General features: G+C 39.3%; 2 protein-coding genes and 2 pseudogenes across 18 annotated transcripts; 2 read left to right on the top strand and 2 right to left on the bottom strand.

Moving 5' to 3' along the window:
- Positions 1 to 5,902: 5,902 nt before the first annotated feature.
- LOC147495105 (tryptophan synthase beta chain 2, chloroplastic pseudogene) lies at positions 5,903 to 6,845 on the top strand (annotated as a pseudogene).
- A 10,719-nt stretch (positions 6,846 to 17,564) lies between these two features.
- LOC147495104 (uncharacterized) lies at positions 17,565 to 20,527 on the bottom strand. 16 transcript variants are annotated; one of them, XR_015200441.1, is made up of 8 exons: positions 20,370 to 20,527; positions 20,097 to 20,260; positions 19,847 to 20,018; positions 19,421 to 19,656; positions 19,237 to 19,330; positions 18,298 to 18,357; positions 18,000 to 18,224; positions 17,565 to 17,891 (listed from the first exon to the last, which is right to left on the bottom strand). XR_015200441.1 is itself a non-coding variant. In XM_086569612.1 (6 exons), exons 1-5 carry the CDS (start codon positions 20,416 to 20,418, stop codon positions 19,268 to 19,270), a joined length of 684 nt encoding a protein of 227 aa, XP_086425738.1. In that variant the 5' UTR covers positions 20,419 to 20,527; the 3' UTR covers positions 17,565 to 17,891; positions 19,237 to 19,267. The 16 variants fall into 16 exon arrangements, 1 of the variants encoding a protein (XP_086425738.1); XR_015200443.1 differs by having other exon boundaries at positions 18,000 to 18,184; XR_015200447.1 differs by having other exon boundaries at positions 18,000 to 18,143.
- A 605-nt stretch (positions 20,528 to 21,132) lies between these two features.
- Positions 21,133 to 23,151, bottom strand: LOC147495103 (reticulon-like protein B4). Of its 2 annotated transcripts, XM_086569614.1 has the most exons (5): positions 22,997 to 23,151; positions 22,906 to 22,915; positions 22,224 to 22,283; positions 21,939 to 22,131; positions 21,133 to 21,441 (listed from the first exon to the last, which is right to left on the bottom strand). In XM_086569614.1, the coding sequence occupies exons 1-4, from the start codon at positions 23,030 to 23,032 to the stop codon at positions 21,986 to 21,988; spliced, it is 252 nt and encodes an 83-aa protein (XP_086425740.1). In that variant the 5' UTR covers positions 23,033 to 23,151; the 3' UTR covers positions 21,133 to 21,441; positions 21,939 to 21,985. The 2 variants fall into 2 exon arrangements, with proteins under 2 accessions (XP_086425740.1, XP_086425739.1); XM_086569613.1 differs by lacking the exon at positions 21,133 to 21,441 and having other exon boundaries at positions 21,757 to 22,131.
- Positions 23,152 to 34,533: 11,382 nt separating this feature from the next.
- LOC147495102 (uncharacterized) lies at positions 34,534 to 43,921 on the top strand (annotated as a pseudogene).
- The last annotated feature ends 28,168 nt before the right edge of the window (positions 43,922 to 72,089 follow it).

The raw sequence follows: 72,089 nt of genomic DNA, 5'->3' as shown, positions 1-72,089 counted from the left end.
TTCAAAAGGTCGCATCTTTTCGGCATAATGCATTGTTTCGAACCAGTGCATCCTTTCGAAAAGGTTTTTCTCAGTTTACGTACTGTTTCAAGATAAATCCATTTCATCTCAATGTGGGATAACTTGGGAGACAAATTACTCATTCATATCTCAATGGATTTGTGCAAATCCATTTTTCTGACATTCCCCCACATGAATGAAAATTTGGCTTCTTCTATCATAAACATCGGATTTCTATTCTTTTACAAATGAAAAGATATGACATCAGGTCAAGTAGCATGGGAAGCCTTGAACTTGCCTTAGTGAAAGACGATTGGATTTTATTGGACGATCAGTAGACTTCAATTAATGTCCTTGAACTATCAACCATTTGTATAAACCTAGACAATCATCTTCACACAGTACCTTCTCGAATACTGTTGGTTCTCACATTTGTGTTCATTTTGGCCTTGAACACTTCTTGGTTTAAGAGAGTGCTTTTGAGACATTTGCCTTAAAATTCTCATAGAAACAGCCCCACTTCACACTCACATAGGTGATTTCTATAAAGAGTATCTTGCAATACTCCACTTAGGTAACATAACTTTCCAAGATATAATAAATCATTAAAAGCTTGACTTATCCTGGTTCTCGCGGCAGATATGATATGCACTGTCTTATATAGGAATGGGTTAGAGTATATTATTACTCTTCAGTGCTAACATAGTCACAAACATAATTCAATTGGCCCATTGAACCTAGATCTTGAGATCTCCAGTCAACTAGGTTGGTTTTTCCATTATGATGACTCTTGGTTGATTATTTCAAAGGCTTTAATCATATCCCCCTTGATAATCTTTCCACTTGCTCTCTTGTTAAACCTTTTGTAAGCGGATCCACAATGTTATCTTTTGACCTTACATAGTTGATTGAGATAACTCCATTTGAGAGTAATTGTCTAACGGTGTTATGTTTACGATGTATGTGTCGAGACTTTCCGTTATACATACTACTTTCTGCTATACCAATAGTAGATTGGCTGTCACAGTGTATACACACTGCTGGCACAGGTTTAGCCTATTTTGGAATGTTCTCTAAGAAATTTTGAAATCACTCAACTTCTTCTTCTCCAACCTCTTCCAACAATATGAATTATGATTCCATAGTAGACCTTGCTATGCACGTTTGCTATGAGGATTTTCTTAAAATTTATGCATCTCTCCTAAAGCAAAACACCACATTTGATGTCTTTTGAGTAATGTTTTAACAAATTTCCAATTTTGAATTGATTAATTCAAGAAGATACATAATCCCCCATATTTTTCCAATTTCTCATGACAAAGTTAATAAATTGGAAACCATTTAGATATATGTTTTTCAAGTGAGACGTCTTGTTAAAAAATGTCACATATCATTCATATAGTGTCTAAACACTTCTAAGACCTCAATTTGCTTACAAGTATGTTAACATTCACAAGACTGAATAGTCAACCATTTAGTACTTCTGTTGGTTATTGGTTATGTTCACAAAAGTCACAAAAACTCCAAGTTTTGAACCTTATCTTACCAACAGGCCGGTGTCTTGTTCGAAATATCTTGGTTCCGCTTTCCAAGTGTTTGCCTTTTCAAACAGTCACACCTTTTTGTCAAGTTCACTTTAATTCCACCCATGTTCATGGCGCCAAGACTATTACAAAGACCATGGTGGTTATTTAAGTTATTGGACGGACGTCCATTAAATTGGATACAAACTAGTGTGCTTCAAGCACATCATCAACGCAAATCGACTTTCCATTCAATTAGTACGTGAACCATTCCCTTCTTTCACATCTCTTCAACAGGATTAAAGAAATTTCAAAGGTCACCTTAGCGTTCACTACTAAAGAACTGCTAAAATATATCATTTCTAAGTGTGTAATTAACTAGAAATACATACCTACCCCAGTGCATGGAAGCATCATAGTGAGGAACTATGGCAAGAAAATGTTTCTACCACATATCAATCTTTTGACCACCGCTTCTCAACTACACCTTAACAAAACCCAATTCAAGATTGTTAGTGCATTTACAATAAGTATAACCAAAATTAATTCAACAATATTAATTCAATGCAAGAAATCTGTCTTAAGTTTGTAGGAAACTTATTCCAAAAAATATACTTATTGTTAAGTAAACAAGAAATCAAATTGATATAACAAATATATCATGAACAAACATTTAATTTCAACAAACAAACAAACCTTTTAGTTCAATGAATGAACTTAATTTACTAATGATTAAATTTGAGCCTAGTGATGATCACTATGTCCTTAAGACAAATTTTCCCTCTCACGGTGCTTGAAGATTGATGGGGAAACTGTCTCCCAAGATAGAACATATTTTCTTCTATAGAAAGCTAGCACTTCAATTCTATAGACTCAGCGAACACAACATAGTATTTGACTAAAAACAGGGGGAGAAGAGAAAGATTAGAACTCTGTGTGATCTGGTGTATCTTTCTCTCCAAATTCATCCACTATTTATAGTTGAGTGGTGCCTCTTAGATACAACACAGTGACTCTTGGGAAAAAGTAATCAACTCTTTGAAAAGTCACATGTTTCGAAAAGACACACCATTTCGGCATAAAGCACTGTTTCGAACTATTGCCTATTTCGAAAGGTCACACCTTTTCGGTATGATGCACTGTTTCAAACAAGTGCACATTTCGAAAGATTGCATCTTTTTGGCATAATGCACTGTTTCGAACCAATGCATCCTTTCGAAAAGGTTTTTCTCATTTTACGTACTTTTTCAAGAGAAACCCATTTCATCTCAATGTGGGATAACTTATGAGACAAATTACTCATTCATATCTCAATGGATTTGTGCAAATCCATTTTTCTAATAATGTGAGTTTCAATTTAATAACCTCAGATATATACTCAGAGATTAACGTATGAGTTGAACCAGTATCCACCATTGCTAGTAAAAAAGGATTTGCACAAATCCATTGAGATATGAATGAGTAATTTGTCTCCCAAGTTACCCCACTTGAGATGAAATGGGTTTCTCTTGAAACAGTACGTAAAGTGAGAAAAACCTTTTTGAAAGGGTGCACTGGTTCGAAACAGTGCATTATGCCAAAAAGGTGTGACCTTTTGAAATGTGTACTGGTTCGAAACAGTGCATCATGCCGAAAAGGTGTGACCTTTCGAAATAGGCACTAGTTCGAAACAGTGCTTTATGCCGAAATGGTGTGTCCTTTCGAAACATGTGACTTTTCAAAAAGTTGCTTACTTTTTCTCAATAGTCATTGTGTTGTTTCGAAGAGGCACCACTCACCTATAAATAGTGGATGAATTTGGAGAGAAAGACACACCAGATCACATGAGATTCTCGATCTTTTTCTCTTCTCGCGTTCTTAGTCAAATACTATGTTGTGTTCGCTGATTCTATAGAATTGAAGTGTTAGCTTTCTATAGAAGGAAATCCATTCTATCTTGGGAGACAGTTTCCCATCAACCTTCAAGCACCGTGAGGTGGAAAATCTGTCTTAAGGACATAGTGATCATCACTAGGCTCGGATTAATCATTGATAAATTAGGTTCATTCGTTGAACTAGAAGGTTTGTTTGTTTGTTGATATTAAAGGTTTGTTCATATCAATTTGATTTCTTGTTTACTTAAAAATAAGTATATTTTTGGAATAAGTTTTCTACAAACTTAAGACAGATTTTTGGTTATTATACTTATTGTTAATGCACTAACAATCTTTATTGGTGTGAGACAATATGAAAGTGTCTACAGGTAAATACTAGTACAATTCAGTAACACGCAGAAAGTTAGGTATGTTTTCGAGACCTTCTTCATATATTTAATATGAACAGTATGCATACACTACATGAAACACCATTGATTACACCATGGATGACATGTGTAATAACAGAAAGTACATTAAATGATGATGTATAGGTGTCATTGATTACGACTTCGACAACAGTCACGTTCACTAGCCATGTATTGTTTCAGTAACATGCATTAGTAAATGTTAAGGCAAATGTTTTCTATTTGGAAATATGAAAGCCACATTTTAGTAAAACGGAACCAATAACTAACAGAAACAAAGAAAGTATGTTGCCGCCATATTTTAAAAGAAAAAGTGGTTATATTTTATTAGTGCATGTCGTATATGGTGGTTACATCTTCTACCCTCAGTTCACTAATATGTTTATATTGAAAAGGCGTGACACTTCAAAAAGGTGGTGCATGTTTGAAAGGACACAACACTTGGAAGCGGTACCACACCTGTTGGCAAGAGACAAGTGGCGGGTTTGGATGTGCAACTGAGACTTGGGTTGACATCTACTTAGTGTGGGTTTTATCCACTTGGACTTGAAGTTTGAATGAAACAAGCATTGAAATCAATTTGAAACAGAGTGGGCTACCACCATTCTTCAAGTGTATTAAGTATACAACACGTGAATGGTTTTCAAGTTATGAAGTGTTCAAGGACATTAATTGAAGTCTACTGATCGTCCAATTAAATCCGATCGTCTTTCACTAAGGCAAGTTCAAGGCCTCCCATGCTACTTGACCTGATGCAGTATCTTTTCATTTGTAAAAGAATAGAAATCCGATGTTTATAATAGAAGAAGCCAAATTTTCATTCATGTGGGGGATTGTTAGAAAAATGGATTTTCACAAATCCATTGAGATATGAATGAGTAATTTGTCTCCCAAGTTATCCCACATTTAGATGAAATGGGTTTCTCTTGAAACAGTACGTAAAGTGAGAAAAACCTTTCCGGAAGGGTGCACTGGTTTGAAATAGTGCATTATGCCGAAAAGGTGTGACCTTTTGAAATGTGCACTTGTTCAAAACAGTGCATCATGCCAAAAAGGTGTGACCTTTCAAAATAGGCACTGGTTCTAAATAGTACTTTATGCCGAAATGGTGTGTCCTTTCGTAACATGTGACTTTTCAAAGAGTTGCTGACTTTTTCCCAAGAGTCACTGTGTTGTTTCGAAGAGGCACCATTCACCTATAAATAGTGGATGAATTTGGAGAGAAAGACACACCAGATCACACAGAGTTCTGATCTTTCTCTTCTCCCTCTGTTCTTAGTCAAATACTATGTTGTGTTCCTTGATTCTATAGAATTGAAGTGCTAGCTTTCTATAGAAGAAAATTCGTTTTATCTTGGGAGACAGTTTCCCATCAACCTTCAAGCACCATGAGGGGGGAAATCTGTCTTAAGGACATAGTGATCATCATTAGGCTCGGATTTAATCATTGGTAAATTAGTTTTATTCGTTGAACTAAAAGGTTTGTTTATTTGTTGATATTAAAGGTTTGTTCTTATCAATTTGATTTATTGTTTACTTAACAATAAGTATATTTTTGGAATTAAGTTTCCTGCATTATATGCATATCTGTTCCAGGAAATACATGAGTACACACTACCAAAAAAACGAGTTTACCCGACAGACGACATAAAGAATACCCGACGGATTCTATCTATAGGAAGTTCCCAACACATTTTGTTCGTCGGGTATAATCTGATCAACTGTTGGGTAATCTCCTGGGCACCCGACGGTTCTACTAGAGTTGTTAACGGGATGCATATCTCTTCCTAATCGCTAAACAGTTTGCAGCTTATGAAAAAATCAAAATAAAAAATTGAGATGTCGCGTTCGAAACCTAAAACCAAAAGTCCAAACACATCCCCACTCCCCACTCCCAAAAACAGGCCGTCTCCTTGCTTACCCCCACCTCGTCTCTCTCTCTCTAAGATTTCAATGACTAACAACAATCTACCACGAAGAATCCATAAAGGTTTGTTTTCTTTAATTCTTTTCTCGATCCATCCTTCAATTTCTTTTTTATCTAATCGTTTTTTTGTGATTGATCAAGAAAAGCAGCAGCTCATAAGTGAACCAGGTAAACTTTTTTTTTTGTTAATGGTGATATGGGTATTGAAATAGTGAAAATGTTAGAGTTGGTATTTAATAAAAAAAAGTGATCTTCTTTGAAATTTTGTAAAATATCTTTGTAAGATTGACTATGTTGGTAGAGAGTCTGTTATACTTTGCGGAGAGACTGACTGAGCATTATAAGGGACCCAATGGTGAGGGTCCGGATATTTATCTGAAAAGAGAAGATTTGAACCATACTGGAGCTCATAAGATTAACAATGTTGTTGCTCAAGCATTGTTGGCTAAGAGGTTGGGGAAGAAACGAATCATTGCAGAGACTGGAGCCGTTCAACATGGAGTTGCAACTGCTACTGTTTGTGCTAGGTTCGGATTGGAGTGCATTATCTATTTGGGGGCTCGGGGATATGGAGAGGCATCGCTTAATGTTTTAGAATGCGACTTCTCAAACCGAGGTTTGTTGTTATTGTTTTGATATCTATTGGTGATTATTTGTTTGTGTTGTCGGTTAGTTGTTTTGTTGCCAAATGTGAATATTCGGATATTTTCATGAGCAGGTTAAAGCAGATCCATTCGGGAACGACCACTTTGAAGGATGCAACATCAAAGGCTATAAGGGATTGGGTAACTAATGTAGAGTACTAGAGTCAACTCATTATATTCGGGGTGGATTGCAGGTCCACATCCATATCCCATGATGGTGAGAGAGTTCCATGCAGTGATCGACAAAGAAACTAGGAAATAGGCTACTGAGAAATGGGGTGGAAAACCTGATGTGCTAGTTGCCTGTGTTGGTGGAGGTTCTAATGTTATGGGTCTATTCCATGAGTTTGTTGATGACAGTGATGTGAGGTTGATCGTGGGGGAGGTCTTTGGTCATCATGGTAGATAGTGGTAGGCATGCTCACGGAATTAGTGTTTCACCTACGGAAGAAACTATGCAGATATTTTAATGTCATGATTTTGGGGCCAACTCGGTCTCCTTATGAAGGTATAACTATTTCGTTGCGTATTCGTTAATTTTTTCTTTGTTTTGTGGTGTAAGCTTAGAACTAGCTTGTTAGTTATTCTAATAAGAAGTAATATTTGGGGTTGGAAAAAAGTAATTGAATTGAAGTATAAATGTATTAGCGCGTCATGGATTATGAATGAATATTCACTTGTACAATAAATGATGAATATTTGGGAAATTACATTGTTATATGAATTGCATTTATGTATGTCAAGTAAGAGGTTCTATGGGTTTGATACTTTATTAATGTTATAATTGATGTAGTGTTATTTTTTCTTGACTTAGTCCAATCATTAGACTTCTTAGATGAAAATAATGTTCGGTAACAGTATGTCTTTTGAGATATTATGATCTGATTTAGATAGAACTGGAACTGTGAGGATAGAGGATGGTCCACTTTATCACCCCTATAGTAATGGTAAGGGGATTTATAGTGTATTAGTTTATACAGGCTATAATATTATGTGCAGATTCTAAATTGCTAACTCTCATTTCTTTATTCCCCATCTGTATGGAGACGTCATACATTGTGCAATTTTTTTAAGATGGGGGTTATACCAGGATCCCTGAGTGCATCTTATACAGATTTTCCGTCTGATTATTTGACACAAAAAAGAATTTGACGTCACTCTGACATGCTAACTTTGAACACCCAAAAAATATTCTAAGGAGGCGTGTGCTAAGATGGACTAGAAGGTGCATATTAACTTATTAAGTATTAACGTGTTGTCTTTTTTTGTGATTTGCATAGTTCTCAGCATACTCGTTCACAATTGTGAGTTAATGCACTAGGCCACTAGCTGCTTTAATGTGTTTGTACTATCAATAGCTAGCCATTTTATGTAGGGTCCCTCCTGATTAAATCGTTGAAGTTTCTTGACTCACATGTATAAAACTTCCAGTGATTGTAGTTGTGCATGCCTAAGCTATCTAATGTATAGTTATAAAACATTATACTGAAGCCCCGATTGCTTTAGTCGTGATCACATGATAGTTATAGATTATTTGCAAAATCTTAATGTTTAGACTTGAAATAGCCACTTAAATTTATTTTTACATGTCGAAGTCCATCTATGGTCATTGTTAGCCAATATCGTAATTGTTTAGGATTAGACTATGTACTTGGGCATAGTATAATTTTCTATGGGAATGTCTAAGTTACTTCCTTGTAGTATGTATTCGTCAATCTGGCTTGCATTTTACTGTAGTTTTTTTCTGCTTAAAGAACTCTTTTATCTAGCTGATGATTTTTGCACACCCTATAAAATTCCTATATATGAGTTTGGTGTCCTTTCAACTCACACAGAGAGTTCCAAAAATGGAGTGGCACGATGAGACCATTATAGTGAATTGAAACAAGACAAAGGGGTGTTTATTTGTGATTGGTTTCAAAGGGAAGAATTCAAGGTAATATAGCTTACTAGTTAAAGAATCCTTTGTCTTTTGTGTGGTATAACTCGATGAATTTATGCATCTTTGAGATTCTTATCATTTTATGACAAGTCTTTATTGCCGTCAAATGTAGTAAGAGTACAAAGCTTTGTAAGCAAATCCCAAGCAAGGTCGGGCACTGCATTACACATCACGTTATGTTTCATTTGCTTGCACTAGTACAAACATATAGTCTTGGAAGAATTTTGGAATGCATACTTAACATATATTATCACGGGGAATTTCTCTTAGTACAAGTAGGTCAACCTGCTTCAAACTTTATTTTGTTCCCCTGCTTTTTAGGGTTATGTTGGGTACATTGGCTTGTTAGTACACGTTGATGCAAGAGAATTTTTTTTGGGTAGTCCTAGGTTTGTAGAAGTGGTGCTTTTGTTTCTAAAGTATTTTAAGGCCTTCTAGAATAGCTCGGTAAATTAATCTTTTCACATTTTCAAGTTATTTCTTAGCTTGATAGATTATTTTGTTGTCGTTGTGTGTGATGTGTAGAGTATCAATTCGATGAAGGAAGGAAAAGCTAGAAGACCAAAAGAAAAAAAAAACTGCATGCTTTCCAATCTAATGATTATCATTGCTATTTGTGTAAGGTATTATCCAGGTCGCCATCTGGGAATGGGAACGAATATGTACCCTTCCCTTCATCTGCTCTACTAGGTCAGAACAAGGATGAATCAATTGCAGCCTTGCCTATTGATGATCTAATAGAGAAAGTTGATGGTTTTGCTGGTGTCTTCCCTGGTATGGTTCACTATCATCGTATAAGGCGTCAAATTGTCTTATGGGGCTTAAAGTTTGTGTCTCATTGTGTTTTATTGTTTTAGAGCACAAATATGAGATTGTGAAACGCTTGCAAGCGAGGAAACATATATGTGGAATGACTGGTGATGGAGTGAATGATGCTCCTGCCCTTAAGAAGGCTGACATTGGAATAGCAATCGCTGATTCAACTGATGCGGCTCGTAGTGCTTCCGACATTGTCCCTGACAGAACCGGCCTAAGTGTCATCATCATCTTTGTATTGACCAAGAGAGCAATCTTCGGAGGATGAAAACTATCACGGTGATTTTTTATTACGTTCATGGTCTAGTATGGATTAGCTATACTTTACATTTATCCTTTTCACCGCAATTTGATTGCCGTTTTTGTTTTTGGATAGTAAATGAAATGAAAACTAGATCATGTTTTGTGTTTTCTTTTCTTGATAACGTTTTTGGTGGTTGCAGATATATGCAGTTTCCATCACAATTCATATTGTGGTAAGCTTCCTAGTAGTCTTAGGTTATTCACTTGCATCATTTGAGTACTGTAATCTGGAAAAAGAGTAGGCATACTAGATAGGAGTCTTTTTAGATTTCTATCATCAAGTTGTACAGTTCTTGCCTTCTCACTATGATTTTCATTTGACAGTTTGGTTTCATGTTGCTCGCTCTTCTGTGGAAGTTTGATTTTCCACCTTTCATGGTGCTCATCATTGCAATCCTGTGTCATGTGTTGAAGATTGAGCATTGCGAGATGGATTGGAGAAATGGCATATTAGGCAAGGCTCAACAGGAAAGGCGATTTCTAGTCGATTTACTTTCATTCATAAGAAATTATGTTTCCCTCCATGATCAGTAGGTAGATTTCTATTAGAGGCATATCAAATACCTCTCCCAGGAGACGTTACTAGTAATCTTGTGATAGTCAAGTGATCTAGTGGCCCATGTCAGAGATCCAAGCTGGTTAGACATTCAATGGTGGCGTTACTATGTGCTTTAGAGCTGACCAGTCCTAATTTTGAATTTCAGCAGGTTGCTAAACAATTGGTGCTTAGTCATTGTTAGGGTACTAGAGATTACTAGGACTGGTTGCTAGACAGATAGTGTGGTGCTGATTTTTGGTTTCTGAAGGAAGTAATATGTATACTTAGTGAACGACATGTCTTATTCTTGTTTTTTTTTATGAACACATTGTTTCTTTATGAATATATTAGCGTTTGTAGCATTTGAGTAGGAACTTGCAAGAATGTAATTGGTGCAGGAAAAAATGTAATGTTGGGATACCTGAAACAATTATTATAAGAAATATATATTTTTAAAATAAAGAACTAATACCCGACGGATAAAAACTGTCTAATAGCAAACTACCCAACGGCTAGTAGCTGGCATATCCGACGGCTGGTGATAGCTGGTCTAACCGACTGTTCATAACAGTCAGAACTATCCGACGGTTTTTAACAGTAGGAATATCCGACGATTTTTAGCAGCAGGAATATCCGACGGTTTTGAAAGCAAAGAACTATCCGGCGGTTATCCGCATATCCGGTTATTAACAGTAGGAATGTCCGTCGGCAAAGATCTTCAACCCCGATGGCCTTTTTTGACCAATAAAAACCGGCGGAAGCCTATGCCGACCGAGCATTTTCCGACGGCCTTGCGGCAGTTTTGGTCTGTCGGGTAATACCTTTCGCGACAGCCATAGTCAGTCGGGTAAAGTCGTTCTTTTTGTAGTGACATGACATGTATATTTTCAAGTACGTAATTATTAATATATTAATAAGTACACACTTTGCATGCTAAATTAGATCCTTTTCTTATATGCATGCATGATAGTTATGAGATAACTATTTGCATATGATGCAAGCTATTCAGTTTTTTCCACGTAGTAAACTAATATATCAATGATAGATCTTTAATTTTGGCATGAGATGCATAGTCTGTTAAAAAGAAAAGTAGAAAGATGTCATTGTCTTAACGTTGAATATTTATTGATTAATACCCTCGGTGTATATAAAGCAAGTGGTAAAGGCATTTAATTTACAAATTGAAACCCTTGCTACACCGTTATCAATTCAATAGGAATTATATTTTTAGATGTGATTAATATGATCCCTACGGATAAATTAATTGTATGCTAAAATTATTTTTGTCTATTGTCTATTCTTGAGAAGAAAAATTCATGTATGGCTAGTGAGAGTGTTTTCCCTTACGGCCGGATTCATTATCTCGCGGTTACATTAATGAATTATGATAATGGTACACTTGGCTGAAATATAGTTGACAGCCCCACGGTTTGTACAAGTATGTTTTAGTAGCAAAATGAATGATAATAAAAATTATATTACTTGTATGTAAAATTGATGGGTCTAAGTAGATCTCGACTGATTAAGTTGAATAATTTTGATGCCCTACGGATAAGAGATTGTTCATAAGTATTAGGTTTTCAATGCTTATATTTGTCTTAATGATACAATATTAAGGGTGTTGTATTTTCATTATATAATCGGGTAATTGGTTTATTAAATTCCTAAAACCAATATTAAATGCATTATAATAATTTTTGTGTATATGTAAATGTTCCAGATATGTCTTAATCAAATTTCAGTCCCTTAGCATCTATCTTGAAAGAAAACAAGTTGACTAGTCCTAATTATGTGGACTGGAAGCGTAATATTAACATTATCTTGACTGCTGAAAGTTACAATTCGTTCTCACTAGCCCTTGCCCCCTTGAACCAGCAGGCAATGCTAGTGCAAGGCTGAAAGATGAGTACAAAAAATGGCAAAAGGCTAATGAGATGTCCAAGTGTTATCTCCTGGCATCAATGTCAAACGTACTCTAGCACTAACACCAAATTTTTGGTACAACTGTTGAGATCATGACTAATTTGCAAGAGATGCTTGGCGAACAAAATCGCACTAAACGTCAGATTGCAATGGCAAACCTGATGAATACAAAAATGGATGATGGGACTCAAGTTAGGGAGCATAACCTTAAAATGATTAGTTATGTCAATGAGTTGGAGATCCTATGCACTAAAATAGACGCCAATTCTCAGGTTGATGCTATTCTTCAGTCTTTGCCAGTTTCATTTAATCAGTTCAAGTTGAACTACAACATGAACAATATGGATCTGACACTGCCAGAGTTAATAAACTCTTTGCAACAGGCTGAAGCCTTAGTTAAGGTTAAGCTAAGTGTAATGGTCTCAGAAAATGTTGGTGTTTCCAAGCCTAAGCTGAAAAGCAAAGGCAAGTGGAAAAAGGGTAAAAGGTTTGCCCTTGGGGCAAAAGGGGGAGTGGAGAAGAATTCAGGGGCTAAAGAAAAATGTAATTGTTACCATTGTGAAAAAGCCTGATCATTGGAAACAAAACTGTAGGGAGTATCTGGCTATGAAACAAAAATAAAAAGAAGGTATGCAATCCTTTATTCTTGAAACCAAAGAGTTGGTTTTTCCTTCTGACACCTATTAAGTGTTATAAGAGACCACTAACTACTTTTGTAAAATGTTACAAGAGTTTTAGGGGAAAAGAATGATGAATGAAGAAAAGGTGTACCAGGCACTAGGGACAGAGGGAAATGTTGCTACAGTATCAATAGGAGTTTATTGTTTAGCATTAGAAAAGAAAATGTTGGTTTTAGAAGACTATTATTATATTCCAGGGATAAGGAGAAATTTGGTTTATGTTTCTGCACTTTATAAGTCAGAATATAATATTCTATTTCATTTGATTCAAAAGTTGTAATCAGATTAAATATAAAGATTATTGCCTTTGGTTTTTTGGAAAATGATCTTTATTTACTTTCTTATATGTTATAAATAAATGATATTGATATTAGTAATTCATCATATGTTATTACCTCAAAAGCGGATATTTTCTTTAGTTAATCCAACAAACTTGTGGCACTTAAGACTTGGTCATATCAATCTGAATAAGATTGATAGCTTGGGTGAAAGATGAGATTTTAAGTTCACTCCCTTTATAATCTTCCTCAACCTGTAATCTTACTTAGAAGGAGAGATGACTAAAAGATCTTTTAAAGTAAAGGGTTAAGAGCCACATAGTTAATGGAGTTAGTACATACATATGTACATGGGCCTATAAATGTAAAAACAAAAGGTAACTTAATGCAAAATGTGATTTTGTTTCAATTAAGTGCACCAAGAACTCCACAACAAAAAGAGATTGCAGAAAGAAGGAACATAACCTTATGGGGTATGGTTTGGACTATGGTAAGTTATTCAAACTCTCCCTATATCTTTTTAGAGATAAGCCTTAGTAATGTCAGCAGATATTCCTATTTATGTTCAATCTAAATTATAAGTCAATCTAGATTAACTTATAATTTAGATAAAACATCCATGTAAAGTTCAGAGTTCACCTAAACCTACTCCAGTACTTCGTCGTAGTGGGAGGACAAATAGTCCCCCTGAAAAGTTAACCCTATTATTAAAGGAAACTTTCTATGTTATATCATATGACAAAGATAAAGATCTTATAAACTACGAATAAGCAATTTCTGATATTGATTCGAGAAAATGGCTTGAAGCAATGAGATCAGAAATGGAGTCTATGTATTCTAACAAAGTCTGGGAACTTGTTGGATCCATTGCCAAACATTAAGCCTATTAACAATAAATAGTTATTCAAAAAAAAAATTAATGGCTGATAGAAAGGTAGAGACTTTTAAAGCAAGACTGGTGGAGAAAATGTTTACTCAAAAAGAGGGTATCGATTATGAGAAAACTTTTTCGCCATTAGCCATGAAAAGTCCATTAGAGTCTTTCTAGTGATTTCTGCTCATTATGACTATATGATTTGACAAATGGATGTAAAGACCGCGTTTTAGAACCTGGAGGCTTTACAGTTCCTACAAGCTTTAAGGAGTTGGAATGTAAACTTTGATCAAACAATCAAATCGTTTGGTTTTGATCAATGTAAAGAAGGACCTTGTGTTTTACAAGAAGGTTGAAGGTAAAATGGCTATGTTATTGGTCTCATATGTATATGATACACTATTCATTATGAATGATATAGTCTATAAGGATCAAATACTATATATTGATATATATGCATGTGTAGACCCATATATAAATATTATGGGTTTTAGAATGGTTGCTAAATGGCTTTGAAGGCCAGTGGGAGACTGTTGGGATATTTGGCCTTTACAAAGCTAATGAACATTTATTGATTATAAATGATGATGTTTAATTAAATACAGGAATCTTCTTATTATGCATATAGGTTAACTAATATCATATGATGAAACCATACGTTCCATAGGTAATAGAATTAGAACAATCAAGCATATGAAGAGTCATGTGCGGGAGATTTGATTGTATCTATTTACCTAGAATGCTCACAGTTAGGGGTGAAGTTGGACGCTTCATTTATAAGACTGTAATATACATAACTGTACTGTTATATAATAGGATGATGATATCTCAATCATTTGAGTAAGATTCTAAGTTTGTATATTGGTGTAGTCACATGACTGACACTGAGGGGATCAAAGTGAGAACACACTATAAATTCATTGTTAAGATTAGTATGCAATTCTCACTCTACCAATTAATCCCTAGACTTGAGGAATTGTGAAAATTCATTGTGTCTCAAATTTATTACTTTGAGACGTTAAAAAGTAATGTCTATTCATAGACTAGACTTGACGTTTTGGGTAATGAATGTAGGACGTCTTGAATCACGAATTCTAATAAAGGATCCACCACTCTATAGAGTTATGTATTAGGAAATTGTGACATAACTAATTGAGCTTAAACCCCGAGCCGGTATAAGAAATAGTTTCTTAATGCTCAATTGATCGATATTGAATGTCACATTGGGTCAATTAGACATGGGTGTGATAGTGAAGAATATATTCCTAATGGTCTAATTGTGAATACAAGTGAGGTGGAAGGACTTAGATATAATTAATGGTAGGAAAGGACTTTGTTGAAAGTTCCAGGGGCCTTATTGTAAATATGGATTTGTTAATGGGCACTTTCCATATTAAATAGATATATATTAAAAGTGTTTTAATATATCAAGTACAAGGACTTGTCCTCTTAAGATAAGACTTGGAATCCTAAGTGGATCTCACTACACACACTTACGTATTCTCAAAGTTCTATATAAAAGAATGACTTTTTGGTGAAAGAGATCATTAGTCTTTTTAGAAAAAGTACAACTAAAAGTAGGAGAAAAGCAAAAGTGTTTTATAGTGTGTTATGTGGTAAATACTACTAGAAGGCTAAAGACTAAGTTTTTTGGATTCAACTTTGGAAAGTTTTTTCTTTATTGTCAATCTTCATTTCCAGGCTTTGAAGGTATTTTTCTTTTAATTCCTTTTTTATCAATAATAGATTAGCATGTTAAATATGTAGAATTAAAGTAATCCCAATAGTGAGTCCATCATGCCTTCTGTTGCCTATATATTATGCTTGACAAAGCCAGTTTGCAGCATTTCAGATGACATTTCTGATTGTTGGTTGATCATGATATTGGGTTGCAACAGTGCATGGCCTGAACCACATACCAGTCTAGATGGCGTGGGGTTCCCCACATCATCACTCCAACTCAAAAGAAGCCTATGTAGCTGTAATGTCAATGCCGGTGTGCCATGGCACTGCTTTCTTCATCTCATTTCAGACCATATGAGACGAAGATCCATTAAACAAGAATAAAAGCATTTTGGCTCATTTAAACAATATACATAGAAATAGAAGGGGCTTAATTAGGGCAGTAAATGGGCCGGGACAAACCCAAAGTCCGATTGAATCCGAACCGATATAATAAGGACTTAGACTTTAAATTTAGCCTGATAAGATTATTAGACCAGGTCTTGACATACCTATGTCCGATCCGATAATGGCCCGACCTGAAATCTATAATAGTTTTATGTGTTTTATATTTAATATTATTAATATATCTATTTTATTTACTGAAAGTTGACATAGAAAATTGGAAGCCATGTTGGTTAGTATTGTGTATGCCACATATGAGATTTAGACAAAAATAACAATTTCCATGTATTGCTAACGGATCTAGGCCTGGCCCGAATTCAAACTTGCCTAATAGGACTTAGGCGGGCTTGAACTCAAAATATTAAATATGATTTGGGCCGAGCCTGGACCGAAGTGTGTCCTGTTCAGGTCTGGCCCGTTGATAGCCCTACCGCTTAATCAATCTAAATTTGCTAAACCCAACTCCCCAATTAACTTGCCCGATTCACATTTCACCAACCTTAACAATTATTACCCCGCACAAAATTCTCAAAGGCAAAGAAAGCTTGACGCCAAACCATCAGATAACAAAGAGGTAGTAAATGTATGTTGCACACAGATTTACAACAAGACTCTCTTCGTTCGGGATAATCAAAGATAAGTACCACGTATGTCATAAATATATTTGAGAGGAGCGTTTGAGCCAAATGAAACAGCATACCATTACTATAATCTCTTCTCTTCTATCAATAAAATTCAAAAAAAAAAAAAAAAACAAAACAAATGAAACTGTCCTAGATTTCCTTACAAAAATATACACCGTTGGGCCTGGTCGGACAAATTGGTGCTTGATCCTTTTGCTGCATCACCTCTTGACAAACAAGAAACCAATAAAAAGTCGAGATAAATCCAACAAATCCCTCAACGCACTAGCAAAATTCCCATATATTCATAGGCCTGCTGTTACGATATCGTTGCTTTATCCTTTGCGATAAAAATAATCCAACAAAAACACTTAGCACTCTAGAGATAATTCCATATGTACAGTAGAAATGAATCATGATTGAGAAAAATATGAGTACCCTAAAAAAATACATGTATATAAAAACAATGTGTTTGGGGGTTTAGGGTGCATTCAAGGTGGTATGATTTTCTCAAGAACTATTATAGCTCTTTATCAATAAATCCCTCAATAACTCTGACAACATAAGTGCCACCTCTCCATGCCATGAGCAAATCCTGTTCATCACAGGTAGGAGATTGAGAAAGAATGCGTAAACCAAATGCATCAGTACTTCCCTAGGGTCTGAAATATCCTAAACGCTGGCCATATATACTGACTTACGACACCATACCATTATTTACAATATATATCCACGTCTACAATTCGAGACCCCAAAGTTAAAGTAAAATTTGTCAACGTCTGAAACATCCAAAACTCTGGCCACATATAGTTAATTTACCCTTCTAATACACTAAACCTTCTTGGCTCATCTAAACAAGCCTTAGAATGGGTCAAACTTGGCCTGTACTACAGCTTTACATAATGAGCATGATCAATCTAAAAGTGAGCCAAAGCCAAGTAACTTGACCCATTTACCATGCCTACCAATTAAAATTTTAAAACCAAGAACGAAACACTCAACAGCTTGACCCATTTACCAACCAATAAAATATTCAAAACCAAGAACAGAACACTCAACAGAAATGACTGCTCGACCCAAAACCATCTGGAATAGCACACAAATTTACTGCAACTAATCAAAGTTAAGTACGGTATACACATAATTGAACGGAGTTTAATCATTGTTGAGCAAAATGAAATTGTGCTAGTACTTCATATATATAACATAGGCCTAACACTTGCAGGAAAATAAAACAGTAGGCACGCGGTGACGATAATGGTACTTGGTCCTTTGCTGCATCACCTCTTTACATGCAAGAAACAGAAATGGAATAAAACTAATCCAACAAAATCACTAAACAATCCAGCAAAAGTCCCATATATGTTAGGCTTTCTGGGACAATATTAGTGCTTTATCCTTTGTTGCATCACCTGTTGACATGCAAGAAACAAAAATCAATAAAAACTAATCCAACCAACAAAATCACTCGGCACTCTAGAAAATATTCCATATAAAAAGTAGTATTGAGACAGGATTACCAGTACACTTTGAAGATACATAGCCAGACATTAGCTTCAGTCGGAAATATGTTACAACTCAAGGAAGGTGTGCACATCATCTGCCCAAGAGACACACACGACACTGTCCAAGACAGTTTTGTATTAAACTCTTGGCAGTTGGAACTGAGATTCAGGAGAGCATCACAATCAAATCATGTCAATGGCTGTTACCACAAGGACATATTAAGGCAAATGTGGATGGAGCTTCAAAAGGAAAACCAAGTCAAGCAGGTTGGAGAGCTATTTCCAGGGATTACAAAAGAATATTTTTACTTACTGATTTCAAGGTATTAGGAGTTGAAACATGTTATATTGCAGTATTTTGCTATTCTAGAACCTGCAACGATTGCAATATTTAGAAAAAGCCATAATTGTGGATCAAATGAGACTCAAAGCATTTACCACAGGTCAAGTACCATGGATGCTGAGGAATAGGTGAAATGAAATCAAACTACATAACTTACTACTATCTCCTACATGGCAGTTGGCCAACTTTGCAGCATATATTGCTGCCAACCATGGTTCCACTTTGGCCACTAGTACTCTGGTTTTGTACAATGGGAGACGACCATTTATTACAAGTGGGAGGATCCTATTTCTGTGTGATTAAGATTTGCAAATTCACACTAGATGTGCGTTGGTTCTATGGTTCTATGGTTCATGGAACTGTTGGAAGCCCTTGCACTTGAATCACATATCATTGTTAACAAAAACATCAATATCTCTGACAATAAAACTGCCAACTCTCCATGTCATGACCAAGTCCAAAGTAGGTAGTGGTTTGATAAAAATAGCATACAGTGACCATGTATACCAGTATTTCCCTAGGGTCTGAAATATCCAAAACTCTAGCCATATGTACTTATCTAAGACACCATACCGTAATTTCCAATAAATATCCATGTCTACAATACAAGACCTCAAAGATATGCAAGACTTTAAACTCGACATTTACACCAATAATTCTTCACGGTCTGAAATAGCCATAACTTTGGCCACAATTTAACATACTAAACTGTTTTTCCAACAAATGTCCACGTTTATAATATAATACCTCAAAGATATGCATCCCGTCTATATATATAACTTTTACAGCTAAACAAAAGTTAAACACTCCATATGTCAGAGGCTGGTATAACTTTATTAACAATAGTGATATCCCCACACTATTTATCTGATGAAGGCGACTTTTGGACAAAACAAATATGATACTCACATTACTATAGGAAGAAGTTGCAGCAGTCAGATCAACTCTGCACTTCGACAGAATTGGCATCAATGCACAGCTTACAGAGGAAGCAGATAGGAAACTGTACACAAGAAAAAAATCAGTTGAGGCAGGTGCTCATGAATCAAAGAAGAAAATGAGAGATGTTAAAAAAATAAAATAACTAAAATACCCTTCCCGGTTTTGGGGCAGGAACGAGTTGGTACTCGATCATCTTATATTCCTTCTTCTGATCACATTCCCAATACTCATAGACATGTTTTTCACCGACTTTCACATCCTGATAAAAGACATCTTCCTCTTTGGCAAATATCCATTCTCCCTGAACATTTGTGCCTGGTTGAATTCTGTTTGGGCGGCTCTTGGTGAAGAAGTACCAACCGGTTTCCGCATTGAGTCCACTCATCTCTGTCAAAGACATTCCACTAAACGTTAAAACTTGATAAAAGGAAAAAATAAACAAAAGCTTTGTTGTTTAAAGATTTAAAAGAAAATGAAAACCATTATGTGCTAAGTTATTCGTGTCTGTTATTACCTTAGGGGACAACGTAGTGGTTGAACATATAAAAGTAAATAAAACGAGAATAAAGCAGCATACCAGTGAGTGTTATGGGATGATTTGCATAGAGGTCGTTAACTTCCTGAATGGGGAAGAATGTTACAGTGAAATATGCATTTTTCTTGTTTAGGTAGTAATTAACTAATTGTGTGTCCGTTGGGTTGAAAGCTAAACCGTTGGAGAACATTTCCCTGAGACTCTCCATTTCAGCCTGCATATAGACTAGAAAATTTTAGACAATATCATTCAAGGGTAATAAGTAAAAGTAATCTAAGAAAACTTAGGATACCTTCTTCCAAATTTCTGCTTCCCTTCGCTCCTCAAGTATTAGTCGGGTCTGCATATCGATTTGATGCTGGAGGTATTCCTTGCGAGCTTCATCCTTGGATAACTTCTTCTTCGTCCCTTTTTTTGCAATGGCCTGCTTCTTAAATTTTGTTTTATCCTCTTTCTCTACATATAATCAATCAATTAATTTCAAATAAAAAACTAGGGTTTGGTTGATAAATCATTGTTTTATATTTTACTATATTTTTTCTAGTAGAATAGGCAATGAAGTTACCGCTGACAGACAATGAGACGCCGCTGCTTTTCCTTGTAGTGACCACCATCGCCTATTGTTTTGTTTTTCCGTTCCTCTTTTCCGTCTCTAAACTCTTATATACAAACGGGTACGGAACATTTTCGGGTCAACCCAGTCCAATTGGGCTATGTGGGATTGTGGGCTGCTGTTAAAGCCCATTCATACCCATCACCGCAGTTCTCAGAAGAAAGTGGAGTTGTTCAAGTTCAGCCACAGCGACTTAAATAATAAAGATAAAAGATCCAATTTCATAGCTACTAGGTGTTCATTTTAGGCAACTTGTAATTAGTTAGTCCCTTATCCAAACACTCTGCCATTTAGCAGCCCAAGCCCACGCGGTGTTGGAAAAACCGTGCGGTTTTGGCAAAACCGCATGAGTGATTTGATACATCACCAAATCTGGAACCAAATATTGGTCGATTTGGTATTTGGTTTGGTGTTTTTTTGGTGTTTTCATCAACATGTAGTTCTCCTAAAGTTGAAAAAACACCAAATTCTTGAGAATTTGGTGTTTTGATGCTAGGTTGATATCACTGCTAAAGATGCTCTAAAGATAAAATATCCAATTTCATAGCTACTAGGTTTTCATTTTAGGCAACTTGTAATTAGTTAGTCCCTTATCCAAACACTCTGCCATTACGTGCAACAAGTTCGTGAGAAAACAAATGCCGAGACTCAGAGAGGCACAGATACGCAGCCTTCGCACTTCAAAAGTTCCAAGTGTTTTTGTTGATTAAGTATATAATCATAATTAATAGATTTTATTACCAATACAAAGATCAATTATGGCTGAGTGTAGTTAAATTGGAGACTACGTTTGCATTCAAGAGTCAATGCCGTCTCCAATTGTTAGTACAAAACAATTCTTAGACCGAGTCATCTGGGCTCCGCTTAGTAGCAATCACCATAACCTTAACCTATCTGTTACAGAAGCTTGTTGCGTTGCAATTTCAACTTGCAATTAGTCCTTACTCAGAAGAAATAGAAGCACCACCAATCACTCTGCGCCGAGACTCCATGATGCACAAACGCATAGCCTTCGCACTCAAATCTGTTTTTGCACGAGTTGTTGATCAAGTATAATAGTTAGTATACTTTTAAGATCAAAATAAAGATCAATTTACCCTCAGTATAGTAGAATTGGAGGCATGCAAGGTTCAATTCCGTCTTCAATTATTGGTACAAAATAATTCTTAGACTCAGTCATTTGGGCTCATCTTAGTAGCAAACAACATAACCCGACTAATTTTTCTGAAAAAGAAGAGCCTCAAAAGCGATATATTAGCATGAGCATATGTTCCCCACTGCTTTGTCTGAATTCTGAACACCGCATAAGCCAGAAAACTTACACATGAAAGCGGAGAGCCACAAAAGGAATATACGAGTATTACCATTTCACTAAATCATTAAAACACAGATTCTACAAACATCCAAAATATCTGAAACTTAGGACTGTTCTATAGAGAAGCACCGTATTAAAGATAACAACCAAGCATATTAAAGAGAGTATGGGTAAAAGTTACAACAGTTCAAAGACACCAAACTTACCCAATATCATATCTACCTATTTAATGTTTATGTAGAGCACTTGGAACCTACAGCTTCTTGTCCTTCAACGGCCCTCTTGGGTCAAACACTGCATACTGCTTCTTGATCTCATGCATTGCCTTCTCAGCAAAGGGGTCAACCTTGTCTTCATATTTTTCATAGAGTACGGGCACAGTGAGAAGCAACACGAATACTGTTCATATATTCAAGACAAATTATCAGTACCACAAGAGAGAGATGGGTACAATAGAGATAAAGAGACAGAGAGAGAAATCCACAAATTACCTATATAGAACAAGGTCACGAAATTGCACCAGCTTCCTACCACTGATAAGACCCACAAGCTATGCTATCAATATCGGATTAATCGGCAGATTAATCGCCGATTAATCGCATATCGCTCGTAAGCCGATTAGTTTTTACTGATTTTTTAACTTTTTCTCACCGAACCGATTTAATCACCGAATTGACCGATTAATCGGCCGAGATGACCGATTTCTCACTAAACCGATAAAAAAAATTATTGAAAATATCGGTTCTCTATCTAAAAAAATACGTAAAATTAAAGATTCTTAAACGTATTAATAATAATATAACCCAATTAATACACAAAGATAAGAGTTTACTTATTTTCCCCTCCTTAACGGAAAGTTAAATATACAAATTATTGTATTATCTCTCTAATAAATATTATCGCTTCTCAATCTCCTTATTCCTATAAATATTTAACGTAATATTTGTGTTTGACATATCTGTAGTACTCCAAAATTGAGCTAGTTAGATGTGATTATGAGAATTTGATATTTTTTGTTGTATTTCGAATAATTATTTAGAAATATTTGGTATGATTATACTATTATATATTTTGAAAACGTCAAATATATACATCCGATATAACCGATTAATCGCATATCGCTCCTCAACCGATTAGTTTCGAAAACCGATTTTAACTACTTAGCCCACAAGCCAGCAATCACCTATAATCGGACCAAAAGAACGTTATATGAAATCCAAAACAAGCAACAAAAACAAAGGGTTAGGGCAACAAGCAGTATTACAAGTGTATCGACATAATGATGTGGAAGAAAGTCCATTACAGTCCAGATTAAGGAAAACCATGCTATAACTTCATTTCACTAATTACAGCATTCCTGTCTGTTGGGAGGACTTGGGAGTTCCATGATATCAATGCATTAAGGTTTTAATCAACATAGAGAAGTCAACTTACAGAAAGAAACTTTTTGAGATCTCGTCCAGAAGCAATATCGCCCCGTAACACAGAAAGTGCACAATTGACTTTATTCCTCAAAGCATTGTTGTGAATAAATAACTGCGGAAACAACATTACCCACAACAAAACGGATCAATCCAATACAAGGATCGTTCTCTCTCAATAGACAAGACTTCAACACCCTCCAAGCAATATCCCAACACTTCTCAATATCAAATAACAAACATATAAAGTAAAACAATTAATGTAAAGAAAGAACAAACCACAAGACGAGATATATCGTGGTTCGGCAATTTGCCTACTTCCACACTGTGAGTTCCAAGCTTTACTGAATGTTCGAAGTAACAGATTACAAGTCTCTCAATTCACTCACAAAGAATGAACACTCAACTTACAAAGAATTGCTCTCTTATAATCTCTCTTTTTCTTGGTTTTGGAAAAATTAGGTTTCTACAGAAAAAAACCTATATTTATAATATTTCCAAAACTTCAGAAAAAGGGCAAAATAAATCTTTGAAAATAACTCATGGATTGGTCGCCTCGACTAGGCAAAGTGGAGCGCAGTCGCGCTTAAAACACTAGAGGTCAAAATCTCATGAGCGCGGGTCGCGCCTTGCCCAAGTGGAAACTGAGCGCAGGTCGCGCCCTTCATACCAGATAGAAAAAAAACCAGAGTTTTCTCTACAATTCTCCACCTCAGTGAGGTTTTAACACATAAAACCAAGCCGAACAGATCCAGCAAGAACACATCCATCCAGAAACTCGCAATCCATCCGCCCTTAAGGGCCATGCCCACAAAGGACTCTATCAAGCATGTAGGATTTGGAGTAAGTCCAAACAGTGTTGGAACTTAACTCCGGTGACAATCTTAGTCAGCATATCAGCAGGATTGTCATGGGTGTCCACTTTCTCAAGTGCTACATTACCATCCTCAACGACATCCCGTATAAAGTGATAACGGACATCAATATGCTTGGTCCGAGCATGATGAACCTGGTTTTTCGCCAAATTAATTGCACTCTGACTATCACAATGGAAAGCAACACTGTTCTGCTCAATACCCATATCATCCAGAAGACCTCAAAGCCATAATGCCTCTTTTCGCCTGCCCGCCATGCCATATACTACGCCTCGGTAGTAGATAGAACAATCAGAGCCTATAGCATAGACCTCCAACTAACCGGTGTACCATGCATCATAAACACATAACCAGTAGTCGATTGTCATCTATTTAGGTCACCTGCATAATCTGAATCCACATATCCACTGACATAACAAGTGCCTCCACCATAAACCAATCCTATATCCAAGGTACCCTTCAAGTACCTTAATACCCATTTCACTGCCTCCCAATGCCGCTTCCGGGATTAGCCATATACGCTTACAACACTAATCGCTGCGGAAAAAATGTGCAGTGTGCACACCATAACATACATCAAACTGTCCACTGCATTAGCATAAGGAACATGTGCCATATGTTTTTGTTCCTCCACCGAACTAGGAGAGAACTTAGTTGAAAGCCTAAAATGCCCAGATAAAGGCGTAGAAACCGACTTTGCATTCTCCATACCAAAACGCGAAAGTACTTTATGAAGGTATTTCTTCTGAGATACAACTATCTGTCGATTCTGCCTATCTCTGTCAATCTCCATGCCCAGTATCTTCTTGGCTCCACCTAAGTCTTTCATCTCAAACTCAGAGCTAAGTTGAGATTTCAACTTGTCTATCTCCACCATGCTTTTGGAAGTAATAAGCATGTCATCCACATAAAGCGGGGAGATAGATGAAGTCATTTACCACGGCCTGAAAGTAAACACAACAATCATACTTGCTTTGGTGTACTCATGTCAGATCATGAACGTGTCAAAGCGCTTGTACCATTGCCTGGGCGATTGCTTTAACCCGTACAGTGACCAATTCAATTTGCATACATGATCTTCTTTCTCATCAACAACAAACCCTTAAGGTTATCTCATATAGATCTCTTCTTCCAAGTCTCCATGCAAGAAAGCAAGTTTTCACATCAAGTTGCTCTAACTCCAAGTTGAAGTGAGCAACTAAACTCAATAACACACGAACGGACGTATGTTTGACCACCGGGGAAAATACCTCATTGTAGTCGACTCCTTCCTTCTGTGAAAAACTATTTGCTACCACTCTTGCCTTGTACCCAGTACTGTCGGACTCAGGAACGACCTCTTTCTTTCTGAACACCCATTTACTGCCGATAGTCTTTTTTCCCTTTGGCAATAAAACTAGGTCCCATGTGTGATTTTTATCAAGAGATTTCATCTCTGCTTGCATAGCTACTAACCAATCTCTGTAATGAGAATCTCTAACAACTTCCTTGAAGCTATCTGGCTCATCATCTTCGATATTCAGTGCATATGTCACTAAATCCACCTGACCATAGTGTTTCACCGGCTTCTCGTGCCCATACTTGTGCACTTCTTTAACAATTGTCTCTGTGGCCTAGGGTCAGCCACTACAAGTTGCGGATGCTCTTGCTCTTCTTCCTGTTGCTGTGTGGTTCCATGATTTGGTACCTCATCATGATCTAACCAGTCATCTGCTGCATCAGACAACTCAAGCTCCGTAGCCTGAACTTCTATAGACTCACCATTCTTCCCAGCTACTTCGGACTTACTGAAAGATAACACGGAAGTCTCATCAAAGGTAACATCTCTGCTGACTAGGAACTTGTGGTGTTCTAGACACCACAATCTGTATCCCTTTACCCCATTTACGAAGCCTAAGAATATGGCCTTCTTAGCTCTAGGATCTAGCTTGCTTTCCCACACATGGTAGTAAGTTATCGATCCAAACACTCGCAAAATACTATAATCAGCTGGGTTACCTGACCACACCTCATAAGGTGTCCTGCAATCTATAGCTAGTATTGGTGACCTATTGTACAAGTAACACGCCATGGACATTGCATCTATCCAATACTCTTTGCCTAGACTGGCATTAGACAACAAATATCTAGCTCTTTCAAGCAAGGTTCTATTCATTTTCTCTGCCAATCCATTCTGCTGTGGCGTGCCCCTGACTGTCCAGTGTCTGGCAATTCCTAGGTGCGCACAGAACTCTTGGAAAGGTCCATATGTATACTCAATACCATTGTCAGATCGTAATGTCTTTACCTTTCTATCTGTGTGATTCTCAACCCTTGCCTTCCACTTCTTAAATGTCTCAAACACTTCATCTTTCGATTTCATCATATACACCCACACATAGCGAGTATGATCATCAATGAATGAGACATAATAATGGTTACCTCCCTTGGAAGCCACACTGGAGGGTCCCCAAACATCCGTATGCACATAGTCAAAGATGCCTGTTGTCGTGTGCTTACTTGACTTGAACTTGACTCTGCACTGCTTCCCATAGACGCAATGCTCATAGAACCCCATACTTGGCTTCTTCAAATTCTTCAAGAACCATCGCTTGCACAACTCAGACAAACCTTTTTCACTCATATGCCATAAACCCATATGCCATATCTTAGTGCACTCAGAATCATTACTACATGCACCCACTGCTACATCGCCTATCACCGTACTACCACTACTACAGAAATGCACATTAACCACGGTAGACCAAATGGTATATATCACTGTTTTCACAATAACGGTGACTAATAGTCAATAACCACGGTAAGGAAGGCTTTTCTAATTTTAATACAAGCAAATACCACTGGGCTCGTAAAACCGTGGGATAAAATATGCTATATACCACGGCACAACCCAAAATTCCTAATTTGTTTTTTCACATTAATATACCTCACGGTTTATACAGAAAAGGTGGCTAATGCTTTGCCAAAAAATAGGCCTACCGTGGGTAAAACAATCTAGCAAAACCCGAAAATCTGTCTCGCGCTAAAACATAGTCTTTTCAACTTCCAGAACTCTTCTCAAGTCTCAACTTTCAGAACCCTTCTCAAGTCTCAACTTCTATCGGTTTCTCTTTTAAACTAGGGATTTGTACAAAGGTTTGAAGTAGTGATTTTGTTCATCTCTCCCCAATTTCGACTATCGTATTTGTGTTTTTTCTCTCTCCGATTTACCTGTAATATAAATTAGTTTTGATGTTAATAGGGTTTTCTAAAAGTTTGATTTTCTTCTCCAAGCACAGAATTTTGATAAAAAAATTGGTTCTTGTTTTGTGTTAGTCCCGAACGAAGTGAGTATTACCGCAAGGAAGGATCAAACCAGCCCACTTTTGTCGTTTGTCTGCTACACAAAGGTTACTTGTTGGCAGTTGCTACTACTTCCAGGTAATCCTCTTATATCATTCTTTATGGAGGTTTCTTGTTTGTTTGTTTGTGGTTTCTTTATCCTTTCTTCTATTAGAGATTTAGAATTTTGGAAGAATAAAGCTAGATGTGTGTTTGTTGTTTTATGTAGGATAATTTGTTATTATTATTATAAGATGTGTGTTTGATTTATTATGATTGGATATATAATTGTCTATGAGGAAGAGTTTGTAATGTCGGCTAAAGTTGGGGTTCATCACTTCAGTGGAAACAATGTGGATCTCGAATCGCTGCGGGAAACACTATCGAGTGTCTTTGTCTCAAGTATCATCGACCCGTGTGATTTCGATATCATTAAAACCCCTCCCGGGTGAACGGTGAAGATAAGAGACAATTAGATCAACTCCTTGTTTTGATTTCCTTTCATCATAGCAGTTTATTTCAGTAGGGGTTTATCGAGTATGTGACCAAACCTTCTGGCCGTATCAGCCCAAGACGTTGGGGGTACATATCGTATGTGTGGCTGCGGTTGCATTCGGGATCTAAGAAAACCATACATTCTCCGTTCACACTATCTCCCCTCCAAGAAATTTGATGAGACCTATGCTTGAGCACATTAATGAATATCGATCAAGGCTTTCGATTGCAGCTAGTGGTTTCGTAATATTCCTGGCGCTTAAGTCTTCCCTTGGCCATCCTCTCCCCTATAGCTTTTGTTTGAGATGAGCTTCCAGCTTTGCTCAAAGCCGAGAGCAGATACAGGATCTTAGAAAGACCTCCGAATAGCCGGGGCGATTGCACTTTCCATCCCTTACAACATAGGGCATGCGAAAAAAGTAGTTGAAGAAGCCGAGACGAGAGAGAGAAAGAAGTCCCGCCGCTTTAAAGGATAGGGGGTATAAACTATCTTTAGCGGTTCAGTAGGTGCCTTATTTGATCTAGTAAGGGGTGCTAGAGCGTTAATAGCATTCCCAACCAAGCACTACCCTCAGTTGCAGCCCTGTGTCCATATAAAATAAAGCAAATCAATCTACCAGAAGCAGAGGCAATGATAATTGTCCACTGTTTATCTACTACCATAAGCGGGAGCAGATTTGGGAAGAACACCGGCCGATTTCTTTTTCAATCCTTAGAAAAAAAAGGAGCTTGGTCAGCCATGTTCCCTATGTACCCCTCGTTATTCCCATTATTCCCCGTTGCACCTATTCACCGCGAACCGTCGGTTCAGATCTATCTCGGCACGGTCACTGCACTCCAATCTACGCCTTGGTTGGTGCACCTATGGTTCTTTTTTTGTTGTTGATGACAAGAAAAAGGCTAAGAATAAGGGCAAAGATCCTTAGGATTGATATATCACGATAAATGACTATAGATTTTATCCCTTACACTTGATTAGGGTATAAGAAAGAGTAGCCTCGCTTTGGAGAATGATTTTTCTAATCCGTAGTTTCATTCATTCGACTTGAGAAAGGCTGGTAGTAGTATACATAAGGGTATGCCCTTCGGCAAGTATTTAGCAAGTAATTCCTTGCTCAAGAACTTAGTCAGCTAAGTAACGCTTTTGAATCCGTTGGCTAGAGCTGCTACAAAGATTTATTTGCCATTTTTCCTTAGACTTTTCTGTTGTTTGAGGACTCTCACTTGAGATGTTAGCATTGAAGGAAGAAACCGTGTTCTAGGCCATAAATGACCATAAACTAATAGGCGTGGGAACAATGGGTAGCTCGCCTTGAAAAATGAAAAAGTAAGCAGTGGGGAAAAGAGATTGACTAATTCGAACATAAAGGGCGGGGGTCTAGATCCAATCCAATAAGAAGGTTTGAGCCGAGTCTGGGATCTCTCCCAATAGCTGAACTACTTGACCAAGAAAAATAGATATAAGGTAGTATACGAATCTACTTCCGAGACTGCCTCTCGGAATTGTTGAAGCGGTTACTTAGGGGAGAGAAGTAAGAGCTTAAAAAGTTTATACTCTCTAGGGAAATCCGCCGGAGGAGAACTGCACTTTGACATCTTTTTTATTTCAAATACTTTCGGAAGACTTATAGTGACCTGTCTTTTTCTAAGCTTTTCCGTCACTGCAAAAGGTCTTTTGTATTGATGGTTAGCTGTGGGGCTAGGAAAGAAAAGATCAATTTTAGGAAGATGAGGTTTACTCAGTATCCAAAGCCTTATTTCTGTGGCTTTAATAATAATTAAAGTGAAAGCGTGACGATCATTTAATAACTCAATATGTAGGAAGATGAGGTCTACACATTGAAGGTTGCAAAGCTTAAAGGAAAGTAATTATTTCCTGTTAAACTTAAACATTTCTACTTGCAACTTTTTACAATTCAATAGACACCCCTAAGCACTAGATCTGAATTTCTAAATGTCACAATATGTAAGAACAAAAACTGATGAAATCAATGGTAAGACAGTTCTTCAAGTTAGCTTTACTTATCTTGGGATTATAGAGAGTTGAACATTCCAAAAATAGAGAATAACGTAGTCCAGCAACACTTCCCAACAATTAAAATAAACAATTGCTGACTTATGTGTAAGAGACCTAACCAATTGATTTTCAAGTCCTGATTACAATTCTCATATGCCCTCATTCGTTTCCAATCATTAAACCCACCTGCAACAGAATTTCAAACATTCGAAACAAAACCTAACAAACACCATAATTAGCTCTTGTGAGCAAGACAAAACACAACTACTTCAAAGTGGTGTGGCAAGCACGCAGCAGCAGCAACAGCACAACACCACACAACACCACACTCACACACTAGCACCTGCACACACACCACAGTAGCACCTGCACACACTCACACACTACCACCTGCACACACTCTCACATACACCACACTACCACCACTTGCCAGCACACACTCGCACCACGTGCCAACACCACCACCACACTACAAACACACTCACATCTCTGCCTTGTAGGCCAGATCAATTTTCTTTGCAATCTCATGGAGCACATGGGGTATATGGCTGGAGCAGAATGACGGACACAAAACAAAACTAATGAAATGCAAAACATGACAATGAAAATAGCATACAAAACTAATCAAAGTTTTTTTACAATTTTATAAAACTATTAAGAAGTTAATTAAAATAGTGTGTTAAAATAGGACAATGATCAAAAGGCAAGCAGATTAATGTGATTAAAATAGTGGTTAAAATAGCTGTCAAAACAAACACGAACTTTCTGACATTAGAACAAGCAAAACTTAGAAGTAAGTAAAAACTTAGAAGTAAATATAACATTAAAAAAAAAAAGCTTTATCATTATGTATGTTAGAGAGTATGAACTCAGGAAAAAAATTCACTCACTGCTCATATGCTTCTCCTTTGCTATATGTTCAACGTGGTTTGTGGCTTTTCCAATAGCAATATCCAGTTCCTGGAAAAAAGAGTATCAGTTGTGAGGAACTAAAAAAACACATAACAATTACAAGAGACATACTTAAACGTACCAATTAGATAGTGCAGATATGAAGAGACATAATTAAACATACCAATTAGATAGTGCAGATATGAAATCACCTTTGTATTCACTTTGTTCACTTCATAAATTCTAGTATATAATAAGAGCTGGATGAACTGATCCCTACCTTCTAATAATTGCGAATAGCATTCAAGTATTACCATGCTAAACATATATGTTCTACCTTCTTACAACATCCTATATACACTAACTTCCTAACTTTTATTTGCAAGCACAGATAGCCCAACCAACCAACATTCAACAAACAATATAGAGTATCTATGTTTCCAAACAAAGTCGTCAGAAAAACCAGCTAGCTTCTCCACATGAGCTAGGTGCCTAATGGTACATAATCACACTCACATCACCACTTGCACACACTCACACACTAGCTAGCAAGTAGTACCCCGATCACCGTCCCATCGCACTACCGGTCCACACCACTACACCACCAGTCCACCACCACACGCTGCACACCAACAATCCACATACACACTTTGCACCACCAGTCCACACAATGCAAACCACCACACACTTTACACCACCGGTTCACACACACCGCACCACCAGTCCACACAATGCAAACCACGCCACTAGTCCCCTAAACCCATGCCTTCAAAGTTCGAGTGAATAGAGATTCTAAGAACTAACCAACGGACATGAATAAAAGTCATTACCTTAACCTCGTGAAGCTTTGCTTCAAGTTTCAATTGGTTCTCTAGTTTCTTACGCCTAATCCGCCCTCGGCTACCATAAATTGTTGACAAGCTCGATCCGGCCTTGTATTTTTAAGCTCCATGAATGGATATAACTTAGAGCTGTTGATGCTTGTTTTGTAACTGCATAAGCTTCAGTTAGAAACTCGAGAACTCCAAAACTTATTCTGCTACCCAAGAAACAGAGCCGCTCCAAAAAATCCAAAACGAAATCCATCCAGAACTAAACAAACACCACTCAGAATACCCAACCATACAAAAAAGAAACAATTTCTATAAGCAAATAAGAAAAAAATAAATCAACTGCAAAACTTGTTCAAACTTTTCCGCACAAAATGAAAAAAATCCTCCATCCAATAACACGAAAGTAAACATAAATTGACCGAATTCAATCAATCACGCATGACAGCAAAGTTACAATTTTTTCACACCAAACATTAATGTATTCAAACTAGATTACACTAGAATAACGAACTAAGTAAATTAGAAATTTCAATACCCTAACTTGATTTCAAATTAATCACAAACTTTTATGGCGTCAGTACCTTTCTCCATTAAATCAATCGCATCTTCGAGCTCCTTCTTCAGCGTCTTTGCCTTCGGATACTTCAATCGTTTAATGGCTTGACAGTAAAGAAATTTCGAAGCTTTAGATCTAAATACTTCAATCGTTTCACGGTGACCGACCAACCATCATTTCTAGATTTCTGTACCTGGAAGTCAGTTTCTCCATTTGTGATATTCAAACAAAAATTAACCTTGAACAAAATCATCTCAAGGAACAAGAATTTATACTTTAACGCCTATATGCCGTCACTATTTTTTAATATTTAATGCTGGTTTTAAATATCATCTCAAGGAACCAGCGTTAAAGGAACAACCTTTAACGCTGGTTTTAATATTTTATTAGCTAAAATATTTATACTTTAAAGCCTATATGCCGTCACTATTTTTTCCCGAATTATCTAAAGAAAAATAAAATAACTTTTTGATTTATTGTGACGTTAAAAACCGATTACTGACGCCTAATTACCGTCACAAAATTTCTGACGCCATTTTGGCATCACAAATCCTCAAAAGCCTCTGTCACAAAAATCCAGTTATGGTGTAGTGTATGTTCATTTGTGGTTCCACTACTACATAAATTTGAGCGAATCATTGAATAGATTTTGTATCACCGCCGCCGTGTGTTTAGTGCTTTTCTTCCCCAATATAGTAGGTGCATTGATCGGTGTTTGCATTCCTCAAATTATAATTCACCGAACGCTTGGGGATATTTTTCATTGAATTCCATGTGAGGTCCCAAAATTATATGAAATCCCATAGCACCGTCTCGATCGTCAAAATGTGGTCCAATGAAAGGTTTAGCAAGGTTTTAGCTCTCACCAAATACTTGCCTTTTAGTAGCCCGGTAAAACTTGTAATGGCCGGTGATGGCATGTAGTTGCCTATATAGTGGCTGGTAGTTACAATTTTTCTTAGTGGCTTAAGTTGTTTGACTAAAATAATAAGATATGGAGACTATTTTTCGTACATAAACTGGTTTTAGAAACTTATGCCCTGTTGTTTTATTTTTATTTTTAGTTTGCAAGTTTGCTTATTGTTAATTGATATATTGGCCTAGTGATGGCATGTAGTTGCTTGTATAGTGGCTTGGCAGTTCATGTTTACGGTTTTGTTAGTGGCTTAAGGTGTTTGATCGAATGAGTAAGAGATAGAAACCGTTATATCATTACATAAACTGATTTTAGAAGCTCTTATGCCTGTTGTTTTACTATTAGTTTGCAAGTTTGCTTATTGTTGATTGATATATTGGGTGAACGCTTTGGTCGATCGTGATTTGCATGATTTTATCTTGCTTAATCCTTTTTTTTCATGTGTATGTAGTACTTGTGTATTGAATTTCGACATTGAGTATGGATAAGCCTTGGATGACTATGGATAGACTTTTCCGATGAATACTGAGGAAGGGGTCAAGTATTTTATAGAATGTCTTTGGAGAGCATGCAGCCCGCATAATCTTAATTTCATAAGATGCCCATGCCTTAATTGTGGGAACCACTTGCATCGAGTTTGGATGATATCAAGGATCATCTGTTTCATGTTGGTTTTGAAAAAAGTTCTGAAGCGTGGATATGGCATGGGGAAAAGCCTCACAGTGGAAAGTCCCGAAGTGTCGACACGCATGAACCTCCATGTCAAGACTTTGATATGGAAACCCCATGTGATTTTGGGGACACGGTTAGAATGGTTAATGATGCATATGAGAGTTTCACGGGGAATCCTGAAAAGCTTTGTAAATTGCTTGAAGATGCTGAGAAACCTTTGTACAAAGGTTGCAAAAGCTATACAAAGTTATCATCCCTTGTGGAATTGTTCAACTTGAAAGCCAGTAGTGGGTGGTCAGACACGAGTTTTACCAAGCTATTGAAGGTGTTGGGAAAAATGTTGCCGGATAATAACGAAGTGCCACAATCCATGACCAAAGCTAGAAATGTTTTGTCTACGTTTGGAATGGAAGTTCAAAAAATACATGCATGTCCCAATGATTGCATACTTTAAAGAGGAGATGAGTACAAGGATTTAACTAGTTGTCCAACTTGTGGAACATCGAGATATCAGGAAAAGAAGGGTAAAGCGCCTGCGAAAGTTTTGTGGTACTTTCCGCCTCTCCCAAGGTTTGCAAAGATGTTTCAATCCGCTCAGACATCAAAGGATTTGGTATGGCATGCAGATAGAAGAGTAGAAGTTGATGGTCAAATGCGTCATCCAGCAGATTCTCCAGCATGGAAAGAGGTTGATAAAAGGTGGCGAGTTATTTGAAGATCCAAGAAATCTGCGACTTGCTCTTTTCGACAGATGGGATTAATCCACATAGTAATCTCAGCTCTAGGCATAGTTCTTTGGCGGTTATGTTGATCACTTACAATCTTCCTCCATGGTTATGTATGAAGAAAATTTTCGATCGACAATGTTGATATCAGGTCCCCGGCAACCTGGTAATGATATTGATGTTTACCTTAGACCTTTAATTGAAGATTTACAGGCTCTTTGGAATCCTGGTGTGGAGGTTTATGATGCCTACAAGCAAGAATCTTTTACATTAAGGGCTGTTCTACTGTGGACGATCAATGATTTTCCTGCTCTTGGAAATTTAGCTGGGTGTAGTGTCAAGGGATATCTTGCTTGTCCAATATGTGGTGAGAAAACTGATTCTACAAGATTGAAACACTCGAATAAAAACATATATCAGTCCCATAGAAAGTTCCTTCCAAAAATCATCGTTATCGGAAGGCAAAGGAAGGCATTTAATGGTCGACAAGAGTTAAGATCACATCCGGACCGTTAACCTGGAGAGGTGATTTGAGAGAAGCTCAAAGGGATGAAAGTTAGATGGGGAAACCAAAGCTGGTGATTCCAAAGCCAAAAACATCAAGAAAGAAGTCAAAGGCATCCAATGAAGAGTCACAAAACACGAGAAGCGACCTAGCACTTCTGATGAGAATGAAAGTGGTAAATATTGGAAGAAGAGATCCATATTTTTTGAGCTTGAATATTGGGAATTCTTGCTTGTGCGACACAACTTGGATGTCATGCATATTGAGAAAAATATTTGTGATAGCATCATCGGCACACTACTTAACATTAAGTACAAGACAAAAGATGACCTCAAAAGTCGCCTAGACCTCTTAGAAATGGACATGAGGAAGGAACTAGCACCAGAGAAAAGGGGAAATAGGACTTATCTTCCACCAGCATGTCATACGTTATCTAGAGCTGAGAAAGTAACAGTTTGCAACACTTTGCGTGAACTCAAAGTGCCAGATGGATATTCTTCACATTTTAGACACCGCGTGTCGATGCAAGATCTAAAAGTGTATGGTCTCAAGTCTCATGACTGTCACATATTGATGCAGCAACTTCTTCCTGTGGCAATACGATCAGTGTTGCCAAAGCACGTGAGGTATACCATCACTCGGTTGTGTTTCTTTTTCAACTCTCTTTGCACCAAAGTAGTGGATGTGTCAAAATTAAAGGAAATTCAAGACAATTTGGTCCTCACTTTATGTCTACTGGAAATGTACTTTCCACCATCGTTCTTTGATGTCATGGTGCATCTATCTGTTCATCTTATAAGGGAGGTTGAGCTTTGTGGGCCAGTATTCTTTCGTTGGATGTATCCATTTGAGAGGCAAGTACACAGAAAATTGAATTAACTACTTTCAATAATTTAGTAAAGCTTCATCAATTTGATTGTTTGTTTGTTTGTATTTTCTCTTTTTTTGTTACTTTTTGAATATTAGGTTCATGAAAATACTAAAGGGCTACGTGCGGAATCGAAATCGTCCAGAAGGATGCATTGCTGAAAATTATATCCTTGAAGAAGCTGTTGAGTTTCTTAGCGAGTACTTATCTGGAGTGAATGCTGTGGGAGTCCCATCAGTTAGAAACATGGATACTAATGATACGGAGAAAGAAAATACAATTTCTAAGGGAAAGCCTCTTGGTGGTATGAATGTTGTTGAAGTCGACGAGAAGACTTGGGAGCAAGCTCATCAATGTGTTTTGGCAAACACTAATGACGTTCAACCTTATATCGAAATGCGTTAGTATAGGATTTTGTTTTTCCTTATTTCACCTAGACAGATAATGGTGACCAAGCTTTTTTTTCTTAACTTGATAGGAAGCATATGGAACACCTAAAGCTTACTTATCCTCGTAAGTCGACCAAATGGTATCAAGATGAGCACACTCGCACATTCATTTATTGGATTCGTCAAAGGGTAAGATTATCTGAAATTATTTTACATCTAATACAACTTTGCTAAATTCGACTAAGATTCTTGGATAACTTGGATAATCAGGTTAAGGAGGAGGCAGCAGTTACCGGTAACAAACTTTCAAACACCCTGAAAGTTATAGCTCAAGGACCTCGTCGAGACGTTCTAAAGTGTTCAGGCTATGTTATTGGTGGATACCGTTTTCATACGAAGGATCATGAAGCTTCACTAGTAAACCAAAATAGTGGTGTGGGTTTAATGGCGACAACAGTGCAAATTTCAAGTGCCAAGGATAAGAACCCCGTTGTTTCAGAAATGGGTTACTACGGTGTTATAACTGAGATATGGCTGCTCGACTATCTGGTACTCAAAGTCCCAGTATTTAAGTGTGACTGGGTTGACAACAGAAATGGCATCAAAGTAGACGATTTGGGTTTCACTTATGTTAACCTTGGTAGAATTGGACATAAGGAAGACCCTTTTGTGATGGCCTCTCAGGCCAAGCAAGTCTTTTATGTACCTGACCAACTCGATCCAAAATGGTCAATAGCTTTGAGGACTCCTGAAAGAGACTACCTTGAGGAAGGGAATGAGGATGAGCTAGATCATACAAGTAGTAAAGTCTTTCCAGATGTCGACTTCCTTAGTTCAGGTGCATCAGTATCATCTTATGTGCGTGTAGATTGTGAGGGGACTTATGTCGACCCTACCTCTAACGATTAAGTTAGAGCATGTTATGATTTTTTTCTTTCTATGGGGATGTTTGAACAAGTTTGTTCCTTTATTATTTGACTATTGAATATTGTTATTAAATGTGAATTCATACCTACTTTGATATTTATATTTGCCTTAATACTTTAATTCATGTTATGGATGATCATTTGTCTTATTATTGTTTAATTAATATTGTCCAAGTTATTGATACCTAGCTTATTTCATATGTTGTTATTGGTTAAAGTCTTCATGTCTATACTTCGGTATATAGGAAATCAAAGCATGGATCCAGGAGAGAATTCTGATTCGATTCAGATATGGGAGTTGATTTGAGACTTCCGATACACCAATGGAAGTTAACAATACACAAGATTCAAGTGTAGAAAGGACAGGAAGAGGAGCAGTTCAATGCAAAAGGATAACAAAATGAGAGAGGGTGAACTATTGAATGTTCAATACAATGAAGATGGTCAACGATATGGGGAAGGCGGAAAGGATTTGGCAAGCTACTCGGGTTTGTTAGCTGAGTCCCGAATCTCTATTGTTGATTATGAAAATTGGCATCTTTGTCGGAGATGAAGTGAGAGACTTGTTATGGGATACTATAAAGGTAAATAGCTCGGTTGTACTATTAATTGTCTAATTAGTCTTAGGTTATTGTAACTTTAAAGCTTATTCTTTTTTTATAGGCCAAATTCAACTTGACAGAAGACGAAAAGAAGGGTGTTGTCTCAGATATTGGTGAGAAATGGAAAGAATTCAAGAGTCGGTTGACTAGGTACTATATCACTCCCTACAAAGACCAACCCTGAAAAGCTTTTGAAGCCGCCTAAAAACACGAGAAAAATATTAGACAGGAAGATTGGGAAAGATTTGTGAAGTCAAGACTGACACCAAAATTTCAGGTTAGGATAACTTATTTTTGTTAGTTTGATTGGTTTTGGATAACTGTATTCATTTATGGTTAACAAGCATTCTATCTTATGATACTTCCTACTGCCTTCTTCTCTAAAACCTCAGCCCATGTGCTCTTACTTTCTGCTGGATTTTCTGTTAGTTAGTGTATGGTATCTCGTATCTATGAGTTAGTCGCTATCCGTCCGGCCGAATGCAAGAGTCAACTCCCAGGAAGCCAAGTGTCTTAGAAGAGTCCGTAAAGGTATCCTAATACCTAGTGGCTAGGGCAAGTAGTCCCCATTTGTTATCTGCGGCTGAAGCCGCTTCAATTCGAGTTTCTCTAGCAAGTTCCAAGTCCCTAGTTTGTAGCTTCAGCCTAAAGCGAAGTCCGGTCAAGAAGGAGCGAGTCCGGGCATTAAGGAGTTGGTAGCAAGTAAGGAGTTGTTTGTAGCTGCAGCTAAAGGGAAGTCCGTTCAAAGGTGTCAAGATCGATACCGAGAACTTGTTCCGATCAAATGCATTATCTCACACGCGTTCAGGGCCATAAAATCCCGATGGGCCGCTGCTCTCCTCTTGAGTGAATGAACTCAAGGAGGAACGAATAGGAGACATAAAAGATATATTCACTACACAAAACCTCCGGGTTCGGCTATGTTTTGAGGGACTCGCCAACCCCGCTCTTGTCCAAGAACCATTCCGAGTGGAGCCCGGATTCAGGGAAAGTTATCAATATGAGTTATCTTGAAATGCACTCGGTACAAGGAGGCGATCACGGGCAGTAGTAAGGCGTTATTGTCCTCACCCTACGGGTGGGACTTACGATATCGCATCGTCGCCTCATCTGACTCTTCTGCGGAAACGGTGCAGAGTTGGAGTTGGCAAGCAATTCCAAAGAGAAAGAGAGTCTTTGTAAAGGTAGTAGAGGCTCTTGTTGATGTGGAAGGGATGGTACTACTTAAGTACTTCCAGTCTGTATGTTCCTAGTTGATAGAATTTTATTACTATTAGCTGAACATTGCAGTTCTCTTTAATTCACTATTACTCTATGATGATGGTGATAGTAGAGGGTCTTCATCGGTTTATTAGTCGTGAAGCGGTCGAATATTCAAAAACTTCGACCTTCGATTGCCTGAAAACTATGTAGTCTCTGACGCTGTGTACTCTCTGATGGTACACTCTGACGGTATTCAAAAACTCGACCTTCGATTGCCTGAAAACTGTGTACTCTCTGATGGTACACTCTGACGGTATTCAAAAACTCGACCTTCGATTGCCTGAAAACTCTGACCTTCGATTACTCTATGATGGTGATAGTAGAGAGGGTCTTCAGTTTATTAGTCTTCATCAGTGTACTCTCTGACGCTGTGGAAAATGGAGATGGTGCCTGAAAACTTTACATTTCAAACACTGCTTCCCAGTTGGAAAAACTGTTATACACTTTAAACTGGAAAAACTGGAAAAACTGGCATACACTTTAATCAGTGTTATACACCAGTCATAATGCTTGATGATTGTTTTTAACACAGGCGCTATTGTATGAAAATGTACCGACTGTAGTTGATTAGCAAGTCTTGGGTCTTGACAAGCTGGCATACACTTGACAAGCTGGCATACACTTGGTTCACAAGCTGGCATACACTTATCTGTTTACAGCTGCTTCCAGTAATGTTTTTCCCTGAAGTTGCTCTTCCATTATATTCTAAGCTTTAATTAGCTACAGGGCCCCAAGCATAAGCTCACTAAAATTTTGTTTACAACAGAGAACGAAACGAAACTATTATGACGAGTGAGAGTTGGAGCTAGGCAGAGGAGAGTTAGGAGCTATAGTTGCATCAGTGAAGAGTGAGGAGCTATGGCTTATAGGAACGGTAGTGGCGTTATCGCGGAAAGCTTTGGCTTACCTTTGATTCTCCTTCCAGTTCCGATGAAATCCGGGGCATTGCGGCCAGAGGAAAGGACTTCACCGCCTTCCCCCTCGATTTATAACTTGTAGTCAACTTTTAGGAAATGTTTGAACAAGGATAACAGAGCTAAAAAGCCGAGGTCTTGTCGAGCTTAAGTGACGAGCTAGAGTTGGAGCTATGGATAGTATTTGCTATCGCTATCTTTATATATGCATTCTTTGTAGGGTAGCTACTACTCGCTGTGTAAATAGAACCTTCTCTTGCTAGTGCTAAGTAGTGACTTCCCGCCAACATTAAGTCATGAAAATCATTATGACGAAAGTGAGAGTTGGAGCTAGGCGGAGGAGAGTTAGGAGCTAAGTAGTGACTTCCGCCAACATTAAGTCATGAAAATGCATATGCCGCCAACATTAAGTCATGAAAATAATGTGACTAAGCCTCGAAATGTCTCATTCACTCTTTTGTTCTCCAGTCAACACAATGAATGTTGTCAATATAGGCCCTAACAACATGGCAATCACTGTACGCACAAACCCACCACAGTAAGCACCTTTAAATAGTTGGTCCTCTAAAAATTCTTTACTTGTCTGTTAATAGGAATGTGACCTCCCCAAATTGCTGCTGTCATAGGATGTCATCTACAAGCGGTATTTTTGCACATCTAAACTCAGGCAGCCCCTTTGATAGTCTAGGATTGTGTGCCAACCTAGGTTGTTAATAGGAATGTGACCTCCCCAAATTGCCTTTGACGTGTGCTGTGATAATTAATTCCTCGACTATTAAAGACATCCAATCACATTAAACCTATATATTGTTTTTTATTCCTAAAGACGACTAATTCCATGTTTTCCGTGAAATTAGCAAACTTAATTCACAAAATGGCGAAAGCAAAGCAAAAGTATATAACCATAGGGCCGGGCAAGAGGCGGGATTTGCGATATTGGAGAACAATTGGTGAGTACATTGTCTGTCTCAACATTTATACATGTAGGCACTTGTTAATTTGTTTGGGTATGATAAACCTTCAACCAAGAATTTCAAGACATGCATCATTATTAACCCATGGCTTTTGCGTGATTATTTTGTAACCATAGAAAAAGAGTTGGGACCATCCTTTAATGGAAAAAATCGAAGGCCTTCAATATGGAAAAGAGCTTACCAAAAAAAAAGGAAAATATATTGAAGTAGCTACGGAAAGAGTGGCTGAAAAGATTGTAAGTTTTCTAATCATTTATTATTATGTTTTAATGTTAGACATGAATGCTTGTTGTGATTTGGATTTGCTAAATCCTTGTTTACTTCAAAACTTAATTGAAGGATGTCTGACTAAGGAAGTAGAGAGGGAAAGGTAGTTATTGAAGGAAGTAAAGACATCTTAACTCTAGCATTGGGCACACCCGAGCATCCCGGTCGCGACTCGAAAGCAGTTGGAAAGGGGATCACCCCACCACATATTTCCATGTTAACAAACGTGGCTCAAAGGAACATGTTACAAAGTTGGAATCAACAATTCAAGAGCAACGGGACCAAAACTACCGTCTTCAGGAAGACGTTAGGTTGTTGTTGGATAGAGTCAGAAGGTTGGAGGACAAAGATAACTCCTTACCATCTGAAAAAATCTCTTCAAACAAAGAATACGAGTGTCAATATTGATCAGACGATACACTCATCTGACAAACATCAATCTAGTAGACTAGTAAAAAATGCTCAGCAAGTAAGTTACTACTGTGAATGTTTATTTTATTTTATTTTATTGGTAACCTGCCATCTATTTGTGCATCATTCATCGTTGCGTCTAGTGTTTGTGCAACAACAGTTTGACCCAACCATTTTATGCATTCCGACCTTCTAACTACAAATTTTATTTTTCTGACTAATAGCTGAAAAAAATGGGAAGGCAGCCCAACCTCCATCAAAGCCCAAAGCAGATCATGGTAACAAAGCAAATAAGAAAACACAAGAAGGTCTAACACCATTTTCGAGGCCAACATCTGGTCTAGGACAGGCAAGTAGCATTTTACACGTGATATATATAATTTTAATAATGTTGCGTGGTTCTAAGATTTATACTTCAATTGTAGGGCCTAGAGTGTAATTTGGCTCAATCTGATCGTGTGAACAAGGTAAATAAGAATAAAACACGGGGTCAAACATCATTTCGTGGTCCAACATCTGGTCCAGAGAGGTAAGTAGTGTTTTACACATTATATATATAATTTTAAAATGGTTCTAAGATTTATACTTCAATTGTAGGGCCTAGAGTGTAATTTGGCTCAATTTGATCATGTGAACAAGGCAAATAAGAAAACACGAGGTCAAACATTTGGTCTAGGGGAGGTAAATTGTAGTTTACACGTAATATGTTATTAAAATATAATGTTGTGTTCTTATTATGATACTTAGACATTTATATAGGAAAAAGAATGTTATTTGGCTGTGGTTGGCCGAACAAATATTGTTGCTGAAGGCTTGGTATACGAGGGAAATAAACGAAAAGAAATTCACGGTTACCCTTTGGGACTCAATAATGTTCGTGTTGCGGTTGTATCGCTTGTTTTCGAAGAAGTCGGGCCGCCTTGCTCTTCCTATACAAGTGAATGAGGAGCTTAGATATGTCGCAGATGCTCTTGGCACACAAGTTCCTTGGCCAAAGGACCATGTCTATTATAAAGACGACATTGAGGTAAATAACAAGATTCTTTAATATGAAGTTATATGATCGATTTCTGAATTTGGCTTCTCTTTTAATAATTGGTTGTTATGAATTTTTAATTTAGGGAAGTAAAAATCAAACTAGTGATAGTCATAATCAAGGTGCAATAGATTCGTTTGTGGGATTCCTCAATATGGCGCTTCCAGGGGACCAAGGTTCGATACATTTTCCAAAGAGGGAGGAGAATTGTTTGGAGATAATATGGGTAGTTTCATTATGGAGAAAAGCGATATAATGGATGTATGTAACATGGGTTGGTTAGATGCTGCTATTTTGGTGGTATACATGAGGTTAGAATATCTGCAAAATTTCATTGTTGGTGCTATCGTAAATCTTAGATATTCATATTTAGTTTTAGTAATTATGATTGCTTTATTTTTCTTTCTCTAGGAATTTATGAGAATTTGTGAGTTGATGATGTCGCCGGATTTGTAAACCCTTTATCTTTCACAAGAGTTAATGGGAATGAGAAAACTCAAATTATTGTGGAGAGCTTGCAGAATACAAGTGGAAAAAGAGTTGTTCTTATCCCTTATAATCCAGGGTAAGGATATTGTCTTATATTTTTAATACTATCCATGTTTTATCATTTTCATTGGAATGTATATTATAGTTTTAATGCCTAATTTTTCTTTTTTAACCACACATGCCTCTGATCTTTTTGTAGTGGACATTGGGTTTTGATTGCTATTAATTTATCGCGAATGACTTTTAATTGGTTGGATTCGATGCATAATCTACCATCTAATGATATGGATATCTATTTTAACAGGTTTGTCATGATTGTGTATGTATATGAAATAATTAGATCATTACGTGTTTATCTTTTACTTGCTAATTAGGTTTTACATTGATCTTATTTTGAAGTGCGGTCATGAAAATAGAAAGACTTGAAGGGAAAGGAAGTAAAGGTCCAGTGAAGTGGGAGAAGATTATGGTAATAAACAAATTCTTATGTATATATACTGTGTGTTTGGAAAAATATATGCTTATGAATATTTTCCATGTTTGTACTTAGGGCCCGTACCAACCTGGTAGTAAAGAGTGTGGGTATTACGTAATGAAGTTTATGAGAGAAATAATGGAAGCTTGTTTAGATAATTCTTTTGAAAATAAGGTATATTTGGTCATACACTAGCATTCTCTATTTTGTGTTACTCTTCATTATTTAGTTATTATATACTTTTTATCTTTGATCGTGCAGATGACAAATCTATCCCTCAAAGATACATACACACAAGAGGAACTTGATGTTGTTCGACTTGAAATTCTTAGATTCATCCAAAGATAATGGAGCCGTTCGAGCCAAGCGCCGAGTCTTAGCTAGGTTTTGACCCTTTCCAATTAAGGTGTGGTGCTTGGTCTCACCATTTTTTTTTGATATTTTAGATAGAACAAATAGATTGTTTTTTTTTATTGATGCAACAAGTTAGGTCATTATTATTTTGATATAACAAGTAAATTTGGATGTTTCTTTTATTATTGATGACTCAAAAAAGTTCAAAATTCTTTTAGCAATTCAATGTCTTTGTGTTGGATGTGTAAATTTATTTCTTTTGTTTGTGTTGCACTATGAATTGCTTATTTGAGCAATGTGTTTTTAAATCCAGTGTGGATATATATGGTGAAAATGGGCAGGTTGCAGGTTGAATGAATATGATTAGAATCAAATAATTAGGGGATTTTATTTAAAAAAAAAAAAAAAAAAAAACTATAAACCACGGTTTGTATCCAACCGTGGTATATATCATATTTATTTCCCACGGTTTCTAACCGTGGTATATATCAGTTTATATAACCCACGGTTTGTATCCAACCGTGGTATATATCAGTTTATATAACCCACGGTTTGTATCCAACCATGGTATATATCAGTTTATATAACCCACAGTTTGTATCCAACCGTGGTATATAAGAGATATTTCCCACGGTTCACATCGAATATAGCAGACTTTTCGGGCTATTAACCACGGTTTGTAAATTCTAATACCACTGTTTTACTAAAAACCGTGGTATATAAGAGATATTTTTCCCCACGGTTTTGTTAGAAGTATTTGTCACGGTGGTTGTTACCACGGTATGAAAACAGTGGCAAAAGGCTTTTTACCACTGTAAATAACAGTGGTATATGAGCTTTTCTGTAGTAGTGTACCTATCAGAGTATACAAGGTTCCATGTTTTTGACCCTTCATAATAACTAAAGAGCCATTAACAATATTTAGGACTCCACCTTCGCCCACAAACTTGTGGCCTTTGGAATTCAAGGTACCAAGATAAATAAGACTTTTCTTTAGCTCAAGAACATGTCTCACATCGGTTAAAGTCCTCACTACACCATCATACATCTTTACCCGTATAGTTCCAATTCCTACCGTCTTACAAGCAACATCATTACCCATTAAAATGGAACCACCATCAATGCTCTCATCAGAAGTAAACCACTTTCTATTTCAGGCACATATGATAGGAACATCCGGAATCAAGAATCAACCTTTTGGTCATATAGTCTTGTGTGGACACACAGAGACTGAACTCATCCTCTTCAGAGCCTGAAGCATAACTTGCCTCAATTTTTGCCTTACCTTTCTTCTGACCATCTCTCTTGTTCTCTTTCTTCAGGTGAGGACAATTACTTGCGTAATGTCCCTTTTCATTATAATTATAGCACTGTACATGTTTTAAAGGCTTCTTTGACTTGGACCTAGAATTCTCATTACTTGAATAATTCTGTTCATACGAATTTCCTCTTGCCACTAGCCCCTAACCTGCATCAATGCTATTCTCTACACGTGTCTTCTTCATCAACTCATAAGAAATAAGTGCACTCTAAACTTCGTCAAGATCGACGACTTCTCTGTTCATGAATGTAGTCATTAGATGCTCATAGCTTTCTGGCAAGGAGAATATTAAACATGCCACTTGATCCTCATCATCCATCTTCATACCAACATTCAAATAATCCGTTAGACGTCGACGGAACTCACTAACGTGCTCTTGCATCGTTGAACCATCGACCATCATGTACCGATAAAGACGCTTCTTAAGGTACATCTTGTTCGTCATGCTCTTGGTCATATACATAGACTCTAGTTTGAGCCAAATACCTGTAACGGTATTTTCTCCCATCACACTATACATGACCTCATTAGCAAGACATAACCGGATTGATGAACAAACCTGAAGATCGAACTCTTCCCAATCATCATTACTCATATTCGCCGCCTTAGGTTTAATCCCCTTTCAAGCCTTGTGCAAACCTTGTTGGATGAGGATGTCCTTTACTTGGACTTGCCAAATCCCAAAGTTATTCCTCCCATTAAACTTCTCTACTTCAAACCTTGCGTTTGACATCTTGGAAGCCATCTTTAAAGTTATACACAATAACCCAAAAAAAAAACAATTCACTTCGGAATTTAATCGAACACCTTGTCTATACAAATTTCGAACACTAAACTCAAAATCCTAGGTCGTATACCTATGCTCCGATACCAATTGTTGTGTATAAATAACTGCAGAAACAACGTTACCCACAACAAAACGGATCAATCCAATACAAGGATCGATCTTTCTCAATAGACAAGACTTCAACACCCTCCAAGCAATATCCCAACACTTCTTAATATCAAATAACAAACATATAAAGTAAAACAATTAATGTAAAGGAAGAACAAACCACAAGACGAGATATATCGTGGTTCGGCAATTTGCCTACTTCCACACTGCGAGTTCCAAGCTTTACTGGATGTCCGGAGTAACTGATTACAAGTCTCTCAATTCACTCACAAAGAATGAACACTCAACTCACAAAGAATTGCTCTCTTATAATCTCTCTCTTTTTTGGTTTTGGAAAAGTTAGGTTTCTACAGAAAAAACCTATATTTATACTATTTCCAAAAACTTCCGAAAAGGGGCAAAATCGTGCTGAAATAACTTGTGAGCACGGGTCGCGCCCTCGACCAGGCAAAGTGGAGCGCAATTCGCGCTTAAAACACTGGAGGTCAAAATCTCATGAGCGCGGGTCGCGCCTTGCCCAAGTGGAAACTGAGCGCAGGTCACGCCCTTCATACCAGATAGAAAAAAAACCGGAGTTTTCTCTACAATAGGCAACCTCCAGAACAAGTTTTTCAGGATCATATGACCACAAAAGAGTTTACTAACCGCTTGCATGGTTGCCACATTCACCATTGTAAAGGTGTGATTCAGCTTTTCTTTACATACACAGTTGAATGGGAACTGGAATGGATTATTATAGGGACCGAGTTTGGTTTAGGAGTGAACTGCCTACGTATCCTGCTCTCGATTATGAGGGTAGAGAAAAATCAGGTCTGGCATAGTTCATAGGAGGGGTATTTATAGATGTGGAGAGTGAATCCTAGCCCACCACGTGTAAAGTGTATCACAAACATGGGGTCTAGATTAAGGAGGCATGCAAGAACTGTCTTTATAGGTCTGCTATGATGATGGGGATTAGTAGTCTGGACAAGTAGCTTGCGGCAGTGGTCAGTAGCTGGTGGCAGTGATTTGTGCATGTGCATCTCTGTTCATGATTGCTTCTAGAAGATAAGCTGAGTCACGTTATAGTCTGGTTTGCGTGATGGCGCGAATTGTGCTAGAGCGTTCTCTTAACTTGTAAACGTGATCTGGTTCCACAGGTCGGTGTGGTATTTCCATCATGCTGAGTACGCGCCTGATATTCCTGAAGGAGGATATCACTCCCTTACACAGCCCCCTCTTAGTAGGGAGTGCTGGTCATGGAAGCGACCTGCTGAGAAAAAATAGTAGCGCGTGTGGATCATACTAGATGTGAAAATGTCCAATGAGCTGGGGAGAATGATCTGTTGAATCATGTGAGCTGGTGGGCGTAGATGCTTTCGACACGTGTTCGGCACGTGAGAAGATCTGAGCAGTTGCAGAGAAAACGTGCCGTCCCATTTTTCTGGGATTTGAAAAGACAGAACAGTTTGTTGAAAATCGTGTGCGGCTAGGGCAAGGGTGTAATCATGATGCCTTGGAAACTGGAGGGGTGGTTGTTCAAAGATTACGCTTGCGTTTTTTTGAAACATTACTTTGCTGCTTCGCCTTGTAGAAAACACTTCACTACCGCAACAACCTTCAGGTTAGTTTTCTGCCATTGTTGACCTCCTGTTTATTGCTTTGTGCTTAGTCTTTGTTCTAGAGTTGTTAGGACGTTCGATTAGTTACTAGTGGCTAGAACTGTTAGGGCGAAAGGAGAGATGTCTGACTCAGATGATACGCGATCTCATGAGGTTCGCGAAGTTTCTCTTGGTTAGGATGATAAGGAGGAAGAGAGAGATGAGTCGGTGTGTGGGGTGAGTGAGGGTGGTGATGAAAATAAAGCAGTTGAGGAGGCCGGAGTGGGGAGGGGAGATGAGGCTAAATCATCTGCAGGGTCGCCGGGCCGCGAAGCACTTCAGGTCGCGGTGAGGGGTCGGCGTCCAGCGGGCTGCCGCCTAGGGTTGTGGACAAACACGCTTTGAGGGTGTTCCCCTATTTAAGGAAAAAATATGGGATAACCGTAAGCGGTCTGGAGATCCATGAGCCCGATCAGCATGCTCTGGTCTATAGCAATAGGTATACCCCCACTGAACTATGGGGTTATCGTCGTGAGGGGCAGTTGAGGGCACATATGAAGATACCATTCTCGAAGCTGGTTTGTGAGTTCTTGAACCGCTGTGGCAAAGCGCCTGTTCAGTTTGTGGATAACATGTGGCGGTTGTTCAGGGTGTTTGACCTGCTGAACGCCAGTGGTGAATACCGGATAGAGGTTGCTGATATTATTGAGTATTACTCACTAAAGCGATCTCGGTCGCTTAACTTTAGCTTGCAAACCCGAGCCAAGCTGTCGAGCGTTCTGGATGGAATGAGTAACGAGTCTTGGGATAAAAGACCGTTTCTTCTTGTTGGAAACTATTGTGCGAGCAGGTTCAGTGTGGAAAATAAAATATGCGACTTTACTGGTGGATACCAGTACGCTCTTTGAGAATATTGATCTTGCGTTAGTTGAGTTTGCACTGATATTACTGTTTTGTTGTCTGTGCAGATATCCCCCTCGAAAAGGAGACGAGCTGAAAGGTGATTGAAAAGTTTGCTAGGTTAACTCGAGCTGAGAAACAAACGAAGCTTCCGGAAGTCGTACATTTCTTTAAAGAACGGGGAGGACCTGCGATTAGGGAGAAGAGGGAGGTGCAAAAGAGCAGGGCGCGGGGTAAGGTGAGCGGGAGAACATCGAGAAAGCCTGTGATGGAAAAGCGTAGGAGTGATCTGGTGACTAGGGAAGATAAGAACTGCGATCGTACTGGGGTGAAGCGACCCACCGGCGGTGCTGGTGCGTCTGGGTCTGGAGTTGGGCAGGGTCAAGTGGACGCTCCATTCGATTTGGAGGACTCTCTCTTTGAAATCCCTGAACCTCGCTTGTTTACGAAGAAGGGTAATGACCCCGAGTCTCGACCTTCCAAGGTTGCGAGGGTAGCTGAGACCACACTGGGGGGTGGTGAAGGGCGGAACCGGGGAAGAAGCGGCTCGTAGCTCGAGAGCGAGGCCGATGCCCGACTTCAGCGTTCTGGGTGAGGATGCCCTAGAGGTCGCTCCGACCAGGGTTGTTGGAGATACTTCCGGCAAGATGAAGGGGAAGGTTGGTATGAAAGAGACTGGTAAGAGGCACTCCAGTGCTGGGAAAGATGAGCTTGAGCAGAACCTGATGTATATAGATGAAGTGACTGGGAAGAAACGCTATGTGAGGAGGTCGGATTGCAGCTACAAGTCCGCACCTATAGCTGCTTGTTTGCTGGAGGGGATGACGCTGGACGGTGATAGGAAAGACCTAGATGCGATGGAGCTGGAGTCGAATCTGAGGGGGATGGATAAGGCGATGTGCCTGGTGAGTAACTCTTGTGCTATTACTTGTTTACTTTATCGTGCTATATCTTTGTTGTTTATCGTTAACGTGATATCCGCGGCGAAGTTGTCGCAGATTGATTTCGGGTACCGGTCGAAGACGGCCGCGCTTCGGTTATTTGAAGTTGGAGAAGACTGAGGTCGAGTCGCTGAGGGACGAGCTCTCGACTCTTTGAGATGTGCAGCAGTCTGAGAAGAAAGAACTAGATTCTTTGATGATGGAACTGGTAATGTTGTCGTTGGAGAAGACGTCAGTTGTCAATGAGGCGGTCGGGCTGAGGCATGAGGTGGGCAACCTGAAGAAGAAGGTAGCGACTGCAAATACTTATGCTGAAAAGTGTAAAACTACCGCGCTGCAGGCGAAGGACGCTTATCTTGTCATCCGAGCTGAGGTAGAGGAGCTGGAGAAGAAATATTTTGATCTTCAAGAGGAGCAGGAACGCGGGACTCTAGTCGGTCATGGGGGTGAGCCGCTGGAAGATACAAGTACTGTTCCTGTAGTTGTGCCTCCTTCTTCTACTGATGTGGTGATTGAACAGCCTCCAGTATCACACGAACTAGATACGACCGTGACCAATGCAGCTGGAACGACCTCAAGTGACCCGGGCTCATCGCAAGTTTTGGATGCTCTTGTCAGTGGAAGCTTTGACCATGTTGTTTAAAAGTGGTCGTAAAAATTGTGTTTGTATGTGGCCTTAGGCCTGAAACAATAGAGCTGGTTTCCTGGGGTAACCTAGGCAGTTCAACATTTGTTATGTTTGTGATAACAATGAATAATGGCTAACTGGGCTGGATTTCCTGAGTATTCTCAGCAGCTCGGTTAGTCTGCGAACTGGGGCTTCACTGAGGTCGTCAGTTCGCTCCTTTTCGTGAATGTGAAATATGTTGTCTTGCTTTATTCAAGTAAGATTGTGTATGCTATGTGTGTTTACATTTTGTAAGCGTGTGTATGCTGTTGCGACTTGTCGTACGGAAGGTATGGTCTCGACGACCTGTGACTTTGTTGATCTATCGTGCTTGTTATCTGATGTAAACGTTGTAGGTCGCGTATATCTTGAAGACGCAAGGGGCGTTCTCTACCCTGGAGCTGCTTGAGTTACAGTGCGTGCGTGGCACGTGTAGGAATATGGGCGGTAGGGAGACATGAAATGATGGCTGCCAGGTGGCCTGCCGTTTTGGCGTCTCGATGCCATCATGACCTGTCTTGGGAAGATACATTATTTCACCATAAGTAGGAGTGTTCTTGGAAGAGCAAAGGCATTTGCTTTTCCTATGCTCTTCCTCTTGCTGCCGCTTTTCTTCTCGCCATTGTGGTGCGTCGTTTGCTTAGTCAGTTTACTGAAGTACGTTTGGCGTCTCTGTTTGGCTGTCTCTCTCTCTCTCTTTTTAAAAGAAACTTGTGGCTTGTTTGTTTAACTTGCGTTCTGCATAGATTTCCTTATGGCCAAGTGCCGCAAATATGTTAGGGGAGAGGGGTGTTTGAGAGAGACCACCCCTCTGATAATGGAGGAAATGGAGTTCCACCCGCATGTGCATGGAGATCGTGGCAAAAGAAAGGTTGTAGCTTCAGGTGTCAAGAGCAACAAGCGACCCAGGAGTTCAGGTCGCTCGACGGGTGGCATCGTCTTCAGGTCGCCTCGGCAAGTTGATGACACCGATCAAGTTGCTGAAGGAGCTAGCGACTTGGGGGCAAGGTCACCACGTCATTGGTGAGAGTTCGCCTCCTCGTATCGGAGATGTGGGGAGCGAATTCTACTATATGGGGAGGACGGGGAAGAAGCGTGCTGTGAAACGCTCTAACTGTAGCTTCCACTCGGCGCCCATAGCGACCAGTCTTCTGAAGGGGATCGTATTGGACGGCGACAAAGCTAAGGTTAAGGATGAAAATATGGACACGCTGTTGGGAACCATGGACATGGCTACTTGTTTGGTGAGTTTTTATTTGTTAGGCTTGTCGCTCTGTTTCGTAAGGGATCGTGACCCTGATTTTGTACTTGTAGTTTATGGCGGGGTACGACAAGCTGAAGAACGCTGTGCAGCGCTCTGATATTGATGTCAACTCCCGGGTCGAGCTGGGATGTCTGCGAGCTGCGTGGGGAGTTGACAAGACGAAGTTGGATGTGATGACAAATAAGTACCGTGCAGCTGCTGATGAGAAGGCTAAGCTTGTTGCGGCGATGACTGATCTGCAAGGGAAGTTAGCGGAAGTCACCGAGTATGCCAAGCAATGTCAGGGGGTCGCACGCAAAGCGCAAGATGCGTATACCACGGCCTGTGTTCAGTATGCCAAACTGGATGAGAAATACTTCTAGTTGAAGAAGGCACATGGGGACCAAGGTACGGGTATGCCTGTTGTGATGAGATCTGCAAGGCACACTCCGTTGACCAGTGCTGCCCCAAAGGATAAACATGTTGTGGCTGCTCCTTGATGGTGACTTCTCGTCTTGTTTTTGAAAAATGTTTAAATTGGATGATTGATTTGTCTGTTCTCCTCTCTATGAGAGTTAAACAATAGAGCTGTGTTTTCAAGCTTGCCTGAGCAGTTCGCCTTAGTTGATACTGAGAACTGGTTTCCACGAAAGTGGTAGTTTGTTAATTTTGCTCCCATTGTTCAAATAACCGATCTGGATTTTCTGGGTAGACCCAGCAGATCGGTGGATTGGAACTGGCTTCCTGGCATTAGCTGGGCAGTTCGATTGGTGAATGTATATGTAATGGCATCTTTTGCTTGACTGCTTGTAGTTATTATTCTGTTTATGACGCTTGTGGTGTATAGTGGCTATGGAGTCTGAGATTTAGTTTAAGAAAGTGTTATGCTTGTGAAGTATTGCTTAAGAGAACGATCTCTCTGAGCTGATCTTAGAGACATAGGTCCTCGACTAGCGAGAATTAGGGAGGTCATGAGCTTATAAGCTCCTGAAACCATTCTCACGGAGTTGCCCCTAGGAGTATAGGTCCTCAACTTAGCGAGGTTTGGAGAGGTTATGAGCTTGTAAGCTCCTGAGAGCGTTCTACTCACGAAGAGCGTGTTTAGCCTCTGAAGGAGTGTTGCTCGCTGAGAGCGTTTGTAGCCCCTGAGGGCATACTGCTCACTGAGAGCGTTCGCACGGAGTTGATCCTAGAAGTATAGGTCCTCAACTTAGCGAGGTTTGGAGAGGCTATGAGCCTGTAAGCTCCTGAGAGCATTCTGCTCGCGAAGAGCGTGTTTAGCCTCTGAAGGCGTGTTGCTTGCTAAGAGTGTTTGTAGCTTTGGAGAGGCTATGAGCCTGTAAGCTCCTGAGAGCGTTCTGCTCGCGTAGAGCGTATTTAGCCTCTGAAGGCGTGTTGCTCACTAAAAGCGTTTGTAGATTTGGAGAGGCTATGAGCCTGTAAGCTCTTGAGAGCATTCTGCTCGCGTAGAGTGTGTTTAGCCTCTGAAGGCATGTTGCTCGTTGAGAGCGCTTATAGCCCCTAAGGGCGTACTGCTCACTGAGAACGTTCTCATGGTGTTGATCGTAGAAGTATTTGAATATAGTGGTTGACAATACAAATATAACTAAACTATTTGACTTGACAAAGATTAAAAACATGATTGTGTACAAGACTGAATCTTTATTGATAAAATCTCTTTAACAAGTAAGTGTTCCAGGGTTGTGGTAGTGGTTTCCCTTCTTGCGTCTTGATCTAGTAAGCCCCATTGCCAACAACTCGGTCCATTATGTACGGTCCTTCCCATGTTGCTGCTAGTTTGGAGTCATCCTGTGTCTTTTTCAGAACTAGATCACCAGGTTGGAAGGATCTAGGGTGTACTCATTTGTTGTAGGACCTCTTTAGAATCTGTTGATACGATGCCACTCTGATAGTTGCCAGGTCATGGCGTTCTTCCAACAAATCAACCTCTCGGGCTAGGACTGAGTCATTGTGTCCTGACTTGACAAGCTCGGATCTAGTAGTTGTGGATTGATTGGGGTTACGTGGGGGGAATAACGCTTACGTGCCATAACATAAGGAGAATGGTGATTCTCCTGTGCTGGAGCGAGTTGTGGTGCGATGGGCCCACATAATGTTCTCTAGCTGGTTTGACCATTAGCTCTTGTTCTTTTCAATCTTTTTCTTTAAGTTTTATAATATGGCCTTATTGCTGGCCTCGGCTTGACCATTGCTTTGAGCGTACTGTGGAGTGGAAAATACGTGAACTATCTTCCACTTGGCCAAAAAATCTTTGACCATTTTGCCTTTGAACTGGGAACCATTGTTGATAACCATAAAAAGATAAAGTTTACCTACGAAATGAACAATAAAACTAAAACGTAAGTAAACTAAAACTTATTACGAGCCTAATTTATCAAGTTTTCTACTCTCAATTCTATCGAAATAGAGTGGAGTAACAAATTTGTTCCACTCCTAGTTCCTTAGCATTAAATGATTTCATAGTTAACTAATCGGTATTATGTCTAGTGAGAGATTTACGAGGGGAATTCTATACTACGGGGTGGATTCAATTGACAAGTTACGAATAACGGAATGCTACGGAATACTGAAATGTGAATCTAGATAAAGAATTAGAGGGTAAGTGAATCCACCTCGAATCCAACTTAATCACCTAGCATAGACTGTTGCAATCCAATTCTTACGTTCTTACAGTAAGAATTGCTCGTTCTAATCCCTAATTAGCATGGCATTTCTGCCAATTATAACTAGCATGTGAGGTCGTCCACCCATTCTCATGGCGAAATATGACCTTCTAGAATGGAATAGACTCTACAACGACTCTACACTATACAACTAAGTTTTCATCAAGGCTTCATCAACCCCTCTAATGGAGGTTTTAGCCTTGATTCATCAAACCATTATTTCTCATTGAATTATAACTAAACATCATACCAAAATTCTAACTTGGCTAATTTAACTAACAATACTTCAATCTAATTTAACAACTCAGAAATGATACTCAACAAGAATTAAAATTAGATCTATAAATTGAAATGACAAAATCGAAATTAACAAACTAGCTATTTTATTTATCAAACTAATGAAGAACAATGATTCTAAAGATTAATCTAAAACAAGAATTGAAATGAACTAAACTTTATTTTATTTAATGAAAACTAGATCTAGAATTATCTATAGTTTTAGGTCTAACTAGCTACCATTAACAAAGAGCTAAGGTTTTGTTTTTATATGTTTCAGATCCAAAAATCGTGCATGGGCTTGGAGCCATGTTTTGGGCTAGAGAATCAGGCCCAAAACCCAATTCTTTTAGTCCAAAAGGGCTTCTTCAGCTACAGTTGGCTTTGACAGACTTTTCGTCCACTTTTGCTCCTATGATTGAGTCAATGCTTAGACCATTGGAAAGCTCTTTCCGAGCTGGTCGTTTTGACATAAGGTAGACCCAATTCAGGTGCGAGTCCAAAGATCGACGCCGCGGAAGTTCTGGCGACTTTGTGTCTTTGTTTACGCCCGCGTTGACTTTGACTTTTCAGCTTTGACCGGGCTTTAGAAAGGCTTTGTCTTCTTGAATCTTGGCCTTTAATCACAGAACTCCTTAGCAACCAACCATTGCTCCTTTATCTCATCAAAGTGGCACATTTCTGCACATAATTGACTTTGAAGCCCGAAACGCGATAAAAACACGTGAATCGGTATTAACTCTTAATTATTACTCACATAATTGGTGCGAAACTACAGTTTTGGACTCTTATCAAACCACCCCAAACAGCATTTTGCTTGTCCTCAAGCAAATATGAGAAATTAGAATAAGTGACCAAAATGGAGTTCTAACTACTTTCGTTTATTTGAAAGCGATTGCATTGACCATATACGCAACAAGGCCTTAAACCACTAGGAATTCCCCTAGTAGGCGAAGTTATAGCCTCGTGAGAGTTTTCCAGTGAAGGTACTCACAAACTTCATCTATACTACAACGACTAAGAAATAAAACTATTGTTTCCTCATTCATGTCTCAACTATCTATACATCTCACTAGCAAATGAATAAGAATAACCAAGTCAAAAACCTAAACTAATATATACATAATAATCAATCATCTATAATACAAATATATATACTATGAGTAATACTATGAAATGCCTAGCAAGTTCGTTTATGAAAACTCGGAATAGCGTCCTTAAGTAGGTCCTCACATAAATGTCAAGACAAAAACCACTCTGATTTTTCTGCTCAAGTTTCGCTGCTCCAGTGTGCAGTTGGCCCACTTTACCTTACAATCTCAATGACAAACAAGGAAGCCGGAGTCGATCAAACACATATGCCAGTTACTATCACACTAACCTATTCCTAATTGAGCTAGAGGTCTTTATTAGGTGTTGCGGGGATTAGGAGATGGTTTAAGAAGGAAGGAAATGGATATTCAAAAGGACAAGTCTGAGATAATAGAGTCTTCACATTATGTAACTTTAGAGAAAACCTTGTTATTTTCTTTTGCTTCTATACTTTGTTTCCATCCTTAGCCATATTTTTTTTTTTTCTTTTCTTTGGCTTTTGACTCCCTTTTATTCTATTTTTGGAGTTTTTATTTATTTCTATTTTTCTTTTTTCTTTTCCTTGGATGGAAACTTCTTTTCTTTTTCAAGCAACTAACTAATTTTTGTTTTACGAGGTTTTTCTCTTTTTTTTTCTTCACTCATTCTATTCTCGGACTTATTCTAGATTGGGTAAGTTGAATTTTTATTTTGTTTTGTTTTGTAATAGGGTAAAGGAATTGTGGTTTATGGAAGGCTAAAGAAAAGGGCTTAGAGGGGCGACTAGTGGAAAATAATTCATAGGTTTGAATTTCGGCTATATCGATCCAAAAGGGCCTAAATTCTCGCTTAGGATATGGCATAGTGATCAAGCAAGTGGACATGTGATTTCTCTATTCGGATTTTACTTCTCCCTTGTGTCATTTCTCAAATGTTTCGCTCATATAAGGCTTTAGGCTATATTCTCACAGGATGTGTAGAATAAGTACTCTAGTCTAGATTTGAGAAACTTCATCGCTAACAATCATAGATACTCATGTAATATATTTATAGATAGATGCAAAGATTATTACCTACATATTAACCTAAGTTTCTAACAATTATTCTGATGCAAAAGCTACGTGAGACTTCTAGATTGTTAAGAGCATAGAGAAAGAAAATAATACCAATATTCCTACGTGTATAGCATAAACTTATTTATTTATATTTTTGAAAATTTTAACTTGAAAACAAATGCATATTATACATATCTATATCCTAACAGATGCCTTAATTACACGTGTTTCTATGCCCCCCAAACAAGAAGCATGCTTTGTCCTCGAAGCATTTAAATAAAGAGGGTAAAAAAATACCATAGAAACGCGTGAAATTTTGGAATATCTGCAAAACAAGGGTAGAACATACTAATATAGGAAGGAAAACTGACGCAACTCTGTAAGAGTTCCACCCATTATGGGGTTAACAGAATTAAATTGCTTGGGACATAAGCAGACAATAACAAAACTAAAAACTTACCTTATTTCCCGCTTTAAGCATCCTCCTCCTCATCAAAGAGATGAGGTTCCTTCGCAGATCTGCCGGGGCCATTATAACTTGCCAAGTTTGTCGCAATTTATCATCTACTAATGCTAACCCGTTAAGTGTTATTATGTCCGATGGGATGTCTTGGGCTTAAATCAAAATGAGGTCGCGACCGCCATCCCGGCCAAGTCATAATTCGCGAATGAGCGAACCACCCAATTGGTGGGTCTCATGACTTCAACCCTTTTCCAATCGTGAATTGAGCCGCGAATCACAGGTAAACAACAACATTATAATGCGGCTTACCAAAAGCAGGCATAAGAAGATACTTACGCCTCATGCTTTGGGTTCTCTTAAGGCTGGTGACTAAAACTTCGGGGAATGTCATATCGGCGACGTCCCCTCAACTAAAGCGAGGAAAATGTCACCAGCGATCTTTTTTTGAAGTGGTATCATTCCCCAAAATATTCATCGGGATGAATAACATGGTGGTGCCTACGTTTAGGGCCGGGCTACCAAGGGCAATGCTATATCGCCTCGGTCCATTACTTTCGAAATACCCTCCCCATAATACTCATGGAAATATGTATAATCATAAAGGTATGCATTATCGGTCATATATCCCCATGTGTGAGCAGGATCGGTATTGGTAATCCCGAAACTAAAGCTACCACATATTTATTGAATTCTAGTGTCGCGGTCATCGACTATGACGGAGAATTCTTGTTCTCCATCCCGATTACAATAAAATCTAGCGTGGTCGTAGAAATAAGCGATAAAGTGTCTTTGAATATGAATCGTCATCACTTACCATTAGATAGTGTCATCCTAACTGCAGGATCCTGTTTCGGAACCAATGTCCATAGGTCTCGGTTCCCAACACGTCTTCGAAAGACTGTTCAGGTATGACTATAGGAGATGTCATATCAACTACTCTTTTTGAACAGCTCCAAAATCCGGAACAACCCCGAAAATTGGAAATTTTCGTGTTTGAAGGCGGTAGCGAGCGCTCCACTTGAAGCGTAGGTGCTTTCGGGTGTTTTTGGAGTTACAGGTTGTGGGCGCGAGTCACGCTCAACTTGGGTGTAGGTGCGCTCTGAGTAAACTTTCGGCGGTGTATAGTAGTGCGTGCGGCTCTTAATCGAGGCAGTGCTTCGTAAGTCTTGAAGCGAAGTTTAAGAGGAAAAAAGAAGGAAAAGCTTGGAGTGAAAGGTGAGGGATGATGGTGGGGTGTAGTGTGGTTTGTGAGTGTAGAATGAAGGTAGTTTAAATAGGTTCGAAGCTTCCAAAATGAATCGGCAAGTTGCCAAATTGTTTAAGGCAATTTCGGAAATAGAAAAATTCCAAACCCGAAAATGGAAACAAACCATATTCTTGATTTTCTAACAACCCTGGTATCTTTTATACTGGATTTAGATAATAACTTCTAAACTCTCCTAGGTTTCATGCTACCACCACACATATTCATAGATATGCCGATATCGGCCAGATTCTCAACCTTTACTCCAAGACAACTTTACAGAAGATGATCATATAACGAATTATGCTCGGTATAAATATTACCACCCCCAAACAATTTGGGAAGGTGGAATTAATGATAAAACACGCACAATTCAAAAGTAAGCAATTTTATTAAAATAATATTAAATCCAACCAATCTAAAACAACCAAATTAATATTTAAATTTAACTACTGAAATAAAAACCAACTAACAAAACCATAAAATAAATAACGACAAAGTAATATCGAGAACCAACATTCTTGAAACACCTAGCGTGATGAAGGCGGACCACGAGATGGAGATTGGTCCTAGGATGAAGAATGGCTTGAGCCATCTGTCCTTCGGCGACGACGCTCATGCCTCTCAGACTTGTCTGAGCCAGAATCCTCCAAGGTTGGCATGCAACGTAGCATCTCTATTTGAAGCAAGCGTTGTGCTTCCATCTCAGCCTTTAGTACTATATAGTGGTCCTCTTGGCGCTGGTGCATAGTCTCCATGTTAGACAAGATATCTTCCTGACCCCTTTCAAGCATTTCAACTCTCGTCTAAAGGTTCGTTTGTTTATTTCGAAGTACAATCTGTCTATCTCGGATATCTTCACAAATACCATAAACGCCTTAACGAAAAGCCGGTTTTGCAAAAGACATGCATTCTAAATTAGAACTACAACTATCTAATGCATCGTCATCCAGACATGTCATATTCTCCCTTTCATCCTCCGACTCAACCACATCATCTTCTGACAACTGCCAAGTCTTTTGGATGCACTCAGCATAAATAGTTGCATTTGAATGCAACTTGATCATAATAGGGGCAGATTTTGTGACAACTCTAAATGAGAGCATGATCTTAGTGATCAATACGGGAAGAGGCACAATGCTCTTTCCCACTCATCTAATCACCTTAAAAATTAAATCGAGGATGCAGAAATTATACTTATTCGTTTGCAAAATCTAGAGAACGTGCAGACATTGCAGACCGATGTCGCTGACTTTTTCTTTCCCGAGGACGTTCCTACCAATCCACTGAGCTACAACCAGTTGATTGGTTCTCAGGGTTGCCTGGCGAACGCAATGAGAACTCGTATTGTATTCACCCTCCACGATAGTATCTTTCATCAAAGTAGGAACTCCAGTATACTGCGATTCCTGAATGGTGGCTTCTAGGTTGCTTCGCGTAGCGCCCTAACATCGCTCGACCAACAACCTGTCTCGTTACTTCCCTCCTCGTTCTGCTACCTTAATGAAAATCCTATCCCTTCCAATTCTAAGCTTCTTATAAAACTGTTCTACCAAATCAAAGTGGTAGAACTCCTCGATCGAGTACCCGAGTCCATTCAATCCCTCCTAATCATCTCCGCCCGTAGAAAAGTGAAATGGTCGGGGCCTAAATGCTTGTTCCGACAAAATTCTTCGTCGTGGCGCCATTGAAGTTTTTTGAAACAACCAATGGTTTTGTAGGCGGTGGAGGAGGCGAAGTTTGATGTAAAACAACCTAAAACACTGGTGGTGGCGATGGTGGGTACGGTGGCAGGTTGGAAGCTTGAATTGGTGGCTGTTTTCGGTGGTGTGGAAATTTTGTTTGAGAGGACTCGGGATGTTGGTTACAATGGGCGTGGAGTAGATAGGTGTGTTTTTGTTTTTGGTTTTGTTTTGTTTTTTTTTTTTTTTATTTTTTTTTATTTTTTTTTTTATTTTGGTGTTTAAGTTTTGTTTTAAACTTTGGTAACCGGCGGGATTGGAAAAGGAAACAAACTGTGAGTTTTGGGAAGGAAGGAGAAGCACAGACGTGCGTGCGGTTTGGGCCCAAGCCCAATTCAAATTTCGAACTTTTCCGATATTTTGCGCAATTCAAATTCAATTTGCCGCTTCGTTACTAGTCCGATTTTGGCGAATGAGTTATGGAAATGATCAGTAGAGAATTTCCAATCCAATGATCCATAAAACACTCAATTCCAACCATGGGTGACATATAAGAAAGTGGAAAACGCCTCGAAGTGCGTGAGTGACGTAAGTTATGCGAACGAAGGGAATCTACGTTATAGATAACGTCAACCCGAATGAACTACGACTAACGGGCCTAAGCAACACAATGGAAAGTTCGAGCAATCCGGATGGAAAGATCGACTGCCCACCCCCAAACAAATTTTTAAACACAAAATTTGTTTTAAACGTGGGTCGTTTAAAGTCAGATTCCCAAGACTTGTTGGATTGCTATTTCTATGATTTTAGAATTTTTATTTTTATTATTATTATTATTATTATTATTTTATTATAAGAAAAACGAAAAACGAAAAACAATAAATACATAATTCACCCCATAGAGAAACATGACTCAAAAACCGAGAACACATGCAAAAGTGGAAGACGTGAATTATGTGAAACGTGGACTTAGGATCCGGTACTTACAGCCACACACTCCATAGGGAGGGCCCGGTTACCTGAATGGTGCACTTATCACTATATGGAAGTGAAAGGAAGTACACCAAATGACAAAGGTCAATCCTCATTTATAGGGTCCTGTAAAAGGACTTCCTCTACATCAGGGGACAGAAGCTCGTGAAAATATTTTAACTGTTGGCTATTGACTTGAAAGGTACTATTATCCTTGGGATTTACCAAGGTGATTGCCCCGTAAGGGGTGACTTGATAACGAAAAGGACCGGACCAACGGGTTTTTAGTTTCGAGGAAAATATGTAGGCGGGAGTTATAAAGCAAAACCTTTTGACCAACCACAAACTCTTTTGTGCAAGATTTGCTTATCATGAACCGCGTTTCATGTTAGCTTTATAATCCTTTGGCGAGATCGTAAGAATCGCCACGGATTTCTTCAATCTCATTCAATTGCAATTTGCGTTTGACACCGCCTCATCAATATTGAAGTTAAGACTTTTTTTATAGCCCGAGAGCACGGTGCTCTATTTCAATGGGCAAATGACAAGGTTTCCCAAATACAAGTCTAAAGGGAGACATACCTATAGGAGTTTTGAAAGCAGTTCTATCGCCCATAAGGCATCCGATAGACGCCGACCCGATCTTTCCTATCGGGATTTGATTGTTTCTAAAATCTTTTTGATTTTCCTATTAGAAACTTCTACTTGTCCGCTAGTTTGTGGATGATAAGGAGTTGCTACTTTGTGTGTAACTCCATACTTTTTCACTAGGAATGCAACAACTCATTTGCAAAATGTGTTCCACCATCACTAATGATGGCTTTAGGAATGCCAAAGCGACAGAAAATATACTCCTTAATAAAAAAATACCATTTGTCTTATGGTCATTGCTACGGCAAGCCATGGCCTCTATCCATTTAGACCGTAGTCCACGGCAACTAGAATATAAATGAAACCATGGGGAACAGGGAAGGGACCCATGAAATCAATACCCCAAACGTCAAAAAAATTTCTACTATCAAGATTGGATTTAATGGCATCATATTACGGCTTATGGATTAAGCCAAGTTGTTGGCAACGAATACACGTCTTTGCAATGCACTTTGGGCATCCTTAAAAGGGTAGGTCAATAAAATCCACATTGAAGAACTTTAGCGGCTGTTTTCATTCCACTAAAATGGCCACCACACTCTTTGTCATGGCGAGCGATAGAACTTCATTATATTCCCAATCGGGAATGCAACGACGAATAATCGATCCGCACAATACTTAAAAGGTAGGGCTCATCCCAAAGAAGATGCATATAACTTAACTCTGGCCAAGAACTTCTTACGTTCATTTCTTGACCAATTATAAGGCATAACATCAGCCGCTAAATAATTTACAATGTCAGCATACCATGGTGCTGAAAAAATAGCATATAGATGCTCATCAGGAAAAGAGTCCGGTATGGACTCAGAATCACTATTATCGTCGTTTGTAAGTCTAGATAAGTGGTCGGCAACTACGTTTGTAAGTTGGGATTTTGTCTCCATGGGGCATTAGGAATAGGATAGCTATTAATGGAGCAAGCATTATCTTGCTCTGATTGTTGTTGTTCATAGGCGAGAGGACAATATAGTCGGGGTGCTTTCGGGACTCAAAACGAAATTACATGGGTTGGAGTTTACATTCATGATGGGGATAGGCTTTTGTTGAACAGAAATAGCCTCAACCTTTTTAGTTAGAGATTTGATTAAAATTTTAAGTTTCGGATCGGGTTTCATCTCAAACATACCGGCCGGCCTTAAGCTGTTGAAGAAGAACTAGCGAGTGGGGATATCATCACTACCCCCCAATTATTATTGCGTTTAGTTTGATCTTCTAAAAAATTTGTAAGCCTCTGAGGCTCCTTTACTTAGGAAACTATCCCCATTCATTATGTCAAGGACTTCTTTATGGTGATGTAGAAGTCCTTTGAAAAAGGCACGAACTAACGTGTCTTTTGCTAGGTTATGGTGTGGACACTCTATAAGCAAATCGGTGAAACGATTCCAAGCCTCAGAAAATGATTTATGAGGATTTTGTCGAAAAATATGAATCTTGGAAAGCATCTCATCCGTCTTTAGGGGTGGGTAAAAATGTTCCATAAACAGCTGAACAAGTTTAGCCCACGAGTCCACAGAATTAGGCGCTTGGGCAGTTAACCAAGACGCCGCCTTATCTGCTAAGGTGAAAGGAAATACCCTCAGTTTAATTTGTTCCACACCAACCGTAGGATGGTGGAATGTTGTAAGGACTTGTTCAATCCTACGCGTATGTGCTGATAAGGTTTTTCATGGTCTAAACCATAAAAAATGGGTAACAAATTAAATATATTTGGGGGGATTCGAAAATCCCTCACTGGGTCTGCTAGAACGATGCAAGATTTAGGGCTATCGCTCAAGGCTTTGTAAAAGTCGGAGAGAGGAGTCTCTCTTTCTTCAGCCATTATGTCAGGTGTGGTGGGTGGGATAGTAGCTAGAGGTGTAGTGATTGGTATACTCGATAGACTTGTTTGTTGACGTTGACGGTTTATTAGGTTCGGTGTTTTTCTCCGACCAAACCTTAATCTCATGCAAGTCTAAGTCTAAACACGACAACACTCCAAACAATCTTGATATATTAGTATAAACCTCTAACGGAGATGCGAGGCATGGAAGAAAGGAATACCTGATTAGCGTCCTTGCCCGCTTATGAATAGCGTCTTGTTTGGCGTGTTGAGTGTATATAACAAGTTAGAACACTGAAAAACTTAAAAATCGAAGTTGAAACAAACCCGTGGAAATCCGGCAAAATTCGGCAGGGCTGGTCATCACTTTGAAGCGAGGCGCTCCGTGTAACTACAAGTTACTGATGTTTGAGTGCGGGTCACGCTTCGGTTTGGGCGCAGTCGCACTTTCGGGGTTTCAGCGTTTGAAGCGAATTAGCGCCCGTGTATTTTTCGAGGAACTTTTCAATCTTTGAAGCGGACAACCACAGTATGAATCAAACAAGGGTGGGTGGGTTTAATGGGACTTAAAAATGACTAATTATACTATGAAAACAATACTAAAGGTAACTAAGATGGCAGCGGCACCATTTGATAAACAATAAAAGATGAAGTTTACCTACGAAATGAACGATGAAACTCAAAACGTAAGTAAACTAAAACTTATTTTTTACTAATTGCTATCAAGTTTTCTACTCTCAATTCTATCGAAATAGAGTGGAGTAACAAATTCGTTCCACTCCTAGTTCTTTAGCATGAAATGATTTCGTAGTTAACTAATCGGTCTTATGTCTAGTGAGAGATTTACGAGGGGAATTCTATACTACGGGGTGGATTCAATTGACAATTTACGGATAACGAAATGCTACGAAATACTGAAATGTGAATCTATATAAAGAATTAGAGGGGAAGTGAATCCACCTCGAATCCAACTTAATCACCTAGCATAGACTGTTGTAATCCAATTCTTACGTTTTTACGGTAAGAATTGCTCGTTCTAATCCCTAATTAGCATGACATTTCTGCCAATTATAACTAGCATGTGAGGTCGTCCACCCATTCTCATTGCGAAACACGACCTTCTAGAATGGAATAGACTCTACAACGACTCTACACTATACAACTAAGTTTTCATCAAGGCTTCATCAACCCCTCTAATGGAGGTTTTAGCCTTGATTCATCAAACCATTATTTCTCATTGAATTATAACTAAACATCATACCAAAATTCTAACTTGGCTAATTTAACTAACAATACTTCAATCTAATTTAACAACTCAGAAATAATACTCAACAAGAATTAAAATTAGATCTATAAATTGAAATGACAAAATCAAAATTGACAAACTAGCTATTTTATTTATCAAACTAATGAAAAACAATGATTCTAAAGATTAATCTAAAACAAGAATTGAAATGAACTAAACTTAATTTTATTTAATGAAAACTAGATCTAGAATTATCTATAGTTTTAGGTCTAACTAGCTACCATTAACAAAGAGCTAAGCTTTTGTTTTTATATGTTTCAGATCCAAAAATCGTGCATGGGCTTGGAGCCATGTTTTGGGCGGAGAATCGTGCCCAAAACCCAATTCTTTCAGTCCAAAAAGGCCTCTTCAGCTGCAGTTAGCTTCAACAGACTTTTCGTCCACTTTTGTTCCTCTGATTGGGCCAAGGCTTGGACCATTGGAAAGCTCTTTCCGAGCCGGTCTTTTTGACATAAGGTAGACCCAATTCGAGAGGTCGAGTCTAAAGATACGACCTTCGGAAGTTCTGGCGACTTTGTGTCTTTGTTTCGCCCGCGTTGACTTTGACTTTTCAGCTTTGACCGGGCTTTAGAAAGGCTTTGTCTTCTTGAATCTTGGCCTTTAATCACAGAACTCCTTAGCAACCAACCATTGCTCCTTTATCTCATCAAAGTGGCACATTTCTCGCATAATTGACTTTGAAGCCTGAAACGCATAAAAACACGTAATCAGTATTAACTCTTAATTATTACTCACATAATTGGTCTAAAAGTATGACTGTTACAGGGTTAAAACTACAGTTTTGGGCTCTTATCAATTGTCCATCACCAGGGTGTGTGGCAGACCAAATCTGGTGATAATGTGAGTCCAAATGAAGTTTCTAAAATGTGACTCCTTGACATGTGCCAAAGGAACTGTTTCTATCCACTTAGTGAAGTAATCGGTTGCAGCTAAAATGAAGCTGAACCTGGTACTTTTCTGTGGGATGAATGGTCTCATGATGTCCATGCCCCACATATGGAATGGCCAGGGACTTGCAATGCTGATCAATTCGCGAGCTGGTTGGATGATGTTGTGGCCAAAGGTTTGGCCTTTGATGCATTTGAGCACATATGTTTTGGCGTCGATCTGCATGCGAGGCCAAAACTATCCTTGAGAGATCGTTTTGTGGGCCAAAGGACGACCTCCAGCATGATTGCCGCATTCTCCTTCATGAATCTCAGCAAAAATCAATTGACCTTAAGTTGGACTTATGCATCTCAAGTGAGGTCCTCCAGCAGATTTTCGAAACAATTTGTTTTTCAGAACACAATAGCGACGTGCTTGATATGGTATCTGCCTGGCTTTGCTCTGTTCTGCCGGGAGTGTGCCCTTCTGAATGTACTCTATGATGGGATGCATCCATGTTTGGCTCATCTGATCCTCAGAGAGTGGGCATAGGTCGCTGACTTCTAAGACGTGCTTTACTTGGTAGGCAGGTCGGTCAACTACTTCAATGAGGAGTTGTCTCGGGGCGCAGCTCGGTGTTTGAGTAGCCAAGTAGGCTAGGCTGTCTGCATGACGGTTCTTGTCGTGCAAAAAGTGGTGCATGGTGGCTTTCTTGAAAGATAAAAGTAACTAATTAACAACTTTAAGGTATTTAGAAAGGTTACCTTCGTGGGTAGTGTACTCTTTAGCAATCTGGTGAACAACCAGTTGCGAGTCACTAAAGACTTGAAGCTCTTATACACCGAGCTGTAGCGCCATTCTAAGCCCCATAATTACTGCCTCGTACTCCGCTTCATTGTTGGAGGTCGCAAAGTCGATGCGAACTGATTTCTTCATCACCACTCCGGCGGGCTATACAAATACCACGCCAACGCCACTTTCGTCGGGGGTTGCTGGAGCGATCTACAAAGAGAGACCAAACAGTCTTGTCATTGTGCTTGTGAGGACGTCTGTCTCTTGCTCCCAATGGAGATCATCCACAGGGAAGTCGGCAAGGAAATCAGCCACGACTTGTCTTTTCTGCGAGGTGCGTGGGATGAACTCGATGTGATGTTTGCCGAGCTCTTCGGCCCAAACCGCCATGCGAGTTGTCTTGTACGTTTTTCTTATGAAGTATTTTCTTCAACGGGAGGTCGGTGAGTACTTTGATTGGGTGTGCTTAGAAGTATGGCCGGAACTTCCTTGCAGAATATAATAGTGCTAAAACTGCTCTTTCGATGTAAGAGTAATTTTTTTCAGCCGGAGTTAATGTCTTACTTGTAAAGTAGATTGGCTTCTCTGAGTTGTTGTCCTCCTTGAAGAGAACCGAACTAATAGCAAAGTCTGATATTGCTAGATAAAACCCCAGTGTTTCGTCATTTGTTGGTTTGGCTAGGACGGGAGGTGTTGTGAGATACTCTTTGAGAGTGGAGAAGGCCTGGTGACATTAGTCGTTCCATGAGAACTGCTCGCCTTTTTTGAGGAGTTGTAGGAACGGTCAACATTTGTCTGATGCCCTGGATATGAATCGGTTGAGTGTAGCGACCATGCCTGACAGCTTCTGTATTTGTTTCTTTGTCTTCGGGTCGGGCATATCCAAGAACGCTCTGATTTGATCTGGGTTAGCTTCGATCCCGCGCTATGAGACCTGATAGCCCAGAAATTTGCCGGAAGATGCTCCGAAAAGGCATTTTTCTGGGTTCAGCTTCACACGGGTGCGGCGTAGCCTGGAGAACTCTTGCTCAAGGTGAGTGAGGTGGTCACCTATTTTTTTGCTCTTGACGACCATGTCATTAATATATACTTCCATGGTATCGCCTAACATGTCTTGGAACATGTCAGTTACCATTCGTTGATACGTCGCTCCAGCGTTCTTGAGGCCGAACGGGAGGACGTTGTAGCAATAAACTCCTTGTTCTGTAATGAAGGACATTTTCTCTTGATCTTCCTCAGCAAGTGGTATTTGGTTGTACCCACTATAGGCATCCATGAAGGAGAGGAGCTCGTAGCCGTAGGTCTGGTCCACAAGTCGGTCGATCCTTGGTAACGGAAAGTTGTCTTTGGGTGTTTCTTGGTTGACATTGGTGAAATCAACGCAAAGGCGGACCGTGCCATTCTTTTTTGGAACTGCCAGTATGTTAGCAATCCAATCTAGGTAGTTAACCTTTCGGATGAAACCGACTTGCTTGAGTTTATCGACCTCATCATTGATTGCTTTTTGAAAACGTAGTGATAATCTCCTAGGTCGCTGTCAAACTGGTCTGGCACTAGGGTTGACATTCAACTTATGGCATGCAACACGAGGATCTATGGCACATCAATATATGACCAAGCGAAAACATCTTTATTCATGGATAAAAAGTTTACAAGCTGGACTTTGAGTGTGGGGTCGAGGTTAGCCCCTACATAGACAAACTTCGGGTCATCTTCCGTTCCTAGATTCACTTGCTGCCTCTCTTCAGCTACTGCCATAGCTTGTGTTGGGAGAGCATCCTCTGGGGGACTGAGCTCTGTGGATGCGTTGTTGGTCTGATGAATGATGGGAGTTACTGCAGGAGTTGGAGCGTCTTCTTTGGTTACGACCACATGGTCTGGGATGACTTCTGTGGTCATGACAACAGAGGCTGGAGTACACTGCAGAAGCTATTTTGGTTGTATGGGATCTGGTGGGGCGACCTCTAAGGTCTGAACAGGTGGAGAATCGATTACGGGAGGCGACCTGCGGGGTCCCTGACGAGTGAATCGAATCGCCTTGGCGACTTTCGGGTCATCATGCGGATGGATAGACCTTCTTGCTGGAGCCCCCAGCGCTTTGAGTTGGTGCGTAGCCTCTGACTTCGGCGACCAAGTCTTTGGCCATAGTGTAGCTGGTGGGCTCGTTTCGTATGCTGATGGGGGCCTCAGCGGTTTTGTTCGCTGAGATGACTTGATTACAATGATGGGCTTCGAGCTGGTTACTGCGAAGCTCCATCATGCCCTGGGGGCCTGAAAAGCGAAGGACTTGATGCAGTGTAGATGGTACGGCCTGCATTTGATGAATCCAACGCCGTCCTAGAATGGCGTTGTAGGATGACTTGATGTCTAAGACACTAAAACGCGTATTGAAGCTGACTTTATCCTCTCTTGATCCCACTGAAACTGGGAGTATAATGTCACCGATTGGGTCGGCTCTGGAGCCTTAATTGTTTGGTAGAACAAAATGTCGCATGAGCTGCCAGGGTCCATCAAGACGAGCTTAACTATCCAGTCTCTGATCTTGACATGGACGACTAGCACGTCATTGTGAGGGAGGCAAACCTTGTTAAGGTCAGCCTCTATAAAGGTGATATCCCCTTAATGGTGACCCGAATGTCGCGGGGCATGTGCTGCTTGTGAAGAAAAATGATAAACTTCTTGAAGAGTGCCTACACGCCTTCGTTTCTCTTTGGAAGAAGTAACAGAATCATCTGGGAAAGTGATCATATGGATGGTTCTGCCGTTGTTGCGATCTGACGAGTGTGGCCATCGATCATGACGAGAACGGTCTATGGGGCGTCCTCTACTGCGGGAGCGAGCTTGGCTGCTGTGGCGCTCCTGGCGGGGTGGAGATCTGCTACGCACTCGGCGGGCCATAAGCTTATGGCGCAAGTCACCGTCGGCAATGTTGGTGTACTATTTAATCTGTCCCGCTTCAATGAGATCCTGGAGATAATGCTTGAGCCCCCAGCAAGCATCGATCTTGTGACATTTTGCTTTGTGGAAAGTGCAGTAGGGCTTGTCAGGTCGGTCTGCTGGTTGTCGTACGTCAGGTTGGAAATATGAAGCTCGCTTGATCTTTTCTAGTATGTAACTGGGAGAGCGTGTCAAGACAACGAACTCTCTGTTGTTATCCAAACGGTTGCCTGATTTGGGTGCTTGCAACCTGGACCGCTTTTTGGTAGGTGGAGTGTCGTCAGAGATCGCCGCGACTTCTTGGTCATCTGGTAGACCGTGGTGTCGCAAACCTTCTTGCTGCTTAATATATTTGTCGACTGAGCGTACAACTCTGACAAGGTTTCTGGATGCGACCTCATCAGCGACCTGGAGAGGTCTGTGTTACGCACCCGACAGCGTTAAAGAATGCCAGTGTGGCAAAAGACTCTTTGAGGCCACTCTCCATGCATAACAGTTCGACTTTGAACCGACCTAGGAACTGGCGGATGGTCTCATCCTCTCCAAATGATAAGCTGGAAGAGTGAATCGGATCTGCTTTTACGCCTCATTTGTGCACGCGTCTTGACCGGCAAAACAGATCGATGAGCTGCTTTCGAAGGTCTTGATCGAAGTCGACTCTAGTGAAAAGAACTAATCGAGTGGGCCATCTTTGAGATGGCGGAAAAAGAGGCGGCGGTGAAGATGGTCAAACCCGGGGAGTCAAAGGGCGGGCTTTGAATGTAGCGGGCTACATGTTGGCCGGGGCATGTGCTGCCATCGTAAATTGGGAAACGTGGCTAAACAAAATCTTGAGGAGAGGGTTTACTGAGTACCTCTGTGGTGAACGGGGAAGCGCGGTATGTCTTGAGCATTTTTTGAACGATCTGGCTCGCGTCTTTGCGTACTGCGCTCTGGTCGATCCATTGCGACAGCTCGTTAATCTGTTGATTAATTTCGTTGATGCCGTTCTCAGCAACGTTACCAGCTAGCTGTTGTTGAGCGTCAACTTGTGCACGAAGAGCAGCATTCTCTTGCCTGAGCAAGGAAATGCTCTCATTGGTTAAGCCTAGCTGGTTTGCGAGGCCTTGAACTTGAGATTCGAGGCTTGCCATGCTTCGTGGGTTTGAGATATTTGGTTTTTGGGTTGTGTGAAAATGGTGTCTCAAGTAATCGAGACCACAGACGGCGCCAATGTAAAGGCGTGATTCAGCTTTCCTTTACATACACAGTTGAATGGGAACTGAAATGGATTATTATAGGGACCGAGTTCGGTTTAGGAGCGAACTGCCTACGATCTTGCTTTTGATTCTGAGGGGAGAGAAGAATCAGGTCTGGCGTAGTTCATAGGAGGGGTATTTATAGATGTGGAGAGTGAATCCTCACCCACCATGTGTAAAGTGTATCACAAACGTGGGGTCTAGATTAAGGAGGCATGCAAGAACTATCTTTATAGGTCTGCTGTGATGATGGGGATTAGTAGTCTGGGCAAGTAGCTTGTGGCAGTGGCCAGTAGCTGGTGGCAGTGATTTGTGCATGTGCATCTCTGTTCATGATTGCTTCTAGAAGATAAGCTGAGTCATGTTATAGTCTGGTTCGCGTCCTGGCCCGAACTGTGCTAGAGCATTCTCTTAGCTTGTAGACGTGATCTGGTTCCACAGGTTGGTGTGATATTTCCATCATGCTGAGTACGCGCCTGATATTCCTAAAGGAGGATATCACTCCCTTACAACCATCATGGATTTCTGCTAAGATAAGATGAGCTTGAAATGGAGGCATTGGAGGTGAGGTCCGCCTGCTGATTTGCATTACAATCGATTGTTGATGAGAGTATACATTCTTGCCTTGCATTGTAGATTTCTTGCTTGATGTGAATCGATAGGTAATATGTTTTTCTGAAGGTAGTCAAGGATAGGTTTCATCCAGCTGGTTTGGATGTCCGCCATTGTTGGTAAAAGATCGGAGACTGTGTTAACTGTTTCGTTGGGCTCAAGATATGCTAGAGTTGTTTAAATGTTGACAGAGACAAGTCGTGGTGAACTAGAATTGTGCGCGTGGCCAGATATGCCAGAGAGTCAGCATGTCGGTTGTCTTCTTGTAGGATATGTTCGAGATTGAATTTTCCAAAAGAATTGGTCAGATTCCTTGCTATGTGGAGATAGCAAGTGAGATTGTCAGTGTTGGTGAGGTACTCGCCGTTCAGTTGCTTGACAACAAGTTGAGAGTTGTTGTAGGCTTTGAGTTTTATGACTTTCAGGGTTTGAGCGGTGCACAGAACATCAATGAGAGTTTCATATTCTGCTTCATTATTTGAAGTTGCAAAATCTAGACGAATGGATTTCTCGATGATGGAGCCCTCTGGTGAGTGAAGTGTCATACCTATTCCACTGTCGTTGTTGTTGTAGGAACCTTCGACGTAGAGAGACCATACATCTTTTTCTATAGGTTTAGGTGGTCGAGGCTCGTACTTGGGTTGCCAATATAAACCTATAACTAGATAAACACCCCCATTCTAAGATAACCATAATTTCAAAAGTAGAATAACCATAAGATAACCATAATGCAAACAACTAACAACCATTTGACTTTGTTGATCTTCTTCACCTCCAACTCCAATTGATGATTCACCATCTTCAGTCTATGATTTTTTGCTTTTAAAGCTTCAACTCTTGCCTTTAATGCTTCTTCCTTGTTCTGTAAACGATTTGGATTTTTATCAACCCAGTCGAAAAAGTGGCAAGACAATTTTGGGTTGTTCTTGTTGTAATGTCTACATCCA

The sequence above is a fragment of the Coptis chinensis genome, chromosome 6 (assembly GCF_015680905.1).
Source record: "Coptis chinensis isolate HL-2020 chromosome 6, ASM1568090v1, whole genome shotgun sequence".
Lineage (NCBI taxonomy): Eukaryota > Viridiplantae > Streptophyta > Magnoliopsida > Ranunculales > Ranunculaceae > Coptis > Coptis chinensis.
This window is presented reverse-complemented; position numbering and strand designations above follow the sequence as displayed.

Bases quoted from the DNA above. Each gene is read 5' to 3' on its own strand.
- LOC147495104 (XM_086569612.1), bottom strand. From the start codon at position 20,418: ATGGTGGTCACTACAAGGAAAAGCAGCGGCGTCTCATTGTCTGTCAGC. The intron at 20,019-20,096 runs GTATCCTAAGTT...GTCTATATGCAG, and splicing joins AAGCAGAAATTTGGAAGAAG to GCTGAAATGGAGAGTCTCAG. The intron at 19,657-19,846 runs GTATGCTGCTTT...TGTCTTTGACAG, and splicing joins TCATCCCATAACACTCACTG to AGATGAGTGGACTCAATGCG.
- LOC147495103 (XM_086569614.1), bottom strand. From the start codon at position 23,032: ATGGACTTTCTTCCACATCATTATGTCGATACACTT. The intron at 22,132-22,223 runs GTAATTTGTGGA...ATATATGAACAG, and splicing joins CGTGACCTTGTTCTATATAG to TATTCGTGTTGCTTCTCACT.